The sequence below is a fragment of the Hemitrygon akajei genome, chromosome 30, assembly GCF_048418815.1.
Source record: "Hemitrygon akajei chromosome 30, sHemAka1.3, whole genome shotgun sequence".
NCBI lineage: Eukaryota > Metazoa > Chordata > Chondrichthyes > Myliobatiformes > Dasyatidae > Hemitrygon > Hemitrygon akajei.
Genome location: NC_133153.1, coordinates 9574558 through 9646646, shown reverse-complemented (window position 1 = coordinate 9646646; position 72089 = coordinate 9574558).

The window sequence follows — 72089 nt, the reverse complement described above, 5'->3', positions numbered from 1 at the left end:
ACAGCCTGTAGCTGTATCAGAAACATCCTGAGCAAAAATTCCTGCTGTTACATACCTACAAATCTATGCGTTTGACAAACAATATTGTGGAAAAAAGAGAAGATCAAGCTAGCCAATAAACATTCAAATTGCAGCCTTCATCTTCTCTTCTTAGGCAGTCTCACGGGTTTGCTCGTTCACTACAGGCCCATGGGTTTGCACGTGAATGATAAAGTCCAAGTTCAAAAAGCTCAAAGTGAAGTTTATTATCAGAGTGCATACGTATCACCACAGACAACCCAGAGATTCTTTGTTCTGCGGGCACACTTAGCAAATCCATAGAATGGTAGCTGTAAACAGGATCTGTAAACTGTAAACAAAATGTGTAACGTGGGATCGGTGGGATGTAGCAGGTCTTGAAAAGCCTCACTTGTGGAAGAATCCATGATCCCGCATGCAACATACAAGTGTGCAAAGGGACACATGGTTCCCTGACCCTGCTCTATATTTAAATGAATCTCAGTGCATTTATATAATCTGTAAACAGGGGGGCTTCAGCACCAATCCCAGTGGGAGACCATTTGTTACATCTGGCCGGCCAGCAGCAGTCTATGTTCCTGTTAGCTAGCTAATTTTCTCTTTATGCCAGTGTGTTACCTCATATACCGAGAGGTTTCATTTTCTGCAATTACCTTTGATGCTGAATCATATCAGATGTCTTTGTGGTACATAAACGGACTTTGTTGCAGTTACAGGAGCTGGTCTGGAAAATTACAGCATTGCACCAATTTTTTTCAGCACTGAAGTAACCTCACTTGAAAAGTAGTGAAGATCAGCATCATGATTCTTCAAAACACTGCACCGATGATAAGGTACTTTGTGTGGCGGATGTAGAGGATGACATGAAGTGACATTTTCCTCAGCTTCAGATTGACTTCACAGAAGATCTTGCAAAATGTAAATATTGTTGTAGGAAATCTTGCTTAATATTGTTGGCATAAACCAAATTGCCTGCTCTTTTTCAAACATGGGTCAGCTGCCTCCTCCAGGATTTGAGGTTTCATCTGAGAACCCAACTAGTCAGCTCAAGTTTGTGTTTGGGTGTCTGTCCTGGGAATTTAAACCCACAACCTTCTAACATGGTAATGGGAAAACTACCTCCCGCTGAGTCTGTTGTAGCATGAGCAAAGTAACTGGAGGAGCACTGAAGCTAAAGGAAATGAAGATGGTGAAATTAATATTTTCTATATAACCTTACTCTAGAATACACCTTGGTCACTTTTATTGTCAGTTAGTTCCTTTGCTTGGTTGAATTTTATATCTTCTGATCCTGGATACAAAATGATTCCAATTGATCATGATATAACAATTACAGCACGGAAACAGGCCATCTTGGCCCTTCTAGTCCGTACCGACGCTTACTCTCACCTAGTCCCACTGACCTGCACTCAGCCCATAATCCTCCATTCCTTTCCTGTCCATATACATATCCAATTTTTTTTTAAATGACAAATTCGAACCTTCCTCTACCACTTCTACTGGAAGCTCGATCCACACAGCTACCACTGATAATCAAGAAATACTAGTGTTAATCCAATACAATTCTAAATAAAGATCTCTGAGATACCCAATCATTGGTGACTGAAGTAGAATCAGATTGTACCACCCACTCTGTCACCTATTCCTTCATCTTCAGCGCAAGAGACAATAGATCATCTCCCTCAAACTATTACCACGATTAGCAATGATATTGTCATCCATTCCTAAAAAATCCATAAGGTATTGAAGCAAACGATTTGAAACAGGGCGGTGGTCAAACTTGTCTGCCGCTTGAGGGAATTCAAGTACAGTACCAAACAAAAATATTGTTTAATTGGGACACATCAGGACCATTATATTTTGGCCCAATAAAGCAGCTGCACCAATTAGTGGAAATTTCATGGAAATAGTTAAAGGTATAAAAAGGATAAACTATGATTTAACTGAGTAAGAAGTTATATATTTAAATAAAATACAGTTCAAATTAGACCACTATCAGTACTACTACAGTACTATAAAACTATTATTTCCTAAGATTTATCAATGGAGGAATTAATCCGGAGTGCAATGCCGTGTTCTTTTCACTGATTGTAAGTAAACAAAATCTGCAGACACCTAGTGTAGATAATGGACAACTGCCTTCATACAATGCATCCTCCAAATCTTCATTTTCATTGTAACATTCAAGACATTTGTTGATACCTTCAAATTTTTCATAGTTCCTAACTTATTGAAGTAGTGAAATAATTTCATTTTTATTCCTGGTCATTTCTGATGTCTCCACACTGAATGCTTGAAACTGCAGTGAGCAAAACAGTTCTGAATTGTCTTACTGCTTATTTCTTGCCAACTATCAGTGACAAAATCACTGCTTTTTGGACATAATTACACATAACTGATGCTGTGTAAAACTGTTCACTCTAAGCATGTGTAGTATCTAACGGCCACATGAGTGCACACTACCAATGCTAGTTAGAAACACTTCAGTAACATTCCCTTGTCCCACTTAATCAGCATGGTGTCCCAAATAACTGAAAGGAATTCTGGCCTTTCTCTCGATTAGTTTTTGATCTTTAAGAGTTGTCTCAAAACTGATTAACTAAAGGCCCAATAAATTGATATCAACTGTACTCAAAATCAAAATATTTATAACCCATAGGAAAAAGTAAATACATGATTTTACTTTCCGTAATAAACAAACAGATGTGTGTTTCTCAACATTTTCCAGTCCTCAAAATATTCCAAGAATGAAATACTTCTTGCAGTGTAATGACAGTGAAATATTGAGGACATAACCAGCAGGATAGACAAAGGAGAATCGGTCGATGTTGTATACGTAGATTTTCAAAAGGCCTTTGACAAGGTGCCACACATAAGGCTGCTTATAAGTTAAGAGCCCACAGTATTACAGGAAAGATACTGGCTTAGATAGAGCATCGACTGATTGGCAGGAGGCAAAGGGTGGGAATAAAGAGAGCCTTTTCTGATTGACTGCCGGTGACGAGTGGTGTTCCGCAGGGGTCCGTATTGGGACCACTTCTCTTTACATTGTAAGTCAAATGGTTTGGAGGATGAGGATGATGGAAATGATGGCTTTGTGGCCAAGTTTGCGGACAATATGAAGATAGATGGAGGGGCAGGTAGTGTTGAGGAAGTGGGGTGTGGGTTACTGCAGATGATCTTGGACAGATTAGGAGAACGGGCAAAGAAGTGGCAAATGGAACACTGTGTCGGGAAGTGTTTGATCATGCACTTTGGTAGAAGGAACAAAAGTCATAGAGTCTGAATGAATAAAAGCATAAACTATTTTCTAAATGGGGAGAAAATCCAAAAATCTGAGTGTGCAGGATTCCCTGAAGTTAATTTGCAGGTTGAGTTGGTGGTAAGGAAGGCAAATGTGTTCATTTCAAGAGGGCTAGCATATAAAAATGAAGATGTAATGATGAGGATAGAGGTGAGGACTCACTTGGGGTATTGTGAGCATTTTTGAGCCCCTTATCTTAGAAAGGTGTGCTGACAGAGTAATGTCAACAAAATATCAGGAATATCGAAAAGTTACCGCTGTTTCTCCTTATTGAAAGATGGGAAGGGAGGGTGGTGAGAATAATTAATAAAATATTATTATTAAATAACATTACAGAAAGAGCAATGAAGCATAACCCAATTTGCATTTTGTTAGTGACAGGGAAGATGATAAAATCTGCTACTGGGAATCGTTTAGCAATTTAAAACTATAAGAACTTGTCCACAAATATTTGAAAAGTATCCAAAGTTTGTGGCAACTGGCAGAGGTAGGGTTGTTCTATTTATTTATTTTTACTTTTGTTTAGAGGTGCAGGGCAAAACGGGCCCACTCCAGCCCAACGAGCCGCACCACCTATTTAACCCAAACTTAGTCACTGAACAACTTACAATGATCAGTTTACCTACTAACTGGTGCGTCTTTGGACTGTGGGAGGAAACCGGAGCACCCGGAGGAAACCCATGCAGTCATGGGAAGGATGTATAAATTTCGTACAGAATTGAACTCTGATGCCCCAAACTGTAATAGCGTTGCACTAGCTTATCTGCTACTGTTGTGTGGCGGAAGGTGTACAGAAAGTGTGGAGGATGACTGCCAGCAACTTCACATTGGCATGTTGTTGGCTTGTTAACTTCCATGTTTCCAATTACAGCTCCTGTGCTTCGGCTTTTTATTTATTTAGTCTGTATCATCAATATTCCATTTTACCTTAACAATATCATCTCATTTCTCCTTTAGCCTCTGTTGCCTTCTACCATATCAAACAACTTTTGTTCCTTTCTCTGTTTCTATTTTCCCCGTCTCTGAATAATTTAAACCCCATTCCATTTGTAGCGTTTCCATTTTTGATAAAAGGTCTGTTTCTCCATAGAGGCCCCCTGACCCGATGCGCATTTCCAACGCTTACTGCTTTCATTTCAATAATAATTCCCTCTAGGGCCCCTGGAGTCAAGAAATGCGTAATATAGAAGTTAGCCAAATTCCCTTCATAAGAGTGAGATGGTGCATTCTGAAAGGCAGAATGTAAGACTGTCTGTTTCTCTGCGGGCTGCAGCAGCCAGTAAAGCAAGTTGGGGAGCAGATCTCTAAAAGTAGTGATGTTTGCTCTATGATTACAACAACACCTGCATCCAGCATTAGAGAAATATCACCGAAAAGCAGCGAGGTTTTGTTAATCTTCTATATTGATAAGGCCACCTTTCGAGCGTGCACAGCTGTGGCATTGTTATAGGAAGGATCTATTGCACTCGAGAAAGCGCAAAAGTAATAGATTTTCTGAGATGAGGCTGGAATATCAAATTTCTACCTTTTGGAAGAAATCGAACAGAGCAGGACTCCTTGATACAATCCTAAAGAATTATGGAAGAGTTTGATCAGATAGACACAGAGAAGATATTTTCATTTATAGGTAAGGCCTATATTGAGATTCTCAAGTGGAATATTATTGCTAATGAACCCAACCCTTAATTATAAGAATATGGAGCAAGGTGAGGTCAGCTGAATAGCACCGATGCATTCAAAGGGAACATGTAGGCTCCTGTGGGGCAAGAGGCTTTTAACTACCGGTACTAGCCTGGGAGACCGATTAACCAATGTCTAAAGCAGTGTTCAGCAGAAGCTGTTTCAGATCGACCTGATTGTGATGATGTCATCATGTAGCAGTTAAGTGTCTCCTTGAGATGTACCTGAGTGGCAAGTTTCTGCTTTTAGCTGGCCTGCACAATATGAGAGTACCACGGTCCCAGGCTTTCCTTAAAGTTCCATTCAACTTCCTTGAAGTTCCCTTACGTTGGGACCCTGACGCAGAGCCTGGGCCTAAAACATCGACGCCTCCTCTCCCCCCCACCCCCTCACCACCCCAAACCGACCCAATGAATTCCTCCAGCAGTTTGTATTTCCGATTGCAGTATCTGCAGTTTCCTGTGTCTCCTTGAAGCTTCTGCAGGACTTGCATCCCCGGGTCCAGCAGAAAGTCTGCAGTGGTTAATCTCCAATCCAAATGAACCAGCAAATAATTTTCATTGCTGTTATGTCTTGTAGCTCCAGAAATGCATCAAAAATAAAGCACGGGGGCAGGGGGTAACGTGCCTGCTTAGTTTCGTTTTATTTAGTGAGACACACTCTGATAACATGGTGTCGTAATGACGTAGCCATTCAGATGCTTCTTACATATCACCCGGAATGAATTATGTAAGAAACAGAGAAAGCTTACTCAAATAATGCATTTACAATTTCATATAACCATATAACAATTACAGAATGGAAACAGGCCATCTCGGCCCTTCTAGTCCGTGCCGAACGCTTACTCTCACCTAGTCCCACTGACCTGCACTCAGCCCATAACCCTCCATTCCTTTGCTGTCCATATACCTATCTAATTTTGTTTTAAATGACAATACCGAACCTGCCTCTACCACTTCTACTGGAAGCTCGTTCCACACAGCTTCTCTGAGTAAAGAAATTCCCCCTCATGTTACCCTTAAACTTTTGCCCCCTAAGTCTCAACTCATGTCCTCTTGTTTGAATCTCCCCTACTCTCAATGGAAAAAGCCTATCCACGTCAACTCTATCTATCCCCCTCATAATTTTAAATACCTCTATCAAGTCCCCTCTCAACCTTCTACGCTCCAAAGAATAAAGACCTAACTTGTTCAATCTTTCCCTGTAACTTAGGTGCTGAAACCTAGGTAACATTCTAGTAAATCTAGCAAATTTCACTCAAATATTTCTGAAAATGATCAATGTTTTCGATGTAATCAAGAAATTGGTACTTTTTTACACTTTACTTGGTCTTGTTTTAAAATTCAACCTTTTTGGACAAATTTAAGAGTTTTACTGGAACAAATTATTGGAATACAACTTCCACATAATCCAACATTATTTTTACTAGGCGATATTGAAGGGATAAAATCAAAATCCAAATTGAATAAATATCAGAAAGAATTCATAAAAATTGCATTGGCAGTAGCCAAAAAGGCTATTGCAGTTACTTGGAAATCGGATTCATACTTAAGTATAGATCATTGGAAGAATGAAATTTTTAGCTGCATTCCACTTGAAAAAATTACTTATAATTTAAGAGATAAATATGAAATATTTCTGAAAACTTGGCGCCCTTATTTACAAAAAATAGGATTAAATATATAGGTGCTCCGAAGATAAAATTATTGGTTATCTGGGGAAAGAAATAAATATATATATTAAAGCTATTATGAACTCCATGGAGCATGTGGGGATCTTCCGATATCCAGGCATTCTTTCTTTCTTTCTTTCTTTTTTCTTCTTTTTTTTCTATAGGGACATGTTAGGGGGGAGGGGTTAAGGGGAGGGGGGAAGGGTTGATAATTTTTTTTTCTTTCTGTAACCTATTTGAAAATTCAATAAAAAAAATTTAAAGAAAAGAAATATTTCTGAAATATCCAATAAGATACACTCCTCCCTGCTTAGCAATAAATTCCAACTTAATATAGAATGTTTATCAATTCAAATAGGTAATATATTGTTGTCTAGCGATCTATAGATATATACAGTGTATGAGACGTATACTATGTAATACAACTACTATATAGACATCTACAGCAAAGTAGGTTTTAAATTGTCCCATTCAGCCCTAGAGATTTAATTACTGTGGAGCATATATTACTCATGTGGGATAACATCTTTCCTGACAAGGGGGTCACTCTGCTTGGCAAGTGAGACTCGTGGCTGTGAAACAATCTCAGGTTCTGAAGCCTCCTCCGTGGTGATTGTAGGAGTTGACTCTGAGACTGCAGGAAGTGGTTCTGACAGCTCTCCACACCTTTCTTCTCTAACAATTCACTCTGCTCTCAGTCGAGGTGTCGTCTCCAGATGACATCAGACAGTATCTCCACGGTGTAGAAGAGTGGTCCTGTTCTGTTCTTAATCCTTCCACTTTTGATCATCTCCATAGTGCCTCACTAGGACCACTTGTCCAGGAGTGAAAAATCAAAGCTCTTGTTCGGGGAGCCCTCAATTTGTCTCCATGAAAGGTCACATGAATCCTCATACAGGACAATGCAAGCCGTTCCCAGAGATGGCAACACACTTCTCCCGGCATCTCCTGGACGAGTTGGTATCCCAACCTGCGTGGCAAGCTGGTGCATCTGCTGATCTCCCCCAGCCACCGGGCAACACTTTGAGCCAACACTTTCATTTTGTCCGTGCTTAGCTGACCGGCACGTAGCTCCTCAGATACTTCAGCTCTCAGCTTGGAGGCTTTACTCCGAGGGCAAGCTCATGCTGGCGCAGATAAAAATGAACACTGCTGTGTCACCATACAGTAAGTACTTGCAGTTGATCCTTTTTGCAGGGGTTGTGGCATGCAAATGGTGGATGGATCTCCAGTCAAGTTGTAGATGTCTCAACCAATCATGACCCTAGAATTCTGGCCCCCCTGTGTATACGACATACAAGCCAAATGTGGCTTGTAGGTTGTCGTATTTCACAGTGACGAATGTCAGTCCCATAGGAGAAAACCCTCTTCATGTGTAAGTTCTCAGCTGGATAGCTGCAGGCTTCATTTCACTATCTTTGAATTGCCTTTCAAACACATTTTGTGGAATGACTGAATCAGCTGAGCTAGCGTTCAATTCCATTTTCATTCATTTGCCATTCACTTTTGGTGTAAGCCATATTGCTTTTCTACTGTTAGTTTTCATATTGTAAATCTTAAGGCTACACAGTCCTGTGTCACTCTCATCATTATCAGCTTGTTCATTAACAACATAGAGATTGGTGCTCTTTTCCTCTTTCCTGTGCAGTCCATTTACTTTCGTCTGCTTGGCATGTTCTTTCTTGTTGGATTCTCTGCAAGTTTTGCCTTTAAACCTACTTTGATCGAGTGTATGTGAGCCCCTACCACAAGGGGAACACAATCTGTTCGGCCAGGCTGCTTTCTGTTTAGGTGTTGAAATTTTGTTCTTGCTCACATTCATTCCTGACTACAACTCTATTGCATCTCTGGCTGCTGTTTCCATTGATGCAGCAATTTCAACTGCTCTTTTAAATGTGAGTTATGCTTCAGTTAGGAACCATTTTTGAAGGATTTCTTGTAAAATTTCACAAACTAAATGATCTCTTAATGCATCATTAAACCTACTACTAAACTGACAATTCTCGGACAATTTCTTCAATTCAGCCACATGTGCTGAAATATACACCCCTTCCTTTTGATTCCACTTATGAAGTCTAAAGCAATCTACATTCAACAAAGGTTTCCATTCTAAATGTTCCTGCATTACATTAATGATATCAGCAAAGCTTATTTTGGCTGGTTAGGTTGGAACAGTTGAACTTCTAAGCAACTGTATGCTTTTCCACTTAGTGCACTCACTAACACTGGCACTTTCTTTTCATTGGCTATTCCATTTGCTTGAAAATAGTGTTCAATTCATTCAGTATACATCATTCAATTATCTGTTACGCAATCAAACATGTCTATCTTTCTGATGTAGCCAGCCATTTTTGCATTTTTGTGTTTATTATTATTATTATTATTATTATTATTATTATTATTATTATTATCATCATCATCACCTGGTACTCACTATTTATAAATCTGTGAATTTTGTCCCTTTTCTGCCTCTTTTTAAACTCATCTGTTTCTCTTCCATTCTGATAAAACGTGCTGTGCTTTTTTTAAAACTCGAACTTCTCTCTTCCCTTTTGAAAGATAATGTTCTGTGCTCAACAAGTAGGCAGTCTTCTTGGGTTCATTTTAAAACTTCCTCATCACCACTGTTATGCTTGGTAACTCCAGAACTGAATCGAAAGCGAAACACAGAAGGCGGGGATATCGACGCAGGGAAACTTAGCGTCTTCTCTTTGGTGAGATGCGCACTTATGATGTAGTGGTGTAATGATGTATACCGCCTAATGAATTACATAAAGAAACAAAGAATGCTTAATCAAATTATATACTTAAAATATTACTCAAATATTACTGAAATATTCCCCACCTTCAGATCTGACAGCCACTGAAGCCTGGTATTATGTCCAGAAACTCTAAACAGTGGCAACTTCTGCCTAACTTATGAGAAATGGACACATATTTTTACTGAACTAGGAATACACATTACCAAATTGCTTTATTTTTCACGTCTGATATTATGTTCTACTGAACTCAGTAAAGTTATTGGCCGACAGCTCAGTGGTGGGACAAACAGAGCTGCTGCCTCACAGTTTCACTGGTTTCAAGTCCAACCCCCAGCGCACTCTGCGTGATGTTTGCACATTCTCCCGGCGACTGTGTGGGCGTTCTCACTTCCTCCAATATCCCAAGGACATTCTGGTTTCATGGGTTAATTGATGCTGTAAATTACCCTGAGTGTAGGTGAGTTGCTGAACCCTGGAGGGAGTTGTTGCAAATGAGAGTAGAAAAAAATCAGTGGGTAACTGAGATTTGTCTCAGAGCCAGTGTGGAATCAGTGGACCAAATTGCACCCTTTTACAATGCAGGGAGAAAAATGGAGCTATAATGGATAACTAATAACATCTCAGCTGTTTTGAATCATATTGTGTTCCGTTCCCTTCCCCTCTGCCTCAGAGAACGCAGCACTGGAATCTGCTAAGGTGCAGAAGGAAATTAACCTGTACAAAGGAAATAAATTTCTGCAAATGATTTGTTAACAATGTGAAATAAAACTAGGAAATATCAAACAATGGAAGATGGAACCATATTATAGAGAAAAGGCTGAATTATTCACTGGAAAAATTCCGTGATAAAAGCAATAACATATAACTCCAAAGAATTATTTGAAGTTCATTCAACTCCCTTCTGTTCAAACACCTGCTTGTAGTTCACAGCTGTTTCAGATCAGTCACTGTTTTTATATTCAGTTTTTTTTTTCATTTATTTCAACATCTTACCCTCTGGTTAATTCCCTTTGTCCTCACTTCCTCCTCGTCCACACTGAGATCTCCACTGTCTGCGATAGTCATCCAACGGAGGCGAGTCTTCTACAGGCTTACTTTCTGATGTCTCCCACCTGATAATGTCGACGTTGTATCTGTGTCACTGGCTCAAGTATGTCAACCCACTGGGCTGATGTCCTCAGATTTTAGTTGGTCTTGAAACAGAAAGGACTAAGAACTGGATGATAATCTTGGGAACTCCACAGCCATTTTCATGAATAAATCTTCAACATACAGTATGAATACCATATCAATTTTAAAAGAAATCACAAAACATTGGCAATGAAAACTGGGTGCATGTTTGTCCTTGGACGATATTTTAAGAAAAGGATTTGATTTTTAGGTTCAAATGAGCCAAAAGAGCTTTACAGCCAATGACATTTATATTCAACACTCTGACTGATGAAGACAAGAATGCCATCCAGATTTGTTATCGTTCTCTCTACTTGTGTTGCCACTTTCAAAGAGTTACAAACTTGAACCCCAGGGTTTCTCTGTACAACAATGCTCCCAAGAATCCTGCAATATAATTTATAGTTTCCTCTTACATTTGGCCTCCCAAAAGTGCAACATATCAAATTTGGCTGGATTCATCTCCATCTGCCACATCTCCACCTCTATTTCCAAATGGTCTGTATCCTAATATTTCCTTTGATAGCCTTCCTCACTATCCATAACTCCAACTGGTTTTCATATCAGGAACATTCCTACAAAGATTACAAGAACAGCAGAAGTTGTTATGACTTGGGGGAAGCTGCTTCCAAATCTTTAGTAATGAACTGTCAGAAATGTCTTGTTTTTCAAACTCAGTAGTGTTGGAATGATCATGTGTCACATTTTGCAATATTGAGAAACCTGGCAGCAAAGCTGAACTCAGACCCAAGAAGGGCACAGGAACCCTGTCCTACCAAGGAAGGTTAGTGCCTGTGACAAAGAGGCATTGGCCAGACTGCACTAGGAGTATTGTGAGCAATCTTGGGCTTCTTATTTAAGAAAAGATGTGCTGGCATTGTAGAGGGTCTGGAGCAGGTTTATGAGAATGATTCAAGGAATGAAAGCGTTAACATACGAGATGTGTTTGATGATTCTGGGCCTGTAATTGCTGGAGCTTAGAAGAATGAAGAGGGGGTCTCATTGAAATTTATCGAATTTTAAAAGGTCTAGTCCCAGAATGCACAGTGTTGGAATAGAAGGAGTTCCACTTAGAATAGAAATGTGGAGGAATTTACTTAACCAGAAGTTAGTGAATCTGTGGAAATCTATGAATCTGAAAGTCATTGGGTATATTTAAAGCGGAGGTTAACAGGTTCTTGATTGGTGGGGGTTACAGGGAGAAGAAGGAGAATGGTGTTGAGAGGGATGATGGAATGGCAGGGCAGATACAATGGGCCGAATGGCCTAATTCCACTCTTATGTCTTATGGACTCATGGTCCAACGAGACAGCAGGTCCTGCTAGTCTGGATCTGAAGGACATCAGACCGCAGGCTGTATGGGGATTTCGGGGGCTTGTGGAGCTTTACAATCAGCAGCAGGGTGAGAGCTGGGGACTGGACAGTGTGACACACACAAGAAGTGTGCAGAGCTGGGGAGTGGGAGTGTGACACACACACACACACATGTTAGAGTGTGCAGGGCTAAGAAGTGGGGAGTACACACACACATGAAGTGAGAAGGGCTGGGAAGTGGAGAGTATGACACATTTGTCAAGAGTGAGCATGGCTGGGAAGTGGGGAGTGTGACACTTCTGTGAGAAGTTTGCAGGGCTGGGAAGTGAGGAGTGTGACACAGTGGTGGGAAGGGCTTCTGGGGAACGGATAGATCTGGGTACTCTCTTGCTGGTTTGGTTTGCACACTCAAACCAAATTAAACACAAGAATCAGTCTCCAATAATTTGAATTAGGTTTAGTTTCAATATAGATGGATAAAGTAAACCTCAGAGCAACCAAAGACTATAAGGAATGTTATTGGGATGTTTAATTATAAACAGAGAACAAGAGGCGATCGGTAATTGGAAAAGCAATAAAGCACGATGTGCTGAATAAAACTGTGTCAGCTATCACAGGTGAAGGCACAAAGTTACAGCAGAACCAGAGGTCTATCGAGATGGATTAGTTACATGTGTGGCACTTCAGTCTGAAGGGCTGATACATTATTGCAGACATGGAGCAAGACTAGAGGTTAAAGAAGATGGAAGTCAATTATTGCTGTGATGGCTTTGGGGTTGGTACCAACAATTAATGATCTTTCTTATCGAGCTGAATTCCAAAGGTGAGGTGAGATGATAAAAGCCAATAATCAGGGGCAGGCCTGTAAGTCACTTGGACAAGCCTGGATTGATTAGGAATGAAAATTCCTAACTAACTTGGCCGAGGGTTTCAATGGAGAAACAGAAAGGGTCGGTGAGGGATGCGGTTGGGGTGCTATCTATGAACATCCACAAGACATTGCGTAAGGTCCCATATCATAGTCTTGATTGATTGGAAGGCCTTGAAAGAAGAGGGGTGGTGGAGGAATAGATGGAAAGCTGCCTATCAGAAAGCAGAGAGTAGTAGTGAGAGGCTGTACTGAGGACCGGACAGAACTATACAGTGGAGTTTTGCGCTGGTCACTGGATTTTCGTCATGTATATTAATGACTTGAATTTGATTAAACAGGGCACAATTTCCAGATTTATGGATGAGAGCAAACTAGGAGTAATAGTGAACTGTAAGGATGATGGCAATAGACCTCCATGTGGCAGAAACAGGCCGGATGAATGGGCAGACAGGTGGGAGAAGAAATTTAATGTTAAGAAATACATTTTTGGGAGGAGAAACAAAAAGAGTTATTGTAACTTAAAGAGCACAGTTCTAATGGGTACAAGACAGAGAGACCACCATTATGTGCATACTTTGTTGAAAGGTGAAGGCAGGTAGAGAGACTGATTAAAAAAGCTGACGGACAAGTTGACATGATAAAAGAGGCAATGTCTAGAAGGGCAAAAAAGCCATTATAAACCTCTATAAAATAAAGGTTTGGGCAAAACCATTCTGCTGCCCCCCTCACTGGACCCCCTGCAGTTCACATACAGTCCCAACTATACTACAGACGACGCCATTGCCATCTCCCTCCACCTGGTCCTAACCCACCTGGACAAAAAAGACACACACGTTTGGATGCTGTTCATAGACTTCAGTTCAGCATTCAACACAATCATCCCTCAGAAACTGATTGGAAAGCTGAGCCTACTGGGCCTGAACACCTCCCTCTGCAACTGGATCCTAGACTTCCTGACTGGGAGACCTCAGTCAGTCTGGATCGGGAGCAGCATCTCCAACACCATCACACTGAGCACAGGGGCCCCCCGGGGCTGTGTGCTCAGTCCACTGCTGTTCACTCCGTTGACCCACGACTGAGCTGCAACACACAGCTCAAACCATATCATCAAGTTCACCGATGACACGACCGTGGTGGGTCTCATCAGCAAGAACGACAAGTCAGCTTACAGAGAGGAGGTGCAGTGGCTAACAGACTGGTGCAGAGCCAGCAACCTGTCTCTTAATGTGAACAAAACAAAAGAGATGGTTGTTGACTTCAGGAGGGCACGGAGTGACCACTCCCCGCTGAACATCAACGGCTCCTCGATAGAGATCGTAAAGAGCACCAAATTTCTTGGGGTTCACCTGGTGGAGAATCTCACCTGGTCCCTCAACACCATCTCCATAGCCAAGAAAGCCCAGCAGTGTCTCTACTTTCTGCGAAGACTGAGGAAAGTCCGTCTCCCACCCCCCCCCCATCCTCATCACATTCTACAGGGGTTGTATTGAGAGTATCCTGAGCAGCTGCATTACTGCCTGGTTCGAAAACTGAACTATCTCAGATCGCAAGACCCTGCAGCGGATAGTGAGGTCAACTGAGAAGATCATCGGGGTCTCTCTTCCCACCATCATGGACATTTACACTACATGCTGCATCCGCAAAGCAAACAGCATTATGAAGGACCCCACACATCCTTCATACAAACTCTTCTCCCTCCTGCCATCTGGGAAAAGGCACTGAAGCATTCGGGCTCTCAAGACCAGACTATGTAACAGTTTCTTCCCCCAAGCCATCAGACTCCTCAATACCCAGAGCCTGGACTGACACCAACTTACTGCCCTCTACTGTGCCTATTGTCTTGTTTATTATTTTTTGTAATGCCTGCACTGTTTTGTGCACTTTATGCAGTCCTGGGTAGGTCTGTAGTCTAGTGTAGTTTTTTTCCCTGTGTTGTTTTGACATGGTTCAGTGTAGTTTTTTGTACTGTTTCATGTAGCACCATGGTCCTGAAAAACATTGTCTCGTTTTTACTGTGTACTGTACCAGCAGTTATAGTCGAAATGACACCAAAAAGTGACTTGACTTGACTTGAGAATAGGAGCATTGTAGGATGTTCTGGGAGCCACACTTTAGGGAAGGCCTTGCTGAGAGTGCAGTTGAGATTTGCAATGATTTCAGGGATGGGGGACTTGTGTGAATAAAATGGAGAAGCTATATTTGTGATTCTTGGGACAGTGAGGAGATCCGAGAGAGGTGCTTAATTCATGTGGGGTACCAATAAAGGTGTTATCGAGAGAGACTGTTCCTATTAATAGAGAGGTCAAGAACTGGGGGGCACCTGGAAGCAAAAAAAAGTACAACTGCTGATACTGGAATATCAGAAATGCTGGAAGATCTCAGCCAATTGAGCAGCTTCTGTGGAAAGAGGAAGCAGTTAGCATTTTGGATTCAATTCCTAATCTTTCATCTCTTCACTTCCCACCATCCAGGGTCTCAAACAGTCTTCAGGTGAAGCAGTGATTCATACAATGAGGAACATAGAACATAGAATATTACAGTACAGTACAGTACAGTACCGGCCCTTTGCCCCACAATATTATGCCACCTTTTAACCTATTCCAAGATCAATCTAACCCTTCTCTTCCACATAGACCTCCAGTTTTCCTTTGTCCATGTGCCTTTCTAATAGCCTCTTAAATGTCCCTAACGTATCTGCCTCCAGTACCACCTCTGCCAACGCGTTCCACGTGCTTACCACTCTTTGTGCCCCCAATGCTTTCCTCTAATCATCTTAAAATTATGCCCTCTCCTATTAGCCACTTCTGTCCCCGGCTATCCATTTTATCGACTGTATAACTCTTATCAACTTGTATACCTAAAACAAGTCACCTCTCATCTTTCTTATTTCCAAAGAGAAATTCATTCAATCTATTCTCAGATCTGAATCCTTGCCAAATTCCCTCTCACTTTAAACCTATGTCCTTCAGTTTGGATTCCCCTACCCTTGGGAAAAGACTGTGACTATTCACTCTACCTATGTTCTTCATGAGTTTATAAACCTCTAAGCTTTATAAGTCCCTCAGGAAACTTCTCTGAATTCTTTGCTTCAGGAAAAACAGCCCACACTATCCAGTCTCCTCTTCTAACTCATGTTCCCAGCCCCAGCAACGTACTGGGACGCCCTTTCTCAATTAATATCACATCCTTCCTACAACAGAATTGCACACAATGTTCCAAGTGCGGTCTCACTGGTATCTTGTAAAGTGTAACATGATGTTGCAAATATCCTGCTCATTACCATCACTGCCTTTACGGTGACTGATCCGCCTCCTAACTTGCAAACCAAGTTACCAGGTCAAAGATTCAAAATACATTTAAAATCAAAGAATGAATAAATTATACAACCTTGAGATTTGTCTGCTTACAAGGAGCCGCAAAGCAAGAAACCCGAATGAACCCAATTAAAAAAAAGACCAACATACAATGTGCAGAGAAAGAAAAAGAAGCACAAATCATGCAAAGTTCATTGAAGTAATAGGTGTCTGTCCCCTACTTTACACCACATTGTGTTCAGCTATGGACCTGCATTCATTGCTCCCAATTAAGCAACCAACACTTATATCTTTAGTATGTGAGAGGACCCCCCCCCCCCCCCCCCCCCCAGTGGCCCTAGCGGAAACTCCTCGGGTTTACAGGGATATGTGCAATCTCCACACAGAGAGGCCCTGACCTCAGGACTGACCACGGGTTACTGGCACTTAAAGGCGGCTTTGCAAGTTGCACAACTGTGTCATCAGCTTGGTTGTTGTTCTTGTGGCAGCAGCAGGCTTCAGCACGGCACATAAGCGAGTAATTCATAACCGAGGGATTCTTCTAACTATCAATAACTTTCACCATGCGACCATAACAGAAAAACTGAATTCCATCATGGAGCGCAGTTGAGATTGCAGTTGCTTATTACAAAAGTCCCATCTGTGAAGAGTTTTGGAAAACCAGATGTACTTTGAATGAATAAGTTACCAGCAGAATTACATTTTTCAATAATAAAATATATCATCTAGAAAATAAAGGCATGTAATCACTCATTGATAATGTGCTGCCACAATAATGAATGTGGACTGAAAACAATCGATATTCTGTGTAATATATATTTACTTTAATAAATTTTGTCTTGAAATGCTGCCTTTTATTAAGCATTGCTGTTTGCTTTGACAGACTGTATGATAATTTTTTCATATAAATGACTGAAATCTTGCAGTACAGAGACAGAGCAGGTATCCAACAGCAAATATATTTTATGCAATTCAAAGCCTTTGTGTGAAACAAAAATCATTTAACTCAGCTCTGCCTTTAATACGTAAATGAATTTGTTACCATTTCTTAAAATGCCAAATACACATTAGCTAATTCCATCAGGAAGAATTACTGACCATTAGCATGAAGGGAACAACAGTGAGTTCTTTAGAAATATATGGCTGTAAGCATTAAGCAAATTCACGATCATGCACGGCAATTCGAATTACAGACTGGACGGAGGCCACTCATCCATGGGGTGGGATGGTAGCATAGCAGTTCCAGTGCTTTACGGTGCCAGTGATCCGACTTCAAACTGTTACTGTTTGTATCTTCTCCCTGTGGCCGTGGCACTCCCTCGATCCCACGGGCTTTTATCTCTTCAATTAATCTGAGACGTGAACCTTTTTAACTGTCGTCATGAAGTCCAAATCCAGCAAGTGCAAGTTGGTAGCAAATGCCCTGCCTTCTTGAAATTAAATTAATAAACCTTCCCTTGTTAAACCTATGCCTTGTTCTGTGCTGAATTTGCTATCCCTTTCCCTTTGCCAATAACCTACCATTACTAATGTTAGGTCAACTGCCACGTTGTAACACGATTTATCCACCCCTCATTACAAACAATGGTACCCGATCACCAGAATTCCAGTCCTCCTACATTATCACTGCAGCTAAAGGCCACCGGAAAACCTGTGCTCCCATTCCTCTCTGCTGCCTTTGTACACTCTGGAATACGTTTTATCCTGGCCTATCAAAGCTGCCACATTTTATTATACATCACTCTCTCATAGAACATAGTACAGGCTTTTCGGCCCACAATCTTGTGTCAGCCTTTTAACCTACTCCAAGAGCAATCTAGCCTTTCCCTTCCACATACCTCTCCATTTCTCTTTCATTCGTGCGCTTTTCTAAATTTCTTGAATGGCCTTAATATATTTGCTTCTACCACCACCCTTGGTGGGGCGTTCCATGTGCCCACTACCCTCTGTGTAAAAAAATCTACCTCTGACATTCCCTCCTATAATTTCCTTCAATCATCTCAACATTATACCCTCTTGTATTAGCCATTCCTGTCCCAGACAAATGTCTCTCGCTGTCCACTCTATTGATGCTTCTTATCATGTTGCACACCATTATCAAAACACCCTTTATCTTTTTCTGCTCCAAAGAGAAAAGCCCTAGATCTCTCAACTTATCTTCATGCTCTCTGGTCCAGGCAGAACCTGGTAAATCTCCTCTGCACCCTCTCTAAAGCTTCCACATCTGTTCTATAATGAGGCAGCTAGAACTAAACATAGTATTCCAAGTGTAGTCTAACCAGGGTTTTATAGCGATATAAATTTATCTCGCAGCTCTTGAACTCAATCCACCAGCTACTGAAGGCCCACACACTACATTTCTTCTTAGCCACCATATCAACTCGTGCAGCTTTTTTGAAGGATTTATGAAAAGTCCATAAGACTGTTAAGAATGTTGATATTAATCCTGAATTCTGTCTTCAAATTTGAGCTTCCAAGTGAACCACTTCACTCTTTTCCCGATGGAACTCCATCTGCCACTTCTCAGCCCAGCTCTGCATCCTGTCAATGTCCCATAGTAACCTACGACAACTTTCTGCATTGTCCACAGCAGCAGCTACCTTGGCGTCATTTACAAACTTGCAAATCCACTCTTCCACTTCCTCATCCAAATCATTTATAAAAATCACAAAGAGCAGGGGTAACAGAAGAAATCCCTATGGATTGCCGCTGGTTACCAACCTTCCAGGCAGGACATGCTCCATCTATTATCATTCTCTGCCATCTGTGAACAGGCCAATTCTGTATTCATACAGCCAAATTTCCCTAGATCCCATGCCTCCTTACTTTATGAATGAACCTACTACGGGAAACCTTATCCAATGCCTTACTAAATCCATAAGACCATAAGAAATAAGATCAGGATTAGGCCATCCAGCCCATCGAGTCTGTTCTGCTCTCCCATCATTGTTGATTTATTATCCCTCCCAACATCATTCTCCTGCCTTCTCTCCATGACCTTTGATGCCCTTACTAATCAGGAAGCTAGCAATCTCCACTTCAAATATACTCATGACTTGGCCTCCACAGCTGCCTGTGGCAATAAATTCCACAGATTCACTATCCCCTGAAGAAGAAATTCCTCCTCATCTCTATTCTAAATGGATATTACTCCAGTCTGAGGCTTTGCCATCTAGTCCTAGACTCATCCAGTATCAGAAATATTCTCCCTACATCTACTCTGCCCAGACCTTTCAACATTTGATAGGTTTCAACGAGATCCCCCCCTCAGTCTTCCAAACTCTAGTGAGTACAGCCTCATATGATAACCCTTCCATTCTCTGAATCATTCCTGTGTACCTCCTCTGGACCAGCTCCAACGCCTGCACATCTTTTCTTAGATAAGGAGCCCATAACTACTCACAATACTCCAAGTGTGGTCTGGCTAATGACCAAACCTCAGCATTATAATCCTTGGTCTTATACTCTTGTCCACTCAAAGTGAATGCTAACATTGCATCTGCCTTCCTTGCCACTGACTCAGCCTGCAAGTTATCCTTTAGGGAATCCTGCACACGGACTCCCAAATCACTTTGCACTTAGGATTTTTGGATTTTCTCCCATTGTAGAGAATATTTTATGCCTTTAAGCTTTCTACCAAAGTGCATGACCATACACTTCCCTGCACTGTATTCCATCTGCTACTAATATGCCTATTCTCCCAAGAAGTTCTCCTGCAGACTCCCCGCTTCCTCAGTAATACTTACCTTCTTATCGTCTGCAAACTTGGGCACACAGCCATCAATTCTGTCATCCAAATCATTGACATATAATGTGAAAAGAAGCAGTCCCAACACCTTCCACAGTGAAACATCATCATTCACCAGCAGCCGACCAGAAAGCCCTATTTATTCCCAGTCTTTACCTCTTGCCAGTTAGCCACTCTTCAATCCATGGTAGTAATACCATGGGCTCTTCTTTTGATTAACAGCCTTATGCGTGACACCTTGTCGAAGGCCTTCCAAAAACTTAAGCAAGCCACATCTACCGACTTTCCATTGTCTATCCTGCCTGTCTTTTGCCTATCTTGTCTATTTCCTCAAATAATTTGTCAGGCAAGATTTCCCCTTAAGAAAACCATGCTGATGTTAGCCTATTTTATCATATACCTCCAAATACCCTGAAACCTCATCCTTCATAATGGACTCCAGCATCTTCCCAACCACGGGCTAACTGGTCTATAATTCCCTTTCTTCTGCCTCTCTCTTTTCTTGAAGAATAGAGTGACATTAGCAATATTCCAGTCCCCCGGAAGCATTCCAGAATCTAATGAGTCTTGAAAGATCATTACTAATGCCTCCACAATCTCTTCAGCCACCTCTTTCAGAACCTTCGGTTGTAGGCCATCTGGTCCAGGTGACTTATCAACCTTTAGACCGTTCATCTTCCCAAGCACCTTCCCCTGAGTAATAGCAACAATACTCGCTTCTACCCCCTGATGCTCTTGAACTTCTAGCATACCACAGGTGTCTTCCACAGTGAACACTGACACACGATACTTATTAAGTCCCTCGACCATTTCTTCATCCCCCATTTCTACCTCTCCAGTATCATTTTCCAGTGGTCAGATATCCACTCTTGCCTCCCTTTTACTCGGTATATATTTGAAAAAAAACTTACCATATCTTTTATATTTTATATTATATTATATTACTATTAGCTTTCCATCATATTTCATCTTTTCTCTGTTTACAGCTAATGTTTTTCAAATGTTCTAGCATATCATCCTGGTTTCCACTGCCTTCACGTCTGTCAAGGTCCCTCACAAGGGTGAATATTAAGGGCATCCCCTTCCTCCTCCCCCAGTCCTTCTACATCCAATCTACTGCTCTACCTTCATCAATTTGTTTTGTCACTTCCTTGAAGACTACGGTCAGTGATGTAAGGCATGACCTGCACCTCACAAAGTCATGCTGACAATCCCAAATCAGACTATTCTTCTCCAAATGCTTGTACACCTGATCTCTAAGAATCTGCTCCAATAGTTTGTACACTATTGGTGTAAAACTCATTGGTCAAAAATTCCCAGGATTATCCATATTAGCTTTTTTGAACAATGAGTAGCATTTGCTACCCTCTGGTTTCCTGGCACTACTCCTGTGGCCAGTGCAGACACAGAAATCATCACCGAAAGCACAGTAATCTCTTCTCTTGCTTCCCGTAGTAACTTGGGTTACATCCTATTTGGCCCTAGGGACTTATGCATCCTAATGTTTTCCAAATGTTCCAGCCTGTGTTACACTGTCCTCACAAATATCAAGGTCCCTCACGCTGGTGAATACTGAAGCAAAACATTCTTTAAGGATGTCCTGTACCTCCTCCAACTCCAGGTACATGTTTCCTTTTTTATCCCTGATCAGTCCTACTCTCACTCGAGCCATCCTCCTGCTCTTCATATATATGTAGAATGCCTTGTGGATTTCCTGAATCTACTCACAAAAGGCTTCTCATGTCCTCTCCTAAGTCCCATCTTAAGCTTCTTCCTGGCTACCAAATAACCCTCCAGAGCCTTGCTTGATCCATGCTTCCTCAACGTTAAGTATGCTTCTTTCTTCCTCTTGATTAGATGTTCCTCTTCTCTGGTCAACTGTGGTTCCTTCACCCTGTCATCCCTTTCCATGCCCCGATGGAACAAACCTATCCAGACCCCATGTAAGTGCTCCCTAAACAACTTCCACACTTCCATCGGGCATTTCCCTGAGTACATCTGTTCCCAGTCTATGCTCCCAAGTTCCTGTCTAATAACATCAGAATTTGCCCTCCCCCAGTTAAATACCTTTCCAAACCGCCTGCTCCTATCCATGTCCAAGGCTATGGAAAAGGTTAGGGAGTTGTGGTCACTGTCTCCAAAATGCTCACCATCAAGAAATCTGTCACCTGACCACCTTGATTGCCTAGTACTAGATCCAGTATGGCCCCTCCTCTAGTCACCCTATTCAGATATTCTGCCAGGAATCCTTCCCAATCAATTAACTATATAACCATATAACAATTACAGCACGGAAACAGGCCATTTTGGCCCTTCTAGTCCATGCTGAATGCTTACTCTCACCTAGTCCCACCGACCTGCACTCAGCCCATAACCCTCCATTCCTTTCCTGTCCATATACCTATCCAATTTTTTATTCTGTCCCACCTACACCTTTTGCACTAAGGAGGTGCCTATCGATATTAGGCAAGTTGCTCTCTCAATGCTTATCAACTCCTCCATTTAATTTTCTTTTTAGATGTTGACACCAATGCCAACCAACCCTAATGAAAACCAATAATACATTCAGACTTGGGAGGAGCTACGATGGCAATAGAGAGCAGCTTCTTTGAGGTCATCTGCAGAGAGAGCATAACTTGTACCTTTAATGCTTCTTTTTATCCTTTTCAAGGTGGATGGGTTCTGTCAGTGCCCTTGACTTGCAGCTGAACTCAAACTGTGGTTCTTTATGGCGACGGTTCTCGCTCCCGGGCTCACCAACCGGCCATTTCTCGATATCCCAAGGGCGTGACCAGAGGACGAGCGCCTTTGGGTTTCCGAAACTTTGTGGCCATGTCGATGAGCTGAATCTATGCTGGTGTCACTGACTGAAGCATCACAGGAGAAAAGGGAATATCTGGAACAGTGGATCAGCTGTTGGAGGTTTCTGTGCTCAGTGAATCGCTCTCTCACTCTCTATTTCTCTCATTGATGGGGGAAGTCAGCTCTCCAATAATGTGATGTGCCAGTACTCTGGACCCGGATGGTTCAAGTGACACCCACCCCACCAGGCATGGTTCCTTCTCTCATCTCTGCTTCTGCCTGTGCTCACACCAATCCTAGAGTCACAGAGGTGCAAATGGGAGATATATGTGACAGAAACTCATTACGCTACAGACTTTATTATTTATATTTTGGGATGTAGCTCTTTTTGGCAAGGCCAGTGTTTATTTCCCATGCGTGTTACACCAAGAAGGCAAAGATGTGCCACCTCCTGGCATCACAATAGACCTTCTTGCGAAAATGCTCCCACAAGACTGTTGAGGAAGGACTTCCAGGATTGCTTCCTTTAAACTCTTCACACTTTACCATTGAGTTAGCTAGGCAACTTCTCCAATGCTACCTTTAAATTTACCGGCTTCACTGAAAAGTTTATTCACTTTGTGTAGCACCAAAAATAAAACAAAAGTGAATTGGGACAATAATTGAGTGAGCATGATACCCATTAGAAATTCTGCCGACCTGGAACCACCAAAGGCCCCAGTGTGTTGGATTGTCAGAGTTTTACAGAATTTCTTGCACAGTCGTTGGGAACCTATGTATGGTGGATAATCCACGTACCCGCTGTTCTTGAGCTTCTTATTCAGAAACCTGCCACAAATTCCCCATTTGTTTTTGCTTGTGTGACAATTCTCATTATTCTGGAACCTCTAAGAGTCCAGCCCTTTGTTCTGCTCAAAGCCCATATGTCTGAAGTCACCATGACCAATGCCCATAATTTATTGTTGCCTGGAAATTCCCACACAACTCCAAAATCCGGCTGCCCCACATTTAAACGTAGCTTTAATCTGGAGCAGAGCCCCTTTGCACCAATTTCTGGAGCTCTTAGCATCAGTGGAAAATTCATCCATAACTCCTCCAGCAGAATTTTCACTAACCTTACAAATCTTCCTTCAACATAAACCTCCCCCAAATTACAGCAATGGTGTAATGACCAAAATGCATCTTTTGCGTGATCTTGCACTTCACTGACCTGTTAGGCAAATGCCCCTGTTTGCCCGCAGAAAGTCCAACTTCTACAGCATTCAACCTGCGTTAGCCATATAGCCAAAAAGTTATACAGCACAGAAACAGGGCACTTTGCCCAGCATGCTGCCTACAGAATCCTCCATACTAGCCTCAGCTGCCTGTGCAGAGATATAATTCTTCAAGTCTCTCCCTTCCATGTATCGATCCAAATGCCTCTTAAATGTTGCAATTGTAGCACATGACCACTTCATCTGGCAGTGCATTTGAAATACTCATTACCCTCTGTGTAAAGAAATTACCTTTCAGGTCTCTTTTCATCTCTCCTCCCTTATCTTGTATCTGAGTCCTCTAGTTTAGCACTCTCCGACCCTGGGGTAAAGAATATGACCTTATCCATACCCCTCCTAAACTTCTATAAGGCTGAATAATTGCATGGAGAGGAGGAGCTTGCCTCATGTTATTCGTATCGTACTGCCCAGGCTTGTGTTTCTAAACAGCTATGATGCAATATCCATGGTCACCTCTGACCGACAGGCATTCACATAAGGTCACTTCTCATTCTCCTACGCTTCAGGGAGCAAAAATCGAGTGCAAGCCAACTTCTTGTAACTCAAGCCCTCTAGTTCAGGCAGCATTCACATAAATCTCTTCCACACTCTCTCCGATGTTTTTCCAGAGCACAAAATGATGGAGGAACTCAGCAGGTCAGGCAGCATCTATGGAAATGGATAAACAGTCGACATTTCAGGCTAAGATCCTTCTTTGCGACTGAGAAGGAAGGGGGGAAAGATGCCAGAATAAAAAGTTAAGGGGAGGGGAAGGAGGCTAGCCAGAAGTTGCTAGGTGAGGCCAAGTGAGTGGGAAGGTAAAGGACTGGAGAAGAAGGAATCTGACAGGAGAGGAGAGTAATAGGCACCTGTTAGTCTCTAGAGACCATGGATTTGCTCAAGGATTAAGTACCTTGCTCAAGGACAAAACACACTGCCACAGTTGAGGCTCGAACTAGTGACCTTCAGATCACTAGACCAACGCCTTAACTACTTGGCCACGCCAGAGGAGAGTAGACCATAGGAGAAAGGGAAGGAGGAGGGGGCCCAGTGGAAGGATAAGGCAGGTGAGAAGAGGTAAGAGGCCAGAGTGGGCAACACACACAAGATGCTGGAGGAACTCGGCAGGTCAAGCAGCATCTATGGAAATGAATAAACAGTCAACAGCTTTTCCAATAACAGGTTGATAAAAACCCATTCTTTGGTCTCTCCTCCTACAGGCTAAACAAGTGCTTAGTCTGTGGACATTATGGGGCAGCATTTCCCTCTGCTCCTCAGCTTCCTTGTTGCAGGACCCCGGTCTGATGGCCTCCGCCATTCTTACTGCATCAACGAGGTCACCAGAGAATCGTAGTCATGGAACGGAGATTTACCGACTTAGCCTTCAGCTCATGAGAGCAGTCAGATCGAGCAGAGGATTTGTGTGTGAACCTGGATTGTGGGATCTGCCCGAAGAGCATGCTTTCTGCAGGTACTGACCTTCGCCAGCCCTCTACGCCTTTCCGATCTCTTTGTCCCTTACACGGGAGCAATTCTTCCTTGGATGGAAGAGCGCTCCTTGTGTAGTGCTTTGTCTCAGCAAGAGTGGAATGTGTGTGTTAGGGGTTGGCAGCTGTGAGATCAATGGGATGTGTCAGGCTCAAAGTGACACAGTGCAGAGTAACAAAAGGCAAAAGGGACATCAATGCTGCCTCAGGAACCTTGCAATCAAAGTTCACAATCTTTATGGAACTGTAAAGCAGTTTTAAGGGGAAACAAAGAACTGCTTTCATACTATGAAAATACAGTAAATCAATTTCTAGGTCTGTATGCCCGCGCAACTGTTGTTCATTATTTTAGAGTCGTTCTGATTATACTGGTGTCAATGTGACTAATGTCCTTAATACCGTTCGATGTGTGACTAATATGCAATATGCTGGTAGCTATGATGAATGTCTATACTACAGCCTCCTTGACTAAGGTCTATTATATTGGTTCTTCTGTCAACAAGGATTATTATACTGATGACTGTGACTAATGTCCATCGATAAGTCACCTAATGCTCGCTGTTATTGATACCTTCTAACTATTGCTCATTATAATGTTATGAAAATAACAAAATTGAATAATGTTGTGAGCAAGATCTGACGTTTCATGGCAATGAGCTTCCATCATAAGCAGGAAATTTTTAAGTTAACAAGAACTCTTCAGTTTCAGAGAAATAGGTGGATAAAACACAGGGGTAAAACACAAAGGAACAGATGGCAGAAGTGATTAAGTGACAAAAGTACAAGAAGATAAAGGAACTAATGAAGAATGAACACACAACAGTCCTCAGAGAGAGATCAGAAGTAGAAAGGGTGAGAAATTTCAAGCTCTTGAGTGTCAACATCTCTGAACATCTTGAAGCCCAACATATCGATGCAGATACAAAGCAGGCAGAACTGCAGCTATATTTCATTGGGAGTTTGAGGAGATTTTGTGTATCACCGAAAGACACTCTTGAATTGCTACAGGTGTACCGTGGAGAGCATTCCAATGGGCTGCATCACTGTCTGGTGGGGAAGGGGGGCACTGCACAGGATCGAAATAAGCTGCAGAGAGTTGTAAACTCAGTCAGCTCCATCATGGGCACTGGCCCACCCTGCATCCAGGACAGCTTCAAGGAAGGATGCCTCTAAAAGGTGGTATCCATTATTAAGGACCCCCATCACCCAGGGCATGTCCTTTTCTCATTGCTACCATCAGAAAGGAGGTACAAAAACCTGAAGGCACATTCTCAGTGATTCAGGTACAATGTCTTCATCTCTGCCATCCAATTTCTGATTGGACATTAAACCCATGAACACATCCTCACAAGAATCCGAGGCCTTCCTTGTACACCCAGGGATGAGGCAGGGGTGTGTGCTAGCACCAGTGCTCTTTAACATCTTCCTCTTGTGTGTTACCAAGCTTCTCCACAATGAGATTGAAGACAGCAACGGTGTGGCAGTGGACGTCAGATTAGATGGCAACCTCTTTGACATCAGGAGGCTCCACGCAACCACCAGACTCTGTGGAGAACGGGTCCTGGAGCTGCAGTACGCAGATGACTGTGCTCTTGTGGCCCATACTCCAGAGGATCTTCAGACTGTCCTTGCTGTGGCGGTGAGAGCGTACAGCAGGATGGGGCTGACTGTCAATACCACCAAGACAGAAGTGGTTTGCCAGTGGAGTGCTAGTGTCCCTCCCACCCTACCGGCCTTCACTGTTGGTGATGAAAAGCTGTCAGTAGTGCCATCTTTCAAATATCTGGGGAGCATTCTCTCTGAGGATAGCGGCATTGGCAACGACATCCAGAGCCGCATTAAACAGGCATCAGCTGCCTTTGGGAGACTTCGGCATAGAGTCTTTCAGAACAGGAGCCTTCGTCCCTCCACAAAGGTCACCATATACCAAGCAGTCTGTGTCACCACCCTCCTTTATGGCTGTGAAGCTTGGGTAACCTACAACCATCACATCAAGTCCTTAGAGCGTTTCCACATAAGCTGCCTTCAGCGCATCCTGGGAATTACCTGGTGTGAGCGGGTGCCTCACACTGAAATACCTGTAAAGACCAACTGCAGAAGTATTGAGGCCATGATCACCCGGCATCAGTTGCAGTGACTGGGGCACGTGATAAGGATGCCCCCATGTCGGCTACCCCGCAGAGTGTTACACGGCCAGCTACATCATGGTCGACGCTCAGCTGGAGGGCCGAAGAAGCACTATAAGGATCAGATGAAGAATGCTTTGAGGAAGTGCAAGATCAGACCTGAGGACCTGGAGGATGTTGCTGCTGACCGTAACACTTGGCGACAGCTGTGTAGGGATGGGGTTCGTATTCTGGAGATGGAAAGAACAACCAGAAGATAGCAGAAGAGAGCCAGGAGAAGTGTAGCCATGGTTGCCATCACTACCACATATACATGTCCCACCTGCAATAGAGCTTGTGTGTCCAGGATAGGACTGTATAGTCATCAAAGATCTCACCGTTAAAGGAGTGGACGTCGTCATCGGATTCCGATGGCCAACCGAAGAAGAGAAGATGTACATTTACTGTAATTTACAGTTTTAATTATTATGGAAACAAGTTACATGACACAAGCTGGTGATGTTAAACCTGATTCTGATTCAGTGATCAGTTTTGCCATAACACACAGACAACAGAATAATTCAAACATAAGAGACCACAGATGCTGGAATCCAAAACAAAAACACCTTTGGAAGAGCAACGCTATTTCGGCTCGGGGCTTTGGAGTTTGGAGTTGAATCCCAGTGCCGGCTGTAAGGAGTTTGTACGTCCTCCCCATGAGCACGTGGGTTTCCTCTGGGTGCTCCAGTTTCCTCCCACAGTCCAAAGATGGATTGGTTAGTAGGTTCAGTGGTCATAGTAAATTGTCCTGTGATTAGGCTAGGGTTGAGTAGACGGGTTGCTGAGCAGGGCAGCTTGTTGGGCTAAAAGGGCCTGTTCCACACTGTATCTCTAAGGAAATATATATCTTTTAAAAAGCTCAGTGGGTCAAGCAGCATCCATGGATGCGAAAGTTGTGAGTTGACCTGTTGGGCTGAGACCCTGAGAACAGCTTCATCTGGAAAGTGTTTGGGTTCCTGAATGGCAGGAGGGAGGCAGGTTACAGGATGGCTGTGGCACCTTCTGTTGTTGTTCTGGAAGGTATTAACATATTGTCAATGTCAGCAAGGAATCGTCCTCTGATTACTGTCAGATATCAGTAATTTTCGACCCCCAGTTTCTTTTAGGAGACCATGAATAAGTCAAAACTTGTTTCTTCAATGATCATATATTTAAAGTTTAAACAAAGGAATAGATACGGAACATATGAATGAAAGGAACACACAGAGAACAAAGTAACACAGAAAAAGGAATTGGCACTTTTGAAAAATCTAGCTCCTTTATAGTTCTGATAAGATAAATTCCTAGATAAGAGAATCGAATTACAACACGTGTGTAATGTGCTAACACGTAGTCAATTAAAAATGAAAATGTGACAAACCTTATGTAACTTCTATGCTGTGTTTCTGCCAGTAAGTGGAGGTAAAATACCACATATTGTAAAAAAAAGTATGAGTTTTTAAAAATACTAAGTTTGTTAAAAATTGTGTCAGTAATAAAAGAAGCTACAATTTAGTCTTGCATTAATTTATTATGAAAAGCATAAAAAATGACTGATTCCAACATTACCAATACTCCCCTCAGCTGATGCATTAGTGGTGCTCCATGTTGAGCAACTTTTGGAAGAAACATTGAAAGTGGGTAAGTTGCAGAATATAGGGGCTTCAGTGTCCACCACGAGAGACGGGCTGGTGGTGTCTCCACACATCATCCTGGCCAGGCACGGCAGTATACAACTGCCAGACATGCTCTGTGGCAGACAGTGACCAAAGGGGACCATCTTATAAGTGTGTCTTCACAGGTCTATCTATGGCAGGTGTGTCTGTCCTCAACAGTATCAATTGTAGGGACCACTGAACTGTACAATGGAGACAAAGTCCTGTTTTCCCATTCAGTTTTGTGGTATTATAAGCACATTAAATTAAACTGACTCAGGTAGATCTCATCTGGGCATCCATGAAGCAATGTGGACCTTTGCAGCTGAATGGAAGAAGGCAAAGAGTGGGAAGTGGCCTTTTCTAGTTGGACGATGGTAACTAATGGTTTTCCATGTGGGTCTCAGCTGGGCTTGCTAACCTTTCACATTATATGTTAATGATCCGGATGATGGAATTGATGGCTTTGTGGCCTAGTTTGCGGATGACACGGGTATAAGTGGAGGTGCAATTAGCATTGAGAAAGCAGTGTGTCCGCAGAAGGACATGGACAGATTAGGAGAACGGGCAAAGAAGTGGCAGATGGAATACAGCGTATGGAAGTGCATGGCCACGCATTTTGGTACAGGGAATGAAGGCAAGGACTATTTTTTTAAAAGTGGAGAATATTCATAAATCCGAGATGCGAAGCGACATGAGAGTCCTCATGCAGGTTAACTTGCAGATTGAGCTGGTGGTAAGGAGGGAAAATACAATGTTAGCATCCATTTCAAGTGGTCAAAAATATAAAAACAAGGACGTAATGCTGAGACTTTATAAGGTATTGGTCAGAGTATATTTGGAATATGGTCAGCAATTTGGGTCCTGGACCTAAGAAAAGATGCGTTGGCTTTGCAAAGGGTCCGGAGGAGGTTTACGAGAATGATTCCGGGAATGAAAGGGTTAACGTGTTGGCTCTAGGCCTGGGCTCACTGGAGTTTAGAGGAATGAGAAAGGAGTATCATTCAAATCTACTGAATATTGATAGAGTGGACATGGAGAGGATGTTTCCATTAGTGGGAGAGTCTCCGACCAGACAGTACAGTCTCAGAATACACGGACGACCTTTTAGACAAACATGAGGTGGGATATCTTTAGCCAGAGGTTGGTGGATCTGAGGAATGTATTGCCAAAGACATCTGTGGAGGCCAAGTCACTGGGTATATTTAAAGTGGAGGTTGACAGGTTCTTAATTAGTAAGGGTGTGTAAGGTTACAGGGAGAAGGCTGGTGAATGGGGTTGAGTGAGTAAATAAATAAATCCATGATCAAACAGCTGATGATGGGCTGAATGGTCTAATTTGCTCCTTATGGTCTTATCATAGCACCAAAAATGGACACCACCACAATCTATCACTTTGTTGCCTGATATATCCCTCATTGTCACTATCAGGGATCAGTCCGCAACCACGCGCATGCTAAACCTAATCCTAATCTAACCCTAATCCTATTGCATGCTAAGCGGAAAAGCAGCATGCAGCACGAATGGATCAAATCAAATCTCTACAATCTGTCCACACACAGTTAGGACAATAAACAGATTACTGGAGAAAGATGGTCCTGGATCCTGCTTGATGGTGGTCTCCACAAAAAAATTGCTAAAGCATTTATGATGACATCTAGCCGGAAGTGCCAAGCACTCATATGCATTTAAAAATTATCTTCAAATGTATAACAATAAAGAAGCTGAAGCAGTGACTCAAAGAAATACATCATAGTCCTCTACAGAGTTATAGTCCAACACTTTGTGAGAGAACTGATGCATGTATGACTAAATCATGAAATTAAGGATGCTACAATTCTAATAATCTTATTCAATATATTTGACTTTTCATTGAACCATGATGACTTTGCCTAATCGTGTTACTCTTGCCTTTACCATGCAGAAATCCAAGCTCTAAAAGACCTTTGAGAACGTGGACAGGCTTTGACAGACAGAGATATCTAAAATTTACCATGAGGGTAATATGGTATGAAAATATGTTTTAACATATGTGGTACTGTCCAGATGTTAAAATGAAAAATAAACATTTTGCATTTTCCTCTCCCCCTCCTACTTTCAAATCTCTTACTATCTTTCCTTTCGGTTAGTCCTGACGAAGGGTCTCGGCCCGAAACGTCGACAGTGCTTCTCCCTATAGATGCTGCCTGGCCTGCTGCGTTCCACCAGCATTTTTTGTGTGTGTTGCTTGAATTTCCAGCATCTGCAGATTTCCTCATGTTGGGGAGTCAAGAATTTCTGTTGATGCTGGAAATCTTGACCTCTTTCACTTCCAGTCCTGATGAAGGTTCTCGGTGCGAAGCATCAACGGTCCATTTGCCTCTGTGCTGCCTGATCTGCTGAGTCCCTCCGTCTCTGGAGAATGTGTGGAGCAGGTTAAGACCTACAAGTATCTGGGAGTACAGTTAGACGAGAAGCTAGACTGGACTGCCAACACAGATGCCTTGTGCAGGAAGGCACAGAGTCGACTGTACTTCCTTAGAAGGTTGGCGTCATTCAATGTTTGTAGTGAGATGCTGAAGATGTTCTATAGGTCAGTTGTGGAGAGCGCCCTCTTCTTTGTGGTGGCGTGTTGGGGAGGCAGCATTAAGAAGAGGGACGCCTCATGTCTTAATAAGCTGGTAAGGAAGGTGGGCTCTGTCGTGGGCAAAGTACTGGAGAGTATAACATCGGTAGCAGAGCGAAGGGTGCTGAGTAGGCTACGGTCAATTATGGAAAACCCTGAACATCCTCTGCATAGCACGATCCAGAGACAGAGAAGCAGTTTCAGCGACAGGTTGCTATCGATGCAATGCTCCTCAGACAGGATGAAGAGATCAATACTCCCCAATGCCATTCGGCTTTACAATTCAACTGCCAGGAGTAAGATATGTTAAAGTGCCGGGGTTAGGACTCAATGTATTTAAGTAAACTACTTAAGAACTTTTTAAAAGCTATTATTAATGCTTTTTGAGAGGGTGATTTTAGATGCATATCATATTTTTACTGAGTTAAGTATTGTATGTAATTAGTTTTGCTACAATAAGTGTATGGGACATTGGAAAAAATGTTGAATTTCCCCATGGGGATGAATAAAGTATCTATCTATCTATCTATCTATCTATCTATCATTTTGTGTGTGTTGTTCACGTAACAACCAGACTGGCCATCGTCAAGCAGGAAGAAGTTTTAGAGCAAACCACTTCACCAGCCCAGATATAATCACTAGCATTTGGCATCATAACTCTGCCATGAATGGTCACAAGCCGGGCCGTGAAGGGGGGAGGGCTGGACATTGGACTAGCAATCCAGCCCATAAAAAAACAGTGCTACTAAAATGCCAACAAAAGCCTCAAAGACGTCATCCCTAAGAGAGGGAGGGTCCTCAAAGCTGGACTGCACTTGGGGTCAATTTGAAAGGTTGGCCCAGGATGGAGGACTCTGCTGTTGGTGCCTTATGCCCCAGTAGGCAAGTAAGCCATCGCGGTATAAAACTATAATTGTGACTCTGTAACTACATCAAGTACTATAAAAAAGAGATGGATTCCTGTTGTCTTTTCTTGGTTTTCTCATAAGACTTCCTTTATCTCTAACTATTTCTGGTTCTGCTGAAAGGTCATTGACCTGAAATGTGAATTCTTCTGCAGTTGCTGCCTGATCTGCTCAGTGTTAGCAGCATTTTTATTTCGATTTCAGATTTTCAGACTCAGGATATGGAGTCACACACAGGTCAGACTGGGTAAAGACAGCAAATTTCTTCCCCTGAGGAATGATGATAAAGTTTGACATCAGTTCTATGCCACAAAGCATTTTGAATGCCGCAGTAAAAAATGGTGCCTACCTCAGAGTCCGGGGAAAAGCTGTCTGGAATTGGGAAGGAGGAGGGGGTGGGATCCTTATCAGTGAAGCTGTTGTGGAGATGGTTAACAGTTTTGCTACTTGTCAATCAGCTCACCAATAACCTCACTTGGGTCCCTCGATCAAGGAAGCACACCAGTGAGGATTCAGATCGTCTTTGAGGATTCAAATGCGCTGTAGAAAGCATCCTGATGGATTGTGAGCCAGTATGCTATGACAAGAGCTCTGCTCTGGGCTGATAGAACCTACACAGATCGATAAACATTGTCCAGCCCATCGCAGGCTCGTCACTTTGCCTTCCATCCAGTCCATCTTCACCATCCATTGCTTCAGGAAGGTTGAGTGTATCGTCGGGAATACATGCCACCTAGCCATTCCCATTTCCCTCTTCTCTTCTTCAGGAGAATATCCAGACTTAAGATCAGTTTCCACCCCCCCGCCCCCCCCCACTATCAGAGGGTGGAATTCTGAACCAATTACCTCCTTCACAGTGGTGCCGCCACTTTCTCAGGCTCTCAGTTTGACCTCTCGGTTATTTCATCAATTTCAATTCAAAGGATTTAAATTACGTTTATTATCAAAGTATGTACAAGTTATACAACCTTGAGATTCATCTGCTTACGGGCACCCACAAAGCAAGAAACCTGAAAGAACTGAATTAAAAAAAGGCCAACACCCAATGCATAGGGAGAGAAAAGAAACTCAAATCATGCAAACAATAAAAGCAAGCAGCAGCTTTCTGAACCAAATTACGTCCATTGACCTGAATCCCGGAGTAGGCCCACAGCTTCAGTCTCAGTTCATCACTGCAAAGCTCACAGACATGAAGTACATAGCAACTGGAGCAGTCTCACAGCCTCCGAGCCGCGGAGAGAGGAAAAATATCGTACAAGAGTGAGTGAATTGACCTGACACTCACCTCTGGTCCTGACATCCTGCCTTTTCAGACTATTTACAGCTGATCTGTAAATTATCCAAATGTCACATCATACCGTGCACTAGGACCCAGGCCCTGCCGCAGTGATACGGTCTAGGCCTTGACCTCACCACCCAGGCCAAGGCCGTTCTCGGCCTTTCCAAATTGACTTACTTAGATCGAAGCTGCCTCGCTCCCGGTTTAGGTGGACAGGCACTGAGGCTACTCCGCCTCGACTCCTCTCCGATTCGCTCTCCCACTCCGACACCATCCAGACATGTTATACCTTGACTTTGCTTCGCACCAGCACAGCTCAAGCCTCGAGTCAGCTCTGCCTTCACTCGCCTCTTCATTGTCTCCGGCGATAGTTTACCACAATTCGCCTCAGAAAAAAGGGTAATTAATCATTTTTGGCCGTACATCTTGCCTTTTGAACTACTAGTAAGCTGTCGCCCAACTTCAGTAGCACCACCTTAAACCAGAAGTTAGCACCTCTTCTTGCACCACTTCAGTCTGCACTACAACCTTGGCATCATTTTGTGCTGGTCACTGTGTGTTTATTGCTCTGCGAACTGCTTACTATGTGAGCATCGTACCAGCGAGGCACTTCATCACCCCCTGGCGTATATGACATTAAACCAATCTGAGTGTGTGGATCTAGGAGTCACAAATCAAGCAGAGGAACAAATAATAGAATCAGATCCATTTGTGGATGGCCAGGCAGTACAGAAAACTGGAGAGACGCTGAAGGACCTGAACAGAAGCGGAAAGAGAAGAGTGCCAGAGGCAGTCTGAGATTGGCAGGCTCTGTTCCTCCAGGGTGACTTCAGTTCTCTTGTACTTTACTGCTTAAGAGACAAAAGGGTTGTAATTGAATGAGCATCCTCCTCTGGGAATCCTTGATGGACAGAGCCGAGATGTGCCTTCTCGCGCTGAAAGTATCCTCCAGACATTGACAGCAGTGTATGGCAAGTCAGTGTTAACACAGTCCGAGCGAGAGCAGTATTGAAGTCAAGGAGAAATGCTGTAAGCCACTCTGACAGTGCAGAACGATAATCTACAGAAACAGAGACTACTCATTTCCAGAAAATACATGTAAATATATTCATGATCAGCGTACCTTGCAGTTGAAATGGTTCTGATCATTAAATAAAAACTTGATCAAATGTAACATGGCCATTTCAGACTGCCTGATGACTGGAGTGCAGGTGGAGGCAGGTACAGATCGGAACCACTGTCACATTATCCACGTCTTCTCCCAGCCCAACCCCTCTGTGACAGAAGGGCCTCTCACTGTGTTTACCTCGGGCTCATCCACCCTAATGTCGAGCGAGAACACTTCTTTAAACTCAGCTCATCCATCCCTCACTGCCCATATAATCACACACACACACACACACACACACACACACACACACACACACACACACACACACACACACACACACACACACACACACACACACACACACACACACACACACACACACACACACACACACACACACACACACATCCTCTTAGGCTCTTTGACCTACAATGGCTCCCAGGCCACTTTTAAGATTATTGTCCTTATTGACTTTGTAACAAATGCTTGAAAAGGAAATATGGACTTACTTAGTCTTCAAAACTGATGAGTAACTTGTCATGGCAAAAAAAAAAATGGGTATTTAAAAATTTAAAGAATTTTCAGAATATTGTGAATAGTGACAGGCCCAGTCAAGATCATTCTAACTTTCCATGCTTTGGGAAGGAATGGATTGACGTCGAGAATGTTGGTGATTGAATGCTTAAGTCCAATATCTCTAAAATGGGTGTAAAAGATTGGGAAAGTGATCAATGTTTTCCTGAGAATAAATATCACATAAATAGCATCAATAAAACTAATCACCTGGTGTTTTTATCTCATTTTTCATTGTGGCTTCTTGCTGAGTGGCAACTGGTCTCTACACTTCTTCCTTGACTGCACTTCCAAAGTTTTTAACAGATTTGAAGGTGATTTGGAGCACACTGACCTCAAGAAAGGCTCGGTATAATTGAATGCAGTTCTTTCTTCATAGGGAGCACACTATTGGAATCTGGCTTTTCTCTCATTAATTGATTATACTAGAATCTTTTGTGATTCTTACCTGGTTTTCTAATACAAACCACCAATGGACAAGTGGAGGAGCGTGCTTCCCAAACTGCATCCTTCTACATTCAGTGATGGTGGTTTCTTTCTCAGTAAATGTAGTTCTTCACGAAAGCAAGTATGTGAAATACTAAACAGAATGGGCAAGGATAACGTATAAACAATTCTCTGGTTGGATGGCATCAATACACACCTCTAACAAGTTAATTAAGCTGAAAGGAAATGGAAGATAGCATCTGTGGCTATTCTATCAGAAAAGAATATCTCTGTATATCAGTAAAACTGTTTTTGGGGACGCTTTTATTCACAAACATAATAATAATATAACAACAACAAGTACTTTATTGATCCCAAGTGGGAAATTATTTTGTTACAGCAGCAACATTTAAAAACACACTTAGCGATAATAAATAATAATAAATATAATAATAATATTAACAAATAATAATATACACAATAATAATTTACCAATGTGCAATAATGTACAAAATAATAAAACAGAGACTATTGTATTTGATGCAAGTCCTGTCGCACAGAGATGAACTGTTGTATACTCACTGTTGTCACATACTTAGGCACAATTTTCCAACCATAGTTTCCAGACTCACTGTCAACATTACCCATTCAATTTTCTTGTGCCAGCCTCTGTGATATAAACAGCTCTGCCACCGGACAATTTCACTGAATACATTGCTGAGCTCACTGCCCATCTGGCAAGTTATAAAATTCCTGTACTGGTGTGGGGCACAGCCATGCATTTTAAACAGCGTGGTTCTGCTGCGAAGCTGATCAGTACTGGGTTACTGTGTTTGTTGCTGCCACTGTCTGGGGACGTGGGCCTTGTGCCAAATGGACTGAGGACAGTTCCAGCTTCAGTGATTGCTGCATTGTGCCATCCCACCATGGGTCTCTGCATGCTGATGAGTACAGAGGTCAAATAAAACCGAGCTCTCACAGGTCCAAACGAATCTTCACTGTGTGAATGTACTCGATGCGAACATTTACTCCTGATCAGAATTATATTTTATTCACTGAAAACAATGAATAACTTTCCACTTTAGCACTTGACTCATTCTCATCCGCCCTGCTGTCTTTTGTCTTCTGTCAGTCCCCGTACTCACTGCAAGTCGTCCAGAGCCAATACTGACAGAAATGAGGCCGGCAAAAAATCGAAATGTTCAGAAGAGATTGTTTACGATGAAATTATGGGGATCGCAATATATTTGATTCATTGATTCAGAAGATCAAAGGCAAAAAGATTCTGAGATTTCATTTGGGAAAATGTTCAGAACCTGCTTGATTCAGGCTTGCATTTGTCTTTTATGTTCAGTCAAAGGAAGCTAGTTCAGTGATTCATTCATCACTGAAGCCGACCTCTTTTCAACAGTCCTATCTATACCTGAGAAACTATTTGCCACCACATCTTGGAATAAATGTTTGAACACACGGTCTGGTTGGTTTTCTTGTGAATGGCGCAGTCAGGATGCAATTGATGAGTCACATTGAACCCAGTCCCAATAAATCCATTACCAGAATAGAAAAAGATATTTAGCTTGGAACAAACCTTCAGCACAAAAATATCTGTTGGCGTATCAAATTCTTTCAGTTCCCTTAGTATACTGTCACTATGCCAACACTGAAAGCTTCAGTGCATGGGCACTGCCTGAAATTTAATTTTATGACCTAACTGTCTGCGGGCTGAGGAATATCTTCAAGGTATAGAGTGCAGGCTGAAGATAGGTGTGGGATTAATGGAGGTAGTACGGGTGATGAGCTTCAGAAAGAAAGCAGTATTGTTAAAACAACACCCAGATGCTTGAGAATAATTGTACAGCAGAGAGCAAGTTATCTATTTAATCCTATTCTCTTTGCTGTGCCTATGGTCCAGCTGGCCTCTGGCAACGATGCCACAGAACAGAAGAACACAATCTAGTGGTTGTACAAATATCTGTTTGGGCACAGGGCTCAGCATGAAGAATGGAGCTTACAAACATAGCATGCTTCTTTGCTTGAAGAGTAACAATTAATTAATGGCAAGCAGCACTGACATTGTCAGGAAAATTGGTGAACGAATGGCTACTTTTCCGATAACACAATGCAGGTTGTTAGAACAGCCAGCAGAGCCGTTGTCTCCGAGTCCTGATCTTGGGTCCTGTCTGGGTAGAGTTTGCATGTTCTCCCTGCTATTGTGTGAGTTTCCCCAACGTTCCCCAGTTTACTCCTACATTGCAAAAATGTGCAACTTGGTAGGTCAATTGGTCTCTGTAAATTGCCTCTTGAGTGTAGGCTTATGGTTGGTGGGAAAATCAGGAGGGTAGAATGAGATTAGTGTATAGTTAGTGTAAGTGGATGCTTAATGGCTTATAGGGATTCAATATGGTCCAAAAGGTCTACGTCCATGTTGAATGACTCAATGGCTTCCTGGTTAATGCAGGTAATACAAGTGATGATGCTTCAAAAAGAAAGGAGTTGATGGAGATATGAGAACAGAATTCGTCAGATGACGGTGTGGACGAGAAAACCAGGAGGACAGCTCAGATTGTCAAGGGAGCAACAGAAGGATCAATAAGAAACCAAAAAAACACCTTCTGAAGATCAAAGTGCACAAACTAGAAGAAGATAAAGGAAGCAGAAGAAGAGCATGAAGAGCTGTCAGAACCACTTCCTGCAGTCTCAGAGTCAACTCCTACAACCACCACGGAGGAGACCCAGAACCTGAGATTGTTGTTACAGCCACAAGTCTTACCTGTCAAGCAGAGTCACTTCCCTTGTCAGGAAGTCCCACAAGAGTAAGAAATCCTCCATGACGATTAAATCTTTAGGCCTGAATGCTAAGGGAAAATTCTCTGTGTCATGGATGTCTATATTGTAGTTGTATTAATGTGTATGTAGTTGATGCATTCTCTATTGAGTTGGATTTTATAGCTAAGCAGGAAGGAGTGTTGTGTATTTAATATTTCAATAATACTTGAGTAATCTTATATGTATGTTGTTAAGCATTCTTGTTTGTTTAAGTAATTAAGTATGAGTTATATGTATAAATACATGGCTTGCATACACCATCACGCTCCCATGTGATATGTGCGCGTCTCGCTTAGAGTAAAACACAAAGTTAACTCACATTTCAAACTCCCGTGTCTTCCTTTGAACTAGTGTAATGTTTTGAAGGTACAAAACATAATACTTTCCCTCTTTGATTCCACTCACTATATCATCCTCCTTTCTTAACAGATTCCATAATTTGCAGTCCTTTGCTGTCTCCATATCAGGTCCCAGTCTCTGTCACTATCTCTATCCCCCCCACCAGGTAGTTCATCTACCCCTCCTCACCCATATCCACCCATCACTCACCAGCTCCTACCTCACCCCTCCTCCTCTTTCCACTCTCAGCCCTGATGTAGGATCTCAATCTGAACTAGCAGCCATCTCTCTGCCTCCACTGATGCTCCCCAACTCTCTGAGTTCCTCCAGCAGCTTGTCTTACTTGCTCCAGATCCCGGCACCAGCATGTCCTTGTGATGCCAGAATCCATCAGCCTTGGTCCAAACGTGAGCCAAAGAGCCGAATCTAGAGCCAAGGTGAGAAGGACTGTCCTTGATTTCAAGGCAGAATTTGGCAAAGTGACCTGAAGGAGACCGGGTAAAACTGAAGCCAATTAGCACCGAAAGTGAAGTACTCCAGTGCATGGCCTTGTACCTTGCACAAAGGAAAACGGCTGTGGTTATTGGCAGTCAATCATCAGAGCTACAGAACGTCACTGCAAGAGTCCTTAACCATCATCAGCTGCTTCATCAGTGCCTGTCTTTCGACCTCAATGATGTTCATACTCTGTTCATTTGCAGTCCTTTAGAAAGTGAAGCAATCCATGTCTGTAAGACCTCAGCAGCATTCTGGCCCGGGATGATAAATGGCAAGTTACATGTGCACCACGTTGATCCCAGTTAATAACCACATGTAACAAGAAAAATCTAACCATCTGTCCTGAAGAGTCAAAGGTATTACCATTGCTAAGTCCCTCATCATCAACACCCTGGGCTCACGACTGAAGACCTGAAAGTCAACTGGGGCAGAAACATGAATGAGAGATAGTCCATGACTGGGAACCTTGCAGCAGGTAACTCGCCTCCTAGCTTGTGCAAAACCTTTTCACCAGCTAGAAAGAACAAGTCAGGTTTGTGATGGAGTGTTCTCCACTTGCCTGGTGAGTGCTGCTCCAGAAAACTCAACATTATCCAGGAACAAAGGAGCCCACTTGATTGATATCCCATTCCCGGTACAAACACCCATTCTCCTTGCCACCAGTTCACTTTCTACAAAATGCAAGTCAGTTACCCATCGAGGCTATTCCAAAGGCATCTCCCAGAAGCTGATCTTATCTCTCATGTTCCTACGTGAGATAGACAGAAAGAAAAACATACCATCGCGTGCCTAAAGGAGCAACAGGTAGCCTCAATTTTCTGCAATATTTATCAGACTAAATTTGAGTAATGGTGATGGTGGTCTCCAGGATCTTAGTTGGTGTCCTTGCCTTACTGAATGATTTCTGCCCTGCCAGGGATGAGGATGACAGAACTCATTCAGTAACCCAAGGACACCCATTCATCTCAAGGGCATTGAAATCAGCATGAGGTGACCCTGTTGCCACAGATTTGACACCGTGAGCATGGTACAAGTTCACGGACGTTTTGTTTAATTCAGGTGCTGTGTCCTCAAAGGAAGATACTCACTGAGAAGGAATTGAATTTCAAGTGGCTCAGTGAGTTGAAAGACCAGTTTCCTTGTCTCTGTGATCACGATATACAAGCTTCCCTTGTAAATATATATGCTGCTATGTCTAATCTGCCACATCTGCCGCATCACTTCTTGGTTTTCTGCAGATCAAAGTTATAAAGTCTGAAGGAATAAAGGCATAGACTATTTCATAAATGGGGAGAAAATTGAGAAATCAGAGGTGCAAAGGGACTTGGAAGTCCTCATGCAGGATTTGCTAAAGATTAACTTGCAGTTTGAGTCAGTGGTGAGGAAGGCAAATACAATGTTAACATTCATTTTGAGAAGACTAGAATACAAAAGCAAGGATGTAATGTTGAGGCTTTATAAGGCATTCGTCAGACTGCATGGAGTATTGTGAGCAGTTATGGGCCCCTTACCTAAGAAAAGATGTGTTGGCATTGGAGAGGGACCAGAGATGAAAGGGTTACCGTATGAGGAATGATTGATGGCTCTGGGCCTGTACTCACTGGAGTTTAGTATGGGGGAGAGGGGAATCTCATTGAAACCTATCAGATATTAAAAGGCCTACACAGAGTGGATGTGAAGAGGATATTTCCTATAGTTTCTTATAGTGGACACAGCCTCAGAATAGAGGGACATCTATTTAGAGTAGAGATGAGGAGGAATTTCTTTAGCCAGAGGGTAGTGAATCATTGCTACAGATGGTTGTGGAGGCCAAGTCATTGGGTATATTTAAAGCGGAGGTTAATAGATTCTTAATTCATCTGGGCATCCAAGGTTATGGAGAGAAGGCAGAAGAACAGGGTTGAGAAGGAGAATAAATCAGACATGAAGGATGGCGGGGCAGACTTGGGGGTCCTAATGGCTGAATTCTGCTCCCATGTCGTACAGTGTTATTGTCTAATTATAGTGCTATACAGCATGGAAACAGGACCTTCATCTCAATTTAATCTTGCAGTCAAAAGTATCTACATGAGCTAGGCCAATTTGTCTGTGTTTGGCTAAAGTCCCTCTAAACCCATCCAATCCATATACCCACCTGAACTTCTTTTAAAATTGTAATTATACCTGCTTCTACCATTTTCTCTGGCAGCACATTCCATATATTCACCACCCTCTGTGTGAAAATGTTACCCCCAAGGTCTCTTTCAGGTTTTTCCTCTCCAGCCTTAAGCCTATGCTCTCAAGTTTAACAATCACCTACTTGGGGAAAAAGACTGTGACCTTTCACCCTGTCTATGCCTCTCATGATTTTATTTACCTCATCAACCTACTTCACTCAAGGGAAAAGAACCCCAGCCTATCCAGTTCTCCCCTTAGAACTCAAGCCATCCGGTTCTGGCAACACCCTTGTGAATTTTCAGCTTAATAACATCTTTCCTATAACCAGGCAACCAGAAATGCACATAATCTGTGGGTTTCAATTGGTCTGATTTATTTCTGGATTTGCGAGCTCTACATGCCAGTGCTGCACCAGCTCTTCCAGTGGTGTAGCCAGATGGCACCATTAGGATATGTAGAGACTACAGGGCAGAAATTAATAGGTGAGCAAAGATGAATAGGTACACCTTACCTCTGATTGATGATCTATTTGCTGAGTTGGGAAGACAGATCTTCACAACAATAACACACACAAAATGCTGGTGGAACACAGCAGGTCAGGCAGCATCTATGGAAAAGGATAAGCAGTCAATGTTACAGGCCAAGACCCTTCTTCAGGACTGAGAAGGAAGGGAGAAGATGCCTGAATTAAAAGGTGGGGCGGGGAGGGGAATGGGAAGGAAGCTCACTGGAAGGTGATAGGTGAAGCCAGGTGGGTGGGAAAGGTCAAGGGCTGCAGAAGAAAGTATCTGATAGGAGAGGAGAGTGGACTTTAGGTGACAGGGAAGGAGGAGTGGACCCAGGGGGAAGTAATAGCCAGGTGAGAAAAAGTAAAAGGTCAGAGTGAGGAACCACTTTGGATTGTTTCCACATACTAGGCTTCCCAAGGAATAGCATCAGCCCCAGGCATTCTCCAAACGAACAATGGATACTTCATCCAAGGTCTTCCAGTTGTTGTAACTAAGCTGAATGAGAGCTTGGAAAGTTCAGGAAAAAGAGTGTGAATCCTGCAAGTTTACCTTGACGATTCCATGATGGAATATGGTCGAGGAAAGAGAAATGAGCTTTTCTGGTCTTACTTGTCTGTAGAACACTGAAGGGTTCCGTCTAGTTGAAAACAAGGTATGAAGAGTGTTGGATTCAACTGGGCCAACAAAACTGACTGGCTCACCAAGAATCACTGAGTCATAAAGCACAGAAAGAGGCCCATTGGCCCATCAGTTCCATGCTGACCACCAAGTAGGATTTGTTTTGCATCTGGGTTCACACTGGATTTAGAGAATCAGAATAGAGAATAGCAAAGTTGCAGATGTACAAAACATTGGGTATGCCACACATTTTTTTATTACTTAAGGAGATGCAGCTTCGCAGGTTGAGCCAGCATTTAACTACCTCTCCCTAAATGCCTTTCAGAAGATGGTGGTGAACTACCTTCCTGCACCTTGAGTTGTGTATAGAGCAATGGTGCTATTAGGGAGGGAGTTCCCGGATTTTCTCCCAGCAACGGTGAAGAAGTGATCAGTAGGGTGCATGGCCTGGAGGGCAACTTCCAGGTTGTGTTGTTCCCATGTTTTTGCTGTCCAACTAGCAGAGGGTGATCGAGTTGCTGAGTTACCGCTCTACATCACATGGATGCTTCAAATCACTGCTACTCTGGTGGAGGAAAGAGTGAATGGTTGTGGGTTGGATGCCCATCAAGTGAGCTGTCATATCCAACATGGCATCAACCTTCTTGAAAGTTGTTGAAGCTGAACTTCTCCAGTCAAGTCAAGACTGTTCCATCAGGTGCTCAGGCTTCCGGGAGTTAGCAGGTAAACTTCTTGCCATGAGATTCCTAGAACCTGATCTGCTGGTGGCCATATTGTTTATATGGCTACATTAGTTCATTTTCTAGTCAAGATGATGTTGACAGTGGGGGGTTCCGTGATGATCATGTCAGGAAGTAATAGCTGCAGAGGGTGTCATCATTACCTGACACTTGTTTGGCTTGAACATTACTTGTACCTATTAGTCTAGGCCTGGGTGTTGCTCAGGTCTTGCTACACTTGGACACAGACTACTTCATTATCTGAGCAGTCACCAGTGTTGTTGAACATCGTGCACTCATCAGCTTCCGGCTGAAGGAAACTCACAAATGAAGCACTTGGAAAAGGCTGGGCCTAAGACACTACCCTGAGGAGCTCCGGCAGAGATGTCCTATCTGAGATGATCTCCAGCCACCACTCACACCTACTGCGTGCAGTTCTGGTAGCCAAAATACGGGGAGGATAGATAGATAGATAGATAGATAGATAGATAGATAGATAGATAGATAGATAGATAGATAGATAGATAGATACTTTATTCATCCCCATGGGGAAATTCAACTTTTTTTTTTCCAATGTCCCATACACTTGTTGTAGCAAAACTAATTACATACAATACTTAACTCAGTAAAAAATATGATATGCATCTAAATCACTATCTCAAAAAGCATTAATAATAGCTTTTAAAAAGTTCTTAAGTCCTGGCGGTTGAATTGTAAAGCCTAATGGCATTGGGGAGTATTGACCTCTTCATCCTGTCTGAGGAGCATTGCATCGATAGTAACCTGTCGCTGAAACTGCTTCTCTGTCTCTGGATGGTACTATGTAGAGGATGTTCAGAGTTTTCCATAATTGACCATAGCCTACTCAGCGCCCTTCGCTCAGCTACCGATGTTAAACTCTCCAGTACTTTGCCCACAACAGAGCCCGCCTTCCTTACCAGCTTATTAAGACGTGAGGCATCCCTCTTCTTAATGCTTCCTCCCCAACACGCCACCACAAAGAAGAGGGCGCTCTCCACAATTGACCTATAGAACATCTTCAGCATCTCACTACAGACATTGAATGACGCCAACCTTCTAAGGAAGTACAGTCGACTCTGTGCCTTCCTGCACAAGGCATCTGTGTTGGCAGTCCAGTCTAGCTTCTCGTCTAACTGTACTCCCAGATACTTGTAGGCCTTAACCTGCTCCACACATTCTCCATTAATGATCACTGGCTCCATATGAGGCCTAGATCTCCTAAAGTCCACCTTTAGGTAGCGAGAGAGATCATACAGAAAAGATTCACCAGGATGCTATCTGGAATGGAGGACGGTATTTATAAGAAGAGATTGCATAGGCTGGGATGTTCTTACCGGAGCTCAAAGGCTGAGTGGTGACCTTGTAGAAGTTAATATTATAATGAGAGACATGGGTAGGACAGAGAGTGAGAATCTTTTCCCCAAGGCAGGTGCACTCGAACCAGAGGGAACAGGTGAGAGTGGATAAATGTAGATGGGTTAACTTTGCACACAAAGTGTGGTGAATATCTGGAAGAAGCTGCTGGAGAAAGTCAGGGAGGCAAATACGATTTCAATATTTAAAAGGCTTTTGGATGCATACTTGGATAGGAAAGGTATGGAGAGATACAGGCTTACTCCAAGCAAACGGCACTAGTGTAGGTAGGCATCATGATGAGAATGGATGGTGGGTTATAAGGCCCATTTCAGTGCTGTATGTTTCTGTGATTCCCTAATCCTATACTTGAATGACTATAGTGAGTACCTGTGGCCTGTATATAGACAGCCAGTGATGTGGACTCAACAAGTCACTGGTTACTGCAGTTTATAGTCCCTGTCACTTTTTTATGTCGATGCTTAATAGTGTGGAGAGGCAAGACAGAGTGACAGAGTTCAGCTCCTGAAATAAATTTCAAGTACCGGTAGTTCTTTTGTTTTTTTGAAAAATGCCTCTGGTTCATGTTCTGTGTCGAACATGGTGATGTAGAAAGCTGAAAGATGTTATTAACCCTTTGTAGTTATTTGAAATGTTGATTTCTGTATATCAAGTACCTGTTATTTTGAGGTGTTGTTTTTAATTAATTTGAAGGAATATTTCCTGGGCTCCAGGTCTCAGATGCTACCCAAAGTCAGTAAATTTCTGATCACAGATCAATGTTTATAAATTGAGCAAAGAGATGTGTTGCCTATAAATTAATTGATTTGAGTCTGTGTATCAATGCTTAGAAGGAATTTTGAACTGAAAACTGAAGTTAAAAAATTTAATTGCAAACATAAACGAGAAAATCTGCAGATGCTGGAAATTCGAGCAACGCACACAAAATGCTGGAGGAACTCAGCAGGCCAGGCAGCATCTGTGGAAAAGAGTACTGTTGAAGTTTCAGGCCGAGACCTTTCAGCAGGACATGTGCTTGTTTAATTTAAGCCATAAAGGTTGGACTGCTATATTGAATCAGGGACAAGATCTGACCTTAAAGTCAAAATTCAGTTAGAGCGTGTGGTTTTAAATCCACAGTACTTTTAAAAATGGTGTTTTGATTTAGCTACAGGAAAAAATGCTTTTAATTCATGCAGTCAAAATTAGAGAGAGTGATTTTTAAAAAAAACAATCTGCCGGAGGAACTCAGGCAGTTAAGCAGCATCTGTGGGTGGGGAAAGGAATTGTCAACATTCCGGGTGAAAATCCTGCAGGGATTTGGATCCCAAACATCGACAGTTCCTTCCCCCACCCCCACCCACTGAGTTCCTCTAGCAAATTGTTTGCTGCTCCAGCTTCCAGAATCTTGTCTCTCCATCTTGAAGTGATTGGTATTGTTCGATATTAATTTTAATGCTGTTTGGCTTTGTTGCTGCACAGCTGGGTGCTGTTCACCTTCATGTGTCTCTTCCCACTCAGAGGGTTTGCTGGGTATTGAAGATCCATAAATTTGATTGATAAAGGGGATTAAAGACAATGGTCACAGCTCCAAATGCTCCATTTGATGTTGAAGTCAATGCCAAGTGTTTTTGTCATGTGTCACAGGAGCAATGAAAATCTTACTTGCAGCAGGATCATAGCCACGGAGCATAAATTTAAAACATCCACGAGAGAAACATAAAATAGCATCACTTTAGTTTGAATCCTGAAGGTAGTCTTGCTCTCAGTTTTTAAAATCAATAGCAATGTACATGTGGTAAACTATGTGTATACCTATCTGGACATGCCCCTCTGCTGACTGCTCCTGTGGCTCCTCCCACATAACCCTGTATAAAGGTGATGGAGGCACTGCTCCCACCTCAGTCTCCGAGATGCTGTGCTCCGTTTTGCTGCTAATAAAAGCCTATCGTCCGCCTCCCATCTCCGAGAGTTATTGATGGTGCATCAGTACAAGGATTAAATAACAATGATGTCAGAGTTACCCTCCGTTGCTCGAAGTACTGTCACTGTTGACGAGCGTGTGGGGTGGCCCAACCCTTTCTATCGACAGCATTCCCATTCATTCAGCTTGCTTGATTTTAACGCTGCCACTTCGGGTTCTGCTTCGCTGTCGGTGCGACAGGAGAACATCCAGCTCGGGGAATTTCAGACGTTGTCTGCAGCCACCAGGTACAGCAGAGGACTTTGCCCAGCGCAGGCTTGAATGTGTTTAAGGATGTTGGTTGCTTTACAATGTGAAATACAGTATATGGGAGAGAAGGGCCGGAGGTCTAGTGATGATCAATTACTAGCTCCCAAAGGCAGAATGTGACCTCTTGGTGGTCTTTTGTATGGGAAATGGGAACAGACTGTGATGAAGTCTGCCTGTTCAACAACAGGCTTACAGTTAGTTTAGGAAAAAAAGAATTCAATAGGTTTTTAATAGGCACATTTAATGTCAGAGAAATGTATACAATATACATCCTGAAATTCTTTTCCTTCGCAAACATCCACAAAAACAGAGGAGTTCCCCAAAGAATGAATGGCAGTTAAACATTAGAACCCCAAAGCCCCCCCAGCTCCCCAACGCACAAACAGCAGCAAAGCAACGATGCCCCCACCCCCACCAGCAAAAATGCATCGGCACCCCCCCCCCCCACCGAGCACTCAAGCGTGCAGCAAAGCATCAATAAAGACACAGATTTGCAGTACACCAAAGACTACTCGTTCACCCGGTATTCAACATACCACAGGCTCTCTCTCCCCCCAATAAGGAAAAAAGAAGTGTCCCCGTTTCACAGCGAGAGGGGAGACATAACAAACAAATCACTGATTTATGATGTTAAAAGTCTGTCGTGTTGCTTTTTCTGAGCTCTGTGCCCAGAGAGTCTCAGGTCTCCAGAGAACTGCCCACGGCAGCTAACCCACTGCTCTCGATGTTCCGTGTTCTCCCGCGATGCCTCAGTCAGGGGCACCAGCCTAGAATCAGCCCATCTCCAGAGCCACGAAAATCTGAAACCCTGAAGGCACACTAGTCTTCCAGGCTGCGTCCTTGGGATATGAAAAAGCGGCCGGTCGTGAGCCCTTGAGAGCGGGTCCCATTCCCACAAAGAACCAAAGTCAGAGTGGGACTCTAGGTCAGGGTCTTCAAAAGCACCTTGAAAAGGCAAAAAGAGATATCAGAGATGGAAATAGAGCTGTTTCCGAAGATGCAAGCAAAGGAGTTGCCATTTAGAGCCATCTTGATTTTTCTCTGCCCCGTTATAAAGTATACACTGGAACATTTCAGGGACTAATTTACCTGGATATGGTACATTTACAGGTACTAGTTTGACCTTCAAAGTTTAAGCCAGGAAAGGCACAGTTAAGAATTCTTGGAGAAGTTTATGAAAGCAAAATATGGCTTGTATTGCATGGTGTCTGTGGTAGGACACCCGGCTATTGCAGTAGCTCTGCACACAATTGGTCACAAGAGAAACAAGCTGTGGCAATGCATGAAGACCAGGTCTCAAACAGGCACAGTTAATAACAACAGCAGGTCATGAAATTTATAATGTCATGATGCAGCAAGAGAGACAGAGAGGTAACGATTTAAATTGTCAATGCAATGACACCTAGTCCATTGAGAAATCACACTTGAAACAGTCAGGTAGAGCCAAAATCTGCTGGCATAAAAGACAAATCAATTTTGGAAATAAAGATGAATATGAATTTTAGATGTGCAATTGAGGAATGACAGATTAACTGATGAGGACCAATGGACTGATGTTTAAAGGAGCACTGGAAACCCTTTCATGTCTATTTTCTCAATATGTTATTGAGAGGATTTAATTGGAAAAACTGAAGAACTGAGCAAATGACCCGGAGATAAACATCCATTCCATTTTCATTCCTTGAACTAGGAAATGATTAGAGCACAGCTCTCTAGTGGAGCAGCTCACTAAATCTCCCTTACCAGCACTTTTTCTGCAGCCTTGCAAACTTCCCTTCCTCATATATTTATCCGATTCCCCTTGAATGCCACAATGCGACCTGCCTCCACTAATCTGCAGGCAGTGTATTCCAAATTTCAAACAGACAATGTAACAAGCTTTTCTTCTTGTTAATTTTGTTTCCCCTTTATTTTGTGCCTGTGACCTCAGGTAGTCAACACCTCTACCAATGGGACAACTTTCCACTACCCCACTGTCCAGACCCTTTGTACCAAATCTCCCCTCTGCCTTGTCTTCTGCACAGACTTGGATGCCCCAATCTGTCCTTGCAACTATAGTTCCTCATCCAAGGAACCAATCTCATAAATCTCCTCTGGACCCTCCCTAATGCCTTTACATCATTTCCATGAGTGGAACAGAACTGAATAGTTCTCCATTTGAAGCTTTTATACTCTTCTCCATTGACTAAGCCCAGAACTGTGGATGCTTCATTAACCCTACTGTGCCCCTTCCAATGACTTGTGTACACATTCCCAAGTCCCTCTGCTCTAGCACCTCTTTATGAGTAGGGCTCCATATGTCACCAAAGACGCTAGCAAATTTCAGCAGGTGTACCGTGGAGAGCATTCTAACTGGTTGCATCACCTTCTGGCATGGAGGGGCCACCGCACAGGATCGGAAAAAGCTGCAGAGGATTGCAGACTTAGCCGGTTGCATCTGGACACTGGCCGACCCAGCTTCAGGAATGTCTTCAGAAGGCAGTGCCTCAGAAAGGCGCTACCCATTCTCACACAGGACATACCCTCTTCTCATTGCTATCATTAGGAGGAGGTGGTACAGGAGCCCGAAGACACACACTCAATGTCTTAGGAACAGGTTCTTCCCCTCTGCATCAGATATCTGAACGGACAATGAACATTAACTCACATTTTTGCTATCTTTTTGCATTACTTATTAACTTAATCTTTAAATATATTTATATCTTATTGTATCATAGTATTTTTATGTATTGCATTGTAATACTACAGCAAAACAATTAATTTCATGACACAAGCCTCTCAGCAATGAGAGAGAAGGTGAAAACGCTGTTAGTAGATTTTCTTCACCCGGTTTATATTTGCTCAGTTAGAACAGTAGAGATGCTAGGCAATTAGAATGCTCCTCTTGCAGGATGTGGGAAAGCAGGGAGACCTCCAGTGTCCCTGACAACTACAACTGCACCAAGTGCATCCAGCTACAGCTTCTGACAATCCATGTTAAGGAGTTGGAGCTGGAACTGGATGAATTCTGGATCATTCAGCAGGCTGAGGATAGATAGGACATATAGAGAGGTAGCTATACCCAAGGTGCAGGATACAGGAGACTGAGTGACAGTCAGGAAGGGGAAAGAGGTTAAACAGCCAGTGCAGAGTACCCCTGTGGTCATCCCCCTCAACAAAAGCTTTGGATACTGTTGGGGGGGATGACCTAAGGGAGGAAAGACATAGCAATCAGGTCTCTGGCACTGTGTCTATCTCTGTGACTCAGAGGGTAAGGGGGGAGAAGAGGTTAGCTGTGATGATAAGGTGTTTGTTTGTTAGGGGAACAGAAAGGAGGCTCTGTGGACGAGGATGGTTTGTTGCCTCTCGGGAGTCTGGGTCCGGGACATCTCAGATCAAGTCTTCAGCAGTCTTAAATGTGATGGTGAACAGTTAAAGGTCACGGTCAATGTTGGTACCAATGACATAGGAAGAGTGACGAGGTTCTGCACAGGGAGTTAAGTGCTAAGGTAAAGGCAGGACTTCCAAGGTTGTGATTTTAGAATTGCTACCTGTGCCACATGCTAGGAAGGCCAGATATAGAAAAATCACACAGATTAACAGGAGTTGGTGTAGACGGAAGGGCTCCCTTCCAAGGAAGGTGGGATCTGTGTAGATGAGACAGTTGCGCCTGGACTGGAGGGGGACTAATATCCTAGTAGAAAGATTTGTTAGTGCTGCATAGTGGGTTTAAACGAGTTGCAAGAGGGTGGAAAGCAGTACAGAACAGAGGCTGTGGAGACCTCAGACGAAGCCAGGAGCCAATGGTGCGACTAATGTTCTGAGCTGCTTATATTTCAATGCAAGAAGGATCATAGGAAAACAGATGAGCTCAGGGCTTGGATCAACACCTGGAATTATGATATTTTCACATCAGTGAGACTTGGTTGCAGGAGGGGTAGGACTGGCAGCTTAATACTCCGGGGTTCTGTTGTTTTGGATGTGACAGAGTGGAAGAGATTAAAGGACATAGGATGGGATTATTAGTTAGGGAAAATGTTACAGCAGTACTCAGTCAGGACAGACTGGTGAACTCAACAAGTGAGGCTTTATGGGTGGAACTGAGGAACAAGAATAGTATGACCACGTTAATGGGGCTATATTATAGACTACCCAACAGTCCACAGGATTTAGAGGAGCACATTTGTAGAGAGATCGCAGTCTGTTGCAAGAAACATAAGGTTGTGATAGCAGGTGATTTTAGCTTCCCACATGTTGACTGGGACTTCCATACTGTAAAAGGACTAGATGGGATAGAGACAAATGTGTTCAGGAAAGGTCCTTAATCAGTATGTAAAAGTCCCAGTCAGAGAATGTGTGATATATGATCCTCTATTAGTCAATGAGACAGGGCAGGCAACAGAAGTTTGTGCAGGGGAACACTTTGCACCTAATGATCATAATGCCATTAGTTTCAAAGTAAATATGGAAAAAGATAGGTCTGGTACACAGGTTGAGATTCTAAATTGTTGGAAGGCCAATTTTAATGGTATCAGAAAGGATCTGGCAACTGTGGATAGGGACAGGGTGTCTTCTGGCAGGGGTGTACTTGGTAAGTACTTGCCCGAGGGTACCTGCTTGAGATGGTCTCCCTCTCGCTCACTACTGCCCGAGGATACCTGCATGAGATGGTCTCCCTCTCGCTCACTACTGCCCGAGGGTACCTGCTTGAGATGGTCTCCCTCTCGCTCACTACTGCCCGAGGGTACCTGCATGAGATGGTCTCCCTCTCGCTCACTACTGCCCAAGGATACCTGCATGAGATGGTCTCCCTCTCGCTCACTACTGCCCGAGGGTACCTGCTTGAGATGGTCTCCCTCTCGCTCACTACTGCCCGAGGATACCTGCTTGAGATGGTCTCCCTCTCGCTCACTACTGCCCGAGGATACCTGCATGAGATGGTCTCCCTCTCGCTCACTACTGCCCGAGGGTACCTGCATGAGATGGTCTCCCTCTCGCTCACTACTACCTAAGGGTACCTGCATGAGATGGTCTCCCTCTCACTCACTACTGCCCGAGGGTACCTGTATGAGATGGTCTCCCTCTCGCTCACTACTGCCCGAGGATACCTGCATGAGATGGTCTCCCTCTCGCTCACTGCTGCCCGAGGATACCTGTATGAGATGGTCTCCCTCTCGCTCACTGCTGCCCGAGGGTACCTGCATGAGATGGTCTCCCTCTTGCTCACTGCTGCCCGAGGGTACCTGCATGAGATGGTCTCCCTCTCGCTCACTACTGCCCGAGGGTACCTGCATGAGATGGTCTCCCTCTCGCTCACTACTGCCCGAGGGTACCTGTATGAGATGGCCTCCCTCTCGCTCACTACTGCCCGAGGGTACCTGTATGAGATGGTCTCCCTCTCGCTCACTACTGCCCGAGGATACCTGTATGAGATGGTCTCTCGCTCTATACTGCCTGAAGGAAGGTCCTTGCATTGAGTGATCTCTCTTTCCCTCGATGCTGTTGGAGGATGGTGCTGAAGCAAGGCTTAATCAACAGGGTTTCAGGATTGTGGACGCTAATTCACGTTTGGGATGTGTTCTAGTTCCTCGTTGCTCATTTTTTCATTGCTACTTCTGGACGATTTTTGAATCAGGGCAGCCTGTAAATAACAAACTCTGAGCTGAACTGAAATCTGCCTTTTGATTTTGTGTTTTATATTCTCAACTTTCGCTTGTTTTTTTTTGCTGCTGTTTACGCGATTTGTGTATGTTTTTGGCACATGGAGAGGTATTTGATGTCTTCTCTTTAAGCAGGTTCCATGGTTCTTGTTTGTTTTTGTGGCTGTGGTGAAGATGAATCTCAGGGTTATTTACTGCATGTATACTTTGATAATAAATGTATGAGGGGTGATTGATAAGTTCATGGCCTAAGGTAGAAGGAGTCGATTTTAGAAAACCTAGCACATTTATTTTTCAACACAGTCCCCGCCTACATTTACACACTTAGTCCAGCGGTCGTGGAGCATACGGATCTTGGACCTCCAGAAAGTGTCCACAGCAGGGGTGATTGATAAGTTCATGGCCTAAGGTAGAAGGAGATGTTATTAACTTCAAACTTTCTGCATAATCACTTAAAGAGTTGACCTGCATGAGCATGTAACGAGAGCTGTATAACTCATCTCCTTCTAATCTAGGTCACGAACTTATCAATCACCCCTGCTGTGGACACTTTCTGGAGGTCCAAGATCCGTATGCTCCACGACCGCTGGACTAAGTGTGTAAATGTAGGAGGGAACTATGTTGAAAAATAAATGTGCTAGGTTTTCTAAAATTGATTCCTTCTAACTTAGGCCACAAACTTATCAGTCACCCCTCGTACATTGAAATCCTTGAATCATTTGATATGTTAAGAGCAAAAGGATTGCAAGGGACAAAATCGGTCCTCTGGGAGAGCAGGAAGTTAATCCATGTGTGGAGACAAAAGAGATAGAGGAGAGTTTAAATGGATTTTTTGCATCTCTATTTACTCAGGAGACAGACACTAAATCTATAGAAGTCAGCTAAAAGAGCAGGGAGGTCATGGACCCCATACAGATGACAGGGGAGGAGGTATTTGCTGTGTTGCGTACCCCGTAACTGGGTGTCAGACCAGCAAAGATAGAAGTATCCGTTGGAGTCTGGTGGTACCAAAACTAAAGGTGTTTATTAGTAAACTACACAATACAGTATCAAAAATGCAAAGATACATATAAAACAAGTAAGCAGTAATAAACCTAAAAGTGTAGGAATAATAATAAGCAATAATACACAAGCTCTACCGATGTCTAGGGGTAAATGAATTGTCATAGAAGAGTATAAAGTTCAGTTCAGTTCATAAATGCTGAGGTAGTTATGGTTGTTGTGTTGTAATCGTTGGAGAGAGAGAGCGAGCGAGATGTAACAGCTGCAGCAGGCAAACCTTCTATTGCTTTCTGATTCCGTCGTACCGTTGTGGCCATTCAGTTATGACCCCTCCGTCCTTCAGCTAGACCGTTCTTCTGTGGTGGACTCGTCACTCTGGCATGAGTGGACACACACACAAGTCCCCACTGGCCCCGCCGTAACACTGTGAGCTTTATTGACCGATCTCCTGGTTCGGTCTCCGAAGCCCCCACCTTCCTGTTGGTTCCCAATACTCAGTCAGTGTCCACTGGTGTGTCTGAAGGGTGTCTCTCCAGACCTGTCTTTTATCCCTACTAACGGGGTCTCAGCTATCCATCAACTCTGAATGACTGTGTCCATAAAATCAGGCCACTCCTGCTGTCTCCTGAGGAATGTTAATGAGCAAAGTAAAGTCCTTGTAGTGAAAGGTAAATAATCCAGGAAGAGTCAAAATACAATAGATCAACAGTCTCTCTCCCCCTCTTATCTGTAGCAGATGTTCTTGCCTGGGCTTTATCTCTCTCTCTCAGTAGCAGCATAGCAACAGCAATAGTTCATAGTTCTCGGGGGGGGGGCAGAAATGGTTAACTCTGCACCCCATTTTCCATCAGGTCTGTTCATCACTCATAACACCCCCATTCTTCCGGGAATTTTCACCAGGGTGAAAATTAACTAATAAAGCATATTACTGAATTACAGAGTTTAACAAAATACAGAAGTGGTCTTAACTACAAGAATAATACAGATACACTTTCAAATTAACATCTGGATAAACAATCAGCAATTACATTGTCACTCCCCTTTACATGTTGCATTTTAATATCGAATTCCTGTAACAACAGACTCTAACTTAATAACCTCCTATTTTTATTTTTCATGTTAGCCAAGAATACCAAGGGGTTGTGATCGGTATAAACAATTAATGGTCTCTGTGCTGAACAAATGTAGACCTCAAAATGCTGTATCACCAAGATAAGTGCCAACAATTCTTTCTCCACAGTGGAGTAATTTCTCTGATGCACATTGAACTTTCGCGAGAAATATGCCATGGGGTGTCCCACTCCATCCCCTGCTTTCTGCAATAGGACTGCCTCTGCAGCCTCATCACTTGCATCAGTCGCCAGGGAGAAAGGTTTTGAGAGATCAGGTGCTTTTAACACAAGGTGGTGGCACAGTATGGTTTTCAACTTCTCAAAAGCTTCCTGACAAGGACTGCTCCACTCAAATTTTTCATCCTTCTGTAGGAGCTTTGTAAGCGGGAGGGCAATATTCGCAAAGTTCTTACAAAATTTTCGATAGTACCCCACCATGCCCAAAAACCTTCTCAATGCCCTCTTATTTGTTGGGACAGGAACCTCGGAAATAGCCTGAACTTTAGCCTGTACAGGAGCCAACTGCCCCTGTCAATAGACAATAGACAATAGGTGTAGAAGTAGACCATTTGGCCCTTCGAGCCTGCACCGCCATTCTGAGATCATGGCTGATCATCTACTATCAATACCCGGTTCCTGCCTTGTCCCCATATCCCTTGATTCCCCTATCCATAAGATACCTATCTAGCTCCTTCTTGAAAGCATCCAGAGAATTGGCTTCCACTGCCTTCTGAGGCAGTGCATTCCACACCCCCAAAACTCTCTGGGAGAAGAAGTTTTTCCTTAACTCTGTCCTAAATGACCTACCCCTTATTCTTAAACCATGCCCTCTGGTACTGAATTCTCCCAGCATCTGGAACATATTTCCTGCCTCTATCTTGTCCAATCCCTTAATAATCTTATATGTTGCAATCAGATCCCCTCTCAATCTCCTTAATTCCAGCGTGTACAAGCCCAGTCTCTCTAACCTCTCTGCGTAAGACAGTCCGGACATCCCAGGAATTAACCTTGTGAATCTACGCTGCACTTCCTCTACAGCCAGGATGTCCTTCCTTAACCCTGGAGACCAAAACTGTACACAATACTCCAGGTGTGGTCTCACCAGGGCCCTGTACAAATGCAAAAGGATTTCCTTGCTCATGTACTCAATTCCCTTTGTAATAAAGGCCAACATTCCATTAGCCTTCTTCACTGCCTGCTGCACTTGCTCATTCACCTTCAGTGACTGATAAACAAGGACTCCTAGATCTCTTTGTATTTCTCCCTTACCTAACTCTACACCATTCAGATAATAATCTGCCTTCCTGTTCTTACTCCCAAAGTGGATAACCTCACACTTATTCACATTAAACATCATCTGCCAAGTATCTGCCCATTCACCCAGCCTATCCAAGTCACCCTGAATTCTCCTAACATCCTCATCACATGTCACACTGCCACCCAGCTTAGTATCATCAGCAAACTTGCTGATGTTATTCTCAATGCCTTCATCTAAATCGTTGATGTAAATCGTAAACAGCTGTTGTCCCAATACCGAGCCCTGTGGCATCCCACTAGTCACCACCTGCCATTCTGAGAAACACCCATTCACTGTTACCCTTTGCTTTCTATCTGCCAACCAGTTTTCTATCCATGTCAATGCCTTCCCCCCAATGCCATGAGCTCTGATTTTACCCACCAATCTCCTATGTGGGACCTTATCAAATGCCTTCTGAAAATCGAGGTACACTACACCCACTGGATCTCCCTTGTCTAACTTCCTGGTTACATCCTCGAAAAACTCCAGTAGATTAGTCAAGCATGATTTGCCCTTGGTAAATCCATGCTGGCTCAGCCCAATCTTATCACTGCTATCTAGATATGCCACTATTTCATCTTTAATAATGGACTCTAGCATCTTCCCCACTACTGATATTAGGCTGACAGGACGATAGTTCTCTGTTTTCTCCCTCCCTCCTTTCTTAAAAAGTGGGATAACATTAGCCATTCTCCAATCCTCAGGAACTGATCCTGAATCTAAGGAACATTGAAAAATGATTACCAATGCATCCGCAATTTCCAGAGCCACCTCCTTTAGTACCCTAGGATGCAGACCACCTGGACCTAGGGATTTGTTAGCCTTCAGTCCCATCAGTCTACTCATCACCGTTTCCTTCCTAATGTCAATCTGTTTCATTTCCTCTGTTACCCTATGTCCTTGGCCCATCCATACATCTGGGAGATTGCTTGTGTCTTCCCTAGAGAAGACAGATCTAAAGTACTTATTAAATTCTTCTGCCATTTCTCTGTTTCCCATAACAATTTCACCCAATTCATTCTTCAAGGGCCCAACATTGTTCTTAACTATCTTCTTTCTCTTCACATACCTAAAAAAAACTTTTGCTATCCTCCTTTATATTCCTGACTAGCTTGCGTTCGTACCTCATTTTTTCTCCCCGTATTGCCTTTTTAGTTAAGTTCTGTTGATCCTTAAAAAATTCCCAATCATCTGTCTTCCCACTCACCTTAGCTCTGTCATACTTCTTTTCTTTAATGCTATGCAATCTCTGACTTCCTTTGTCAACCACTGAGGCCCCTTTCCCCCTTTGAATCCTTCCTTCTCCGGGGGATGAACTGATTTTGCACCTTGTGCATTATTCCCAAGAATACCTGCCATTGTTGTTCCACTGTCTTTTCTGCTAGGATATCCATCCATTTAACTTTGGCCAGCTCCTCCCTCATGGTTCCATAGTCTCTTTTGTTCAACTGCAACACTGACACCTCCGATCTGCCCTATCCTTCTCAAATTGCAGATAAAAACTTATCATATTATGGTCACTACCTCCTAATGGCTCCTTTACTTCAAGATCGCTTATCAAATCCTGTTCATTACACAAGACTAAATCCAGAATAGCCTTGTCCCAGGTTGGCTCTCGTACAAGCTGTTCCAAGAATGCATCCCGTAGGCACTCTACAAACTCCCTATCCTGGGGTCCAGCACCAACCTGATTCTCCCAGTTCACCTGCATGTTGAAATGCCCCGTAACTACTGCAACATTACTTTTGCCACATGCCAATGTTAACTCCCTATTCAACTTGCACCCAATATCCATGCTACTGTTTGGGGGCCTGTAGACAACACCCATTAGGGTCTTTTTGCCCTTACTGTTCCTCAGTTCTATCCACACAGACTCTACTTCTCCTGATCCTATGTCCCCCCTTGCAAAGGACTGAATCTCATTCCTCACCAACAGGGCTACCCCACCCCCTCTGCCCACATTTCTGTCCCTACGATAGCACGTATACCCTTGTACATTCATTTCCCAGGTCTGATCTCCCTGCAGCCATGTCTCCGTTATCCCAACAACATCATAGTTACCCATTCGCACCTGGGCTTCAAGCTCATCCGCCTTATTTCTGACACTCCATGCATTCAGATATAGAATTTTTAGCCCATTTCTCCTCTCTCTGTTTAAATCGCTGCCTATTGTGCTTAACCCAGCTCCCTGAACTCCCATCGGGCTATACGCCCCTAGAATTTTGTTGTCCTTCCTAAATTTAGTTATTCTTTCTGCACATTTAACTCCATGTTCCATCAGACCATCCCTCTGTACATGTGTCCTACCACAGACCCCAGGTAAGTGATCGTGGCATGGCCAAACTCACATTTTGCGAGGTTCACTGTGAGATGGGCTGCAGACATTCATTTAAACAGTTTCTCCACAGCCTCAAGGTGCTCGTCCCATGTATCACTCCAGACCACCACATCATCAATATAAGCCTTTGTGTTTGTTAACCCTTTAATTACGGCGTCAATCATTCTCTGAAATGTCCCTGGAGCGTTTTTCATTCCAAATGGCAACACATTGTATTCATAGAACCCTGATGGTGTGACAAAGGCTGAAATTTCTCGAGCCCTGTCAGTTAAAGGAACACACCAGTATCCCTTTAGCAGGTCAATCTTAGTGATGTATCTCGCTTTACCCACTTTATCAATACTATCATCCACCCTGGGGATAGGGTAAGCATCTGTTTGTGTGATGGCATTCACCTTTCTGTAATCTGTACAGAACCTTATACTACCATCCGGCTTCGGTACAACCACGCAAGGAGATGCCCATGCAGAGGAAGATTCACAAATAATACCAGCAGCTAGCATGTGCTCAATTTCTTTTTCCACGAGCTTGCTCTTTCCAAATTTCCAAATAGGCTGGGCTGAGGTAACAATAACATCATGCTCTGTTACTTTGCACCTCCTGGGAACATCTGGGCATAAATCTGAATGTCGTTTAATTAGCTGTGTCGGCTGCTGTCTTTGTTCAGGCTCCAAATGACTGACTTTATCAGCAAAGTTGGCCAAAATAATGGAATTCTCTAGTCTGGTGGGCACTATGCTTATCTTTTCAAAATGTTCGGGCCCCTCCTGATCAACCCTTTCTGCCTCATCAGTCTTTGTGACAGCACCGACCACCGTGGGGGTCGTGTCATGATAGCCCTTTAGCATGTTAACGTGAACCAACTGGCTCGGCTTTCGTCTATCAGGAGTTTCGATCACATAATTCAGAGAGTCTATTTTCTTGATCACTTTGTACGGCCCTTGAAATCTCACCTGTAGGGGGTTGGTAACTACAGGGAACAGGACCAAAACCTTTGCGCCCACTTGAAATACTTGCTCTCGGGCTCGTTTATCATATCATTGTTTCATTTTAGTCTGGGAGTCTTTAAGATTTTGCTTTGCAAGCTCACAAACTTTGTGGAGCCTTTCACAGAACTTCAAAACATAGTCAATCACATTGACTTGCACATTCGGACTAGGCCATTTCTCTTTGAGTATGGTTAAGGGTCCTCTGGGCCTGTGACCAAAAACGAGCTCAAATGGACTGAACCCCAGAGATTCCTGAATCGTGTCCCTCACTGCAAATAACAGAAGTGGTAATGCATCATCTCGGTCTCGAGTGTTTTCCTGACAGAAAGTTTTAATCATAGTCTTTAAAGTTGCGTGGAATCTTTCCAACGCTCCTTGAGATTCCGGGTGGTATACAGAGGCTAGAAGTCCCATCCGTGTCAACATTTGCTGAAATGCACGGGACGTGAAGGTACTCCCCTGATCTGACTGTATCTCTCTAGGTAACCCTACCGTGGTGAAAATTTTAATGAGTGCCTTTACCACCGCAGGAGTCCTAATGTTCCCCAGGGACACAGCCTCCGGGAATCGAGTAGCAGCACACATCATGGTCATCACGTACTGCCGCCCGCTCGCAGTTCTAAGCAAAGGACCCACAAAATCCACGATGATTCCAGAAAAAGGCTCCTCAAAGGCGGGTATCGGTCTGAGGGGTGCCTTAGGGATAACCTGGTTTGGCTTTCCTACCACCTGACAAGTATGACACCTTTTACAATAGTCAATAATATTCTTCCTCATATTTGGCCAGTAAAAATCTTTCATAACCCTATCTACTGTCTTCCTTACTCTCAAATGTCCACCTAGGGGTACCTTATGAGCCAGGTTCAAAATTTCATCCCGATAAACCTTCGGAACTACCGCCTGGTGTACCACCGCCCAGTCCTCATCGACTGGCACCGTGGTCGGCCTCCACTTCCTCATTAACACTCCCTCCTTCAGGTAGTATCCCCCGGTTCCTTATCAATCTCTGCTTCAGAAAGAGCTCCTCATCACGACTCTGTTCCTTTATAAAATCCCTCCTTGCTAATGGTAGATCTACCTCCTCTCCTTTACTCTCCTTAACCCCACTATCCTTTTCCTGCTCATCCGGTAACCCCTTTTCGTACAAGGTGGGTAAAAATGTCTCCACTAAATCAACACTGGACTCATTTAAACTGGCTCCTGTCTCAGCCGCCTTTCTAGACATGCTGCGAGTTACTGCGCATGCGGGATAAATCTTGGAATCTATGGGCGGGTCCTCAGCACTTACAGGCTTACTTGTTAATTTCACTGCTGAATACACGTCACCACCTGCCAGATCGTTACCAAGTAGGACGTCCATGCTGTCCATCGGTAGTTTCGACTGCACCCCTATTTCGACTGGTCCAGATACCAGGTCACATTTCAGAAATATCCTGTGCAAAGGTACGGCCTCGGTCCCTTTTCCGATACCTCTTAACACAACCTACCCAGTCTCAGTCTCAGGACCAAAGTCTAACACCTTCCTTAAAATCAATGACTGTCCAGCCCCAGTATCTCTCCAGGTCCGCACTGGAACTAGGGTTTCACCCTCCTTCACAGACACCGTCCTTTCCGAGATAAACTTCTCACACCCCTCTTGTGCTCTATCTAACTTCGCCTTCCTCATCGATCTGTTGACCGGCTCAATGCAACCAGTCGGGATTGCTGTTTTCCCTTTTCCTGTCTCCTTCTTCGGAGCAAAGCACTTAGATGCTATATGACCAGCTTTCCCACAATTATAACACGTAAAGTTGGGAACCTTCCTGCCAGCCTGTTTCTCCCCCTCCTTACCTTTTCCACTAGCTCCCGGCTTATTCTCTCCCTTAGATGGTGGGCTTTCTCTACCGTCCCTACTGCCTCTCTGGTAGCTCTTATTTGAGGAAAACTTTATCTTGTGGGTTAAGGCATACTCGTCTGCTAACTTGGCAGTCGCAGACAGAGTCTCTGTCTCCTTCTCGTCCAAGTACGTCTTCATACCTTCAGGGATACAACCTTTGAACTGCTCAATCAGTATTAACTGTAACAGTTTATCATAATCTCCAACAACCCCTTTTGAGGCGCACCAACACTTACAATACATTTGCATCTCACGGGCAAACTCTAAATACGTGTGGTTCCATGGCTTTCTCAAGTTCCGGAACTTCTGCCGGTACGCCTCTGGCACCAACTCGTAACTCCTCAATACAGCCCTTTTCACTTCATCATAATTCTTGGACTCATCCATGGACAATGCCGAATACGCTTGCTGAGCCTTCCCCCGAAGTACGCTCTGTAACAGAACAGCCCATTTCCCCTTAGGCCAGTTCTGATTCACAGCCACGTTCTCAAAATGGAGGAAGTACTTATCAACATCCTTCTCCTCAAATGGAGGTACCAACTGGATCTCCTGACCAATCTTGAACCCCTCATTTGGGTCTGCTGCCCAGTCTCTTCCCTGCGATGCCTTTAACCTCTCCATTTCCAGCTCATGCTGCCTCTCTTTCTCTCTTTCTCCCTCTGCTTATCAGCTTTTACTCTCTGCCTTTCAGCTTCTTCCTTCTCCCTTTCAGCCTCCTCTCTCCACCTTTCAGCCTCCCCTCTCCGTCTTTCAGCCTCTTCTCTCCACCTTTCAGCCTCCCCTCTCCATCTTTCAGCCTCCATTTCCCTTATCCGGAGCTCATGCTCCCCTTTCTCCTTTTCTTCAGCCAACCTTAATCTTTCCATCTGTAACTGAACCTCACCCTCGGCTGGTTTCCTCTCAGGGAACGGTTCCAATGCCCCCGATGGGAACACACCTTGGGATACATAATACTCAGCTATTGCTCTCTGTATTTCCAACTTTCTCATCACCAGTTTCACCGCCGAGAGATTTAATCGTCTGGCAACACTCACCAATTCCAACTTTCTGGCATCCTCTAATGCCCCCGTAGTTGGTTCTTTTAAAAATTTGTCAATTTCCATCTCTGCTGGTTTCCTGTCTGGTTATCCACACAACCAGATCAGATAAGGGACTTCTATCCTGATTCACTGGCCCCCCAATTTTGTAATCAAATCCCGGACGAGCCCCCAATTTGTCACATACCCTGTAACTGGGTGTCAGACCAGCAAAGATAGAAGTATCCGTTGGAGTCTGGTGGTACCAAAACTAAAGGTGTTTATTAGTAAACTACACAATACAGTATCAAAAATGCAAAGATACATATAAAACAAGTAAGCAGTAATAAACCTGAAAGTGTAGGAATAATAATAAGCAATAATACACAAGCTCTATCGATGTCTCGGGATAAATGAATTGTCATAGAAGAGTATAAAGTTCAGTTCAGTTCATAAATGCTGAGGTAGTTATGGTTGTTGTTTTGTAATCGTTGGAGAGAGAGAGAGCGAGAGATTAGGTAGCTGCAGCAGGCAAACCTTCTGTGGCTTTCTTTAGCCTGTCGTGTCATTGTGGCCATTCAGTTATGACCCCTCCATCCTTCAGCTAGACCGTTCTTCTGTGGTGGACTCGTCACTCTGGCATGAGTGGACACACACACAAGTCCCCACCAGCCCTGCTGTAACACTGTGAGCTTTACTGATCGATCTCCTGATTTGGTCTCCGATGCCCCCACCTTTCTGTGGGTTCACAACACTCAGTCAGTGTCCACTGGTGTGTCTGAAGGGTGTCTCTCCAGACCTGTCTTTTATCCCTACTAACGGGGTCTCAGCTATCCATCAACTCTGAATAACTGTGTCCATCAAATCAGGCCACTCCTGCTGTCTCCTGAGGAATGTTAACGAGCAAAGTAAAGTCCTTGTAGTGGAAGGTAAATAATCCAGCAAGAGTCAAAGTACAATAAGTCAACAGTCTCTCTCTCCCTCTTATCTGCGGCAGATGTCCTTGCCTGGGCTTCATCTCTCTCTCTCAGTAGCAGCATAGCAACAACAATAGTTCATAGTTCTCGGGAGTGGGTGGAAATGGTTAACTCTGCGCCCCATTTTCCATCAGGACTGTTCATCACTCATAACAGCTGTCTTGTGGGAAATTTGTGTGGATAAATCCCCAGGGCCTGACAAGGTGTTTCCTTGGAGTCTGGGGGAGGCAAGAGCAGAAATTGCAGTGTCCCTAGCAGAGGTAATTAAATCATCCTTAGCAACAGGTGAGGTACTGGCGGATTGGAGAATTGCTAGGGTAATGTTGTTCTGCTGGTTAAGAAAGTCTCTAAAAATAAATCAGAAAATTATAGGTGGTGAGACTGACATCAGTAGTGAAATGCAGTGAAGGGAATCCAAGGGGCTGGATATATAAGTATTTGGATAGATGTGAACTCATTAGTGATATTCAGCATGGCTTTCTGCATAGTTGGTCATGTTTAACCAGTCTTATAGAGTTTCTTTGAGGAAGTTACCAGGGAAGTTGATGAAGGCAAGGCAGTGGATGATACCTACATGGACTTCAGCAAGATGTTTGACAAGATCCCATGTGGGAGGTTGGTCAGGAAGCTTCAGTCGCTTGGCGTTCAAGGTGTAGTTGTAATTGGATTAGACATTGGCATGTGAGAGAAGCCAGAGACTAGTATCTGACTGGAGGCCTGTGACTAGTGGAGTGCCACAGGGTTCTGTGATGGGTCATCTATACCAATGATCTGGATGATAATATAGTTAACTGGATCAGCAAATTTGCAGATGACACCAAGACTGGGGGTGTAGTGGACAGTGAGGAAGACTATCAGGGATATGGACCAGATGGAAAAATTGGCTGAAAAATGGCAGATGGAATTTAATGCAACGTGTTGCACTTTGGTAGGACTAACCAGGTTATGTCTTACACAGTGAACGTTAGGGCACTGAGAAGATCCGTGAATACAGGTCTATAATTCATTGAAAGTGGCAGCGCAGGTAGATAGGGTTGTAAAGAGAGCTTATAGCATGCTGGGCTTCAGAAATCAAAGTATTGCGTACAGGAGATGGGATGTTCCGTTGAAGTTGTGTAAGAGCTGGTGAGGCCTCATTTAGAGTATTGTGTGCAACCTTGGTCTTCTACCTACAGGAAAAATGTAAATAAGGTTGAATGAGTACAGAGAAAATTTACAAGCATGTTGCCGGGACTGGAGGACCCGAGTTAAAAAGAAAGATTGAATAGGTTAGGACCTTATTCCCCGGAATGTAGAAGATTGAGGGGAGATTTGATAGAGGTATACAAAATTATGAGGGGTATAGATAGGGTTAATGCAAGCAGGCTTTTCCACTGAGGTTGGGTGGGACTACAACCAGAGGTTAAGGGTTAAGAGTCAAAGGTGAAAAGTTTAAGGGGAGTTAAAGTTTGAGGGGAAACTTCTTCACTCAGAGGGTCGTGAGAGTGTGGAACAAGCAGCCAGCACAAGTGGTGCACATGAGTTTAATTTCAACATTTATGAGGAGTTTCGATAGGTACACGGACAGTAGGGCTATAGAAGGCTGTGGTCTGGGTACAGGTTGATGGAACTAGGCAGTTTAAATGATTTGGCACAGACTAGATGGGCTGAAGGGCCTGTTTCTGTGCTGTACTTTTCCATGACTCTGACTCCATAACATACCGAATGTCAATGATATTAATCCTGATTCCGATTCAGAATCTGATTCTAATCGTCCCATTTCATTCTTCCCATAAAAGTATCACCTCCCATTTCTCTGCATTAAACTTTTTCTGCCATTTGTCTAGCCATTCCACATGCTATTCGTATCCTTTTGTAATCTACAGTGTCTCTATCCTCCTCTCAATTCACGTTACAGTCCAGTTCTGTGTTGTCTGTAAATCTGGAAATTGTGGCTTGCTTTCCTAAGTCTATATGGCTAGCATCTAATTCTAAGAACTAAGATGGAGCCATTAACAGCTCTTATGGGAATTATCAAACATTCCAGTTTAGGATTACTACGGCTGAAGTCTACAATTACAGCCATTGTTTTATGATGTTTAAAAATATCTACCGATACTCAAAATCAACAAACCTTGGATGGTATACGTGTACTGAGTGCAGTCCTCCTTTAAGAAAATGGAAGTGGGGAGGTTGCGTCAGTCTACAGGTACATTTGAAATGCAGAGGCGTTAGACTTACACTCTCGACTATCCTGCTGGCGAATGTACAGTCTCTAGAAAATAAAATTGAAGACATCAGAGCTAGTCTGCAATACTAGAGGGATATTACAAACTGCTGTGTTCTTTGCTTCATGGAAACGTGGCTATCCCCCGCCAATTTGGACGCAGTGCTGTAGCTCAATGGCTTCCCCATTCTCCGTAAATGGTGGAGCTCAGTCTTTTAAAAGCGGAGGGGGTGGATTATGCTTTATAATTAACTCATTGTGGTACACAAAGGCAGCGGTTCTCTCTCAGTCCTGCTCACTGAACCTGGAACATCTAGTGGTCAAGTGTTATCTATTTTATCTGCCAAAGTAATTTTCTGCCATCAACATGGAAGCAGTGCATGTTCCACCTCAGGCCAATGTTAGGCAGGGACTGTGTGAGCTGAGCAACATACTCAGCAGACAGAAAACTGCACACCCTAACGCTTTTCCTATCATTGCAGAAGATTTCAACCAGGCCAGCTTGAAGATGTCTCTGAATATCTATCATCAATGTAAAGAAGCCGACACATTTAACCACCATGAAGAATGCTGACCGTGCCACCCCAGTCCCACATTTTAGAATGTCCAATCACCTCGCTGTACTTCTACTCCTGGTATATAGGTAGAGACTTAAAGGATTTTGTCAATAAACCATGCGTGGGTTATTTTATGTGCTTAACAAAAGTCAGTGCCCTTTACTTCCATACGTACAAACCTATAACAATCGCCTCACACTGGCATCACCACATCAGACACCGTCTCTTAAAATGAACACTACAACTCAATGACTGTGTTAGTGAATTATGTAGAACAGTATTTTTTTAAAAATTTTTAAATTAGTTTTTCAAAACATTTTACAAAATTAAAAACCCCAAATCCCAATGAGGAGCATTAATACAGAGCAAGGTTAAGCATACAATATCAATATGCTACAGAGGAAGAGAATTTAACAAAAAAGCACCTAAATTAAAGACAAGTGAGCTTAGTGTCCTCCCCAAACCCCACAACACAAGAAAAAAAAAACAACAATTCCAGACCAACCACCACACAATATAGAGAGTATAAGTCCGGACAATCAAACTCCCAGACTGTGAATACACTTAGCAACAGAGGATAATAATGCCTACTACCAGAAAAGAAAGGGAGCTGAAAGCAAGGGACCGAAGGGAAAAAAAAACCCTAGTCAAGAGGAAGGTTATGAAAGTAGTCGATAAAAGGCCCCCAGATCTTATGGAACTTTAAATCCGAATTGAGAACTGAATAATGAACGAATATGAGTTTCTTGGAGGAAAGCAATGTCAGCTTTGAGTTGTTTAATATGTGAGAATACCTTCCTCCTTTTAACAGGGTGGTTCAGTCCCTTTACATTCCAGCTCACAAATAAAACAGTTTCTATTATGAACAATATGTGTCACCTGTCAACCATTACATTAGCCTACAGACTAAAGAATGCAGAACCAGTGGAGAGCACCAGGAAGGTGTGGTCAAGGGAGGCAGAGGAGCACTTGGAGGACTCTTTCAGTTAGTGGATTGGACAATGTTCAGGAATTCATCTTCAAGTCTGAAAGAACATGCCACAGTTGTCATCGACTTCATGAAGACCTGTGCGGTTGAGTGTGTGCCTTCGAGAACATACCAGACACATCCAAACCAAAAGTCATGGATGAACCAGGAGATTCATCGTCTGCTTAGGGCTAGACCTGTGGCATCCGTGCTCAGTGATCCAGAACTATACAAGAAGTTCAGCTACGCCCTATGGACAGCTATTTTAGGGTCATTTAAATCATTCCGATTGAGGTTAGAGATGGAATTGGATGCAAGTCAGCTCTGGCAGAATTGGCAGGCCACTACTTCCCACAAAGCAAAACCAAACATCATGAATGTCTGTGATGCTTCACTTCCCGATGTGCTCAACACCTTTTATGCACAATTTGAAAGGGAGAATAAAACTACACTGATGTAAATCCCTGCAGTATCTGGAGACCCTGTGGTCTCTGTCTCGAAGGCCAATATCAGTACATCTTTCAAGATGGTGAACCCTCACAAGCCATCGGGACCAAGGAGATCATTGTGGACTTCAGGCATGCTCGGAGCCACACTCACGTCCCCATCTACATCAATGGAGCTGTAGTGGAGCATGTATCAAGCTTCAAATTCCTTGGTGTCCACATTTCCGAGGATCTCACCTGGTCCCTGAACTCTTCCATCCTGATCAAAAAGATGCAACAGCGCCTTTATTTCCTGCGGAGCATCAAGAAAGATCACCTCTGTCCCAGGATACTGATGGACTTTTACCGCTGTACCATTGAGAGCATACTCACCAACTGCATCTCAGTGTGGTATGGCAATTGTCCTGTTTCGGAGCACAAAGCACTCCAGCGTGTGGTGAAAACTGCCCAGCGGATTATCGGCACCCAATTGCCCACCATTGAGAACATCTACCATAAACGCTGCCTGGGCAGGATGAAAGGCATTATCAAGGATGCATCTCACCCTAACCATGGACTTTTTACTCTCCTCCCATCCAGTAGGCGCTACAGGAGCCTCCATTCCCGCACCAGCAGACACAGGAAGAGCTTCTTCCCTGAGGCTGTGACCCTGCTGAACCTCACATCATAGCGCTAAGCAGTATTGCACCCATATTGGACTGTCTCAGTACGTTTATATTTGTATTCTGTAGCACTTACTTCTTATTCACAGTTATTTTGTAAATAACACTATTCTTTGCATTTCTGGTTCGATGCTAACTGCATTTCATTGGCTTTGTATCTGTACTCGGCACAACGACAATAAAGTTAAAAATCTAATTTAATGGTGTACCTGGTAAGGCTCTGAAAACCTGTGGCAACCAGCTGGCGGGAGTATTCAAGGACATCTTCAATCTCTCACGACTGAATTCGAAGGTTCCCACCTCCTTAGCCCACTGTTCTACTCTCTCCACACACATTATCGTGTGGAAAGGCACAGCTCAATTACTACCTATGAATTTGCTGAGGACACAACTACTGTTGGCAGAATTTCAGAAGGCGATGAGGAGGCGCACAGGAGTGAGACAGATCAGCTGGTGGAGTGGTGTCACAACAACAACCTTGCACTCAGTGTCAGAAAGAATAAGGAATTGATTGTGGACTTCAGGAAGGGGAAGTTGAGGGAATACACACCAGTCCTTATTGAGGGATCAGAATTGGAAAGGGTGAGCAGTTTCAAGTGTCTGGAAGTCAACATCTCTGAGTATCTATTCTGGACTCAGAATGCAGACCATGAAGTCTGCATTCCGGTTCACGGTCTGGTCCGTGGACTCCAGACTCCGGGTCTTCTGGCGTTCTCTTGTCTCATTTGGGCTTAATTGTAGGCACCTGATTCTCCTCTTGGGGCCGGGAATATAAGTGGCCCTGGGTCGAGGCTGGTTGCTGGTTTGTCTTGTCAGTATCCTGTCCTTGTCTCTGTGGGGTTTGTCTCAGCAGTATCATGTTTTTGCCTCTGTGTTGGTTTGTCCTGTCGGTATCCTGTCCTTGCCTCTGTGGGGTAAGCCAGGCCGTCATTGCTGTTACCCAGAGGCTGGACTGTTCCCTTCCTTCCCTCCAAACCCCTGCCCTGCGACCTGTGCCTGGGGCCCTGCCCTGCCTTGCCTTGCCTCTGCCTGGAGCCTCACCTTGTTCAGAACTGTCTGTGTCCATGCCTTTGCTAGGTAGGTCTGGCTGTTTGCCGCTACCTAGCGTTGAGAACTCTCTTGTTGTGTTCAGTGTTCTGTGTAATGAGTCCTGGCCCTATGTCCTGTATCCAAGTAGGTGTCCTGGCTCGGTGTTCGATGTTCCTGTCTCTCCCTTGACTCTGTGTTCTGCGTTCCTGTTCTCCCTTGACCAGAGCTCTGTGTTCCCTTGTCCTGTCCAGGAGTCTCACGTCCAGCCCTGTGCCTCTCCTCATCCTGTAGCCATATCTTGTCTTTGCCTGGTTCTGGAGTCAGAGCCCGAGTCAAGACCCAGGTTCTGGGTCCTTGTCCAGTCTCTGGCTCGGAGTCCAAGCCCAGGCTCCTAGTTCCCTGTTCCATGTCCTGGTTCCGCTATCCTCGTCAAGTCCTAGCCCAGGCCCGAATCCTTTGTCATGTCCTGCATCCTTTCTTCCTCACTTCCCTTGCTTCCTTCTCATGCCTAGTCCTGGTCCTGGTAGTTCAGTGTCTGTGTTTTGTATTTGGGTCCGCTCCCTTCACCCCCCATTATGATAGGTGATGCCTTAAAAAAGAGGCATCCTTCACTCAGGAACCTTATCACACAGGATATGCCCTCTTCCTATTGCTGCCATCAAGGAGGAGGTAGAGGAGCCTGAAGACACAGTGAACATTTCAGGAACAGTTTCTTCTCCTCTACCGCTGGATTTCTGAATGGACAAGTAACCCATGAACACTACCTCAGAATTGTTCCCTTCTCTTCTTGCACTACCTATTTAATTTAATTTTCTTTATATATATATTTACTATAAATTATAGATTTTATTTTGCATTGCAATGTGCTGCTGCAGAACATCAAGTTTCATGACATTAAACCTGATTCTGATAGTATTCACATGGAACAAGAATTAGATCTACTTTCATCCCTGGGGAACACTATTCACCTCCCTGCTGTCAGAAAAACAAATATTCACCATGACCCTTTCCTTCTGCTACTTAACGGATTTCATATCCATACTATCAACACCTTGTTAATGCCATGTGCTTCATTGTTGATGACAGGTTATTACCTTGCACACTTTAGTGATCAGCCTGGTTCTCATAAAACTTGTCATACACAGTCTTCCTTTGCCGTACAACGTTTTCTCTTTTACATGTGTATATTCACATTAATATCTACTTTTCTATTGACATACAGGCACCACACCTTCCGGAAATAAATGTATACCATATCAACGACATTACCTGTATCGACCCATGACCTCATTAAAAAATTCAATCAGCTGGTTTGAACATGATTTCTCCTTAACAAATCTATGCTGCCTTGCTTTAGTAGTACACTTACCTATTGGTGACCATCAAACCTGTCCCGAATAGGTTTTTTCACCACAAAGGCTTCCTAAGCCACTTTTGTAATCAGCCTGGTTCTCACTGGTATTTACAACCCAGAACTTGGCATCAACAGCTTTTCTTTGTCTTGCATCTCTTTTCTTTTATATCTGCATTTTCTATTCAATATTTAATTTTCTTTGTCATTCCGAGAGCTCTAGTCATTCTTCCTCATGAGCAAGGAAGTTCCTCAACAGTACCTGAACCATGTCCTTCTGAAAGGCAGCCCACTATTCTGGTACAGTTTTGACTGTCAACTTTGGTTACAATTTATTGACTCTCATCCTACTGACACTGGCCTTCTGCCAAATAATTACTTTTACTTTGGATTGTCTCTTCAGTTCCATAGCTAATTTAGACCTTACGATGTTATGATTACTGTCTCAAAAAGGTTCCCCATCTGTTATGATGGAACTATATAGGAAACACTAAGAGATAATCAAAATTTTCATTTAATATGGCACAGATTAATCAGAGACAATCATGATGGATTTGCTAAATGAAGGTTATGTCCAATTGATTGAATTGCTTGAGGACGTAGAAAGGATGGGTGAGGATCATATGCTTGACATCGTCTGTCCTTGATACAGTTTAACAATGTTTTTTATGAGTTGCTGCTCAATTGCCCGGCCAACCAAATGGAAGTCCATAGAACTGAAGGAGGGAGGAGGGTAAAAACTAAGATTCAGAAGTAACTAAGTTGTAGGAAGCAAAGGGACTGAATAGCTGACAGTTTTGTGACTGGAGCGCTATTCCTAATGGCTTTCCACAGGGCTCCCTACTCTAATCCCTTGCTTTGTGTAAAATATTTTTTAGACCTAAATGTGTAGAACATGCTAAAGAAGTTTGCATCTAATTAAAAAATTTGCCATGTGGTTGTTAATGGAGAAAGATTTAGACTGCAGGAGGGTGCAGATGGCCTGATCAATTGCACAGAAAAATAATGCAGAATTTAATCTAGACAAGTAGGAGATAATGTATCGGGGGAAGTGCAACATGGCAAGGGAAATACTGGGCAAAAAAGATTCTGCGGATGCTGGAAATATTGAGCAATACACACAAAATTCTGGTGGAACTCAGCCCATCAGACAGCATCTATGGAGGGAAATAGACAGTCAAATGTTTTGGGCCATGACACTTCTTCAGGACTGGGAATAATAAATGGGAAGATATTGTTGAGCTGGTAAAATGGGATGG